Genomic DNA, 60,948 nt, shown 5'->3' with positions numbered 1-60,948 from the left:
CTAAGAAGCACTTTGCCTCCTGGTCTAACCCTTGTGGGCCCTGCCCGTCCACTGAGTAAGAACAATGCACCAGCTCCTTGTTATTCTACAGTATTTCAGCTCAGCCAGGGCTGGGCGGGATGGGTAGAGGTGTTGCATACATTTTTAGGTTTACATTAGATGACCCTGTGTTTAGACTTTAGTATGCAGTCCTCAGAAACAACATAGTTCACAGAGGCAAAGACTGACATAGGTCGCCTGTTTTTTCTTTTTTGTCTATCTTGCCAGCCTGTAGTCAGTATCAAACACAGTGGTGCTTTAAATGTATAGATCATGTGCTACCAAGTTATCAAGTGCCTTACAATATTGGTTGTGTTTGTGCATCACATTTGATCTACATCTTGACCGGTTGAAGACATTTCCTGACGTCACTTGCATGAGAAGTAACGGACATGTCACCACTCATCAATATTCTGCTGTGCAGTTACACTTATGTGGAAGAACATGCAGTATTACATATGCAGTATGTTGCTTCATTTTGATGAAATACAAAGCCACCTTCATGTGGAATACATTTATAGTTAATCAGTTTCCATATATTTCCGAGTTGCAGAAAGATCTCTAAATGTATAAAAGAGTGAGAATGTGATTAGTTCAGACACTGCAAAATTAAGACAACTACTTATGTGACAGATATTTCAAACTCACATAAATCCACATAGCAGCGGGGAGTCATGTTTATTAAGCAGGAAGTCAAACATCATTTATACAAGTGAAGATGAGCTTGAACAAGAAAAGCTTTGTTATGATCAAGTTATTGATGGTCATGGCTGAGACCAAAATCCTCAAAAATACAAGACTTACTGTCACACATTAGACTGAAGACATGCCCAGACATAATAAATTAGGCTGGTCTAGGTGGCACAAGCTCCTGCACCTTAATGTTCTAGCATGCACAGATGAGTCGGCTTGATGTCGAATGAAGTGACCGGACATTGGTCTCAGATTAACATTTTTGGATGGTGGTTGAACAGTAGAGCAGAGATACTTAGGCGTCCAAGGTTCTTCTCTGGATCTCAGCAATAAGATCGCCTCTGGAGATATCCATCTGGGAGAAGATAAAAAAAATCATTCACCCACGCCAACCCACAAAGAAAATCATCAAACTGAAGTCTGCACACCCGTTAAGTAGTAAATCTATATCTTACAGTATATCCCAACCACTGGCAACAAAAAAATGATACGGTTCAAATGTCCAAGTCAAACCCAGTTAGCCATTGAATCTAGGGATGTACCGATCCTGATCCTGGTATAGTGTATCGACCGACTCAGCCGCTTAAAGAGGGATCTGGCATCTGGGGAAAATTGTGATCTGGGAGCCAATAACTGGCTGTACATCCGACTCAATAAACACAAATATTAACATAAATATTAATTAATGACCAATTAATATCAACAAAATTATTAATTAATGACCAGTGTTATCCCACAATATGGAAAGATGTGCAATACTTAAACACTGGTATCGGATCGGTATCGGTCAATACTCAAAGCTTAGGAGTCGGTATCGGGACCATTAAAATTTGATGGATTGAATTTAAAAAAACTGAATTGAATCGCCAGCTCTCCATTCACACCTGAGAGATTGTAACACAAGTCACAGGCACTGGGGAGGGAAAATGGCTAATTGGGCAGAATTTGCACATTTTCACTTAGGTATATATATATATATATATACTCACTTGTGTTTCCAGCAGATATCAATGGCTCGGGGTTAGTACCGTTTTACCCATGTCAAATTCAAGAACTATTCCATCACTTCCAAGGTGTATTTTCATTATTTTTCTAGAATGCAAAATTATTTCTGGAAAAAAATCTTTTACACTAATGCTTATCTTGTTCTCACTTTCTCCACCAGACCAGTGGTCTCCACAGACACTCGCGGTGCAACGAGTGTCTGTTTCCTGTGCTCACCCAGGGTGCTGAGTGGACTTTGCTTTTACAAGTTAGAATTCTTATACAAACTGTTGGTGCTATTTTTAGTGTGGTGGAAAAATATTTTCACAATTCTCTCTCCTAAAAGGTCAGAAAACCTATTTTCTGATCTACTTGATCTAATAAAACAAACACTGATCCAGAAACTCAGAGTCGATCAGTGTCATTATCAAAAGTTTCCTGTATTAAAAATACGTTTGAACCAAAGACTACCAAACTCTCCGCAACTGTCACACACGCGTCAAGCGGCGTGCTGTGCTCTCCAGCACCATGCCGTCATGGTCTCGTCATATTTGAGGATGCAAGTCCAATGAAATCGGTGTGCCATGTGTTCATTGAATTCATCATGAGATGCAAAATTGTCATAGTGGGAATTGCCCATCCCAAGTTGTCAGTGCTGACTGTTCCATTGTGATGATCTGCAGATCATTGTTGCAAAGAATGTATTATTTTTGAGCAAAGATTCATTAACATGTTGACCAGTTTATTTCCAAGCAGGTTTTTGCAGGTTGTTCTACCTACCACAGCCAGCAGTTTGAACACAGGTTAGTCAGTGAATGTACACATATGTGCTATAATACAGTACCTCCTCTCTGGTGGCCACCACACGTAGTTTAACCACTCCGTCTCTCAGCTCCTGCTCTCCCAGTATGGCGACCAGGGGGATGCCAGCCTCCTCACAGTGCTGCAGCTGACTTAGTAGTTTAGGGTTCTTCTTATACATGACTTCAGCCTGGATACAGACAAATTTTAATCACAGTCTCATCCATCATGAAGGCTATGCAGATTAAGCAATTCACCATGGCAAGACGTGAAAGAGTAGTCTACCCTACTACTCCTCGCCAGCTCCTGGCAAGTTTGGTTTAATGTTTGTTGTTGGTCCAGTCACTGATGCAGAGGTTCGCTGATCGTCCTGCTTCGTCATACCCAAAAGTTTCTACTCACTCTTGGGAAAACCAACTCAGGCTTTTCACTAAACCATCATTTGTAAACAGGACCCTTCACCACAATTTAATCAAATTATAATGTCTTCATCAACAAGTTCAGAGTTTAACGGTCCTCACAAGGACCTGTTTTTCCAGGAATTGGTCCTCACAACAATCGATACACCAATCCCAAACACACACAAATGCGTTTGTGTCACTATTTGCCAGGACCACTCTTTAACATAAAGCCTACCCTAACCTCCCACCCTAATCCTAAGGATCTAAAACAGATGCCTGACCTTAACCTTGAGTCTTAACTTAAAAACAAATATAATAACAGTTATTTTTACATTTTAATCCTCACAGAGCAAAGATCTGAGGTTGGCCCGAAACTGCAACCTTCATGCTGTGAGGTTACCACTACCCCTGGCTCTGCTTTCTTTTCTAGATAAAAATGTCCAAAAGTAGTTTTGTTTCCATAGTTTTCCATTCCATTCCTTTAAGACGTTGGTTGGGAGAAAAACCCTGAAGTGAACAATTACTCTATTCACAAATTGTTGCCACCCGATTAAGAGATCCACTTATCTGTTGACGGAAAAATTAAAAGCGAATAGTATCAGAGTCACAGACCTTGATGCCAGCCTTCCAAAGCTCAGTGACGAGCTTGAGCCTCTCCTCCAGCAGGTTTTTCTGCGCAGATGCCACCATGACCTGCACCTCTGTGGTGCGAATCTTCTGGGCAGATGTCTGCACAAATCAGAAGAGTAACCATCATGTCACCGAAGAGTTATACAGAGGATGTTGCAAAAACACCATCACACGCACCTCAGCCTTCTGCTCCATGATAGAGAAAATCCTCTCGATGCCGATGCTGACACCCACACATGGTACTTTCCTGCCCTTGGGGTCAAACATACCCACTAAGCCATCATAACGCCCCCCACCAGCCACACTGCCAACGCTGACACACTCATCACCAGCGCCATTTTGAGCATCAGTGGTAACCACTGGCACACCTCCCTGACCTAGGACAGCCTCATAAATGATTCCTGTGTAGTAGTCCAGGCCTCGAGCCAGACTTAGGTCGAACACCACCTGGACAATGACAGCTTAATCAAACAATTGGAAAGGCAGACAGACAGATACAGATGATGTTATCCTAATTAGGAACTTGAATGAATACATAAATCAGCATCTCACCTTATCTGTCACCTGGAAGACTTGCAGGTAACTGAAGAGCAGCTTGATGTCGGACAGACCATCACAGGCCAGCTTACTCTTCAGCATTTTGGGGTCCTGTATTAGCCGTTCTGCTAGCTCCATTCCACCTATAAATGTTTAGCATTTACAGTGCATATAATATTAGATGATTTTGCACTGTAGGAACTGTGTTACATGTTGATATGGACAGAAGAGAGGAACTGCTGACATCCACACCACATTACAGTAACACTTAGACACACACGACAAAGCACTGAGCGAGGAGTGGGGATGGGTACCGAATTCAGTACCTTTATTGGTACCGACCGAATTCCGTTGAGTACAGATTCACATAAGTGGAAATGCTCTAGATTTTGGCGCATCAACTCATTTCTCTGACTACGAGGGAGCAGAGGAGTGCGTGATTTTCACAGTCGTAGTGACTTTGCAGCCGCAGCGCTTGTACATATCACAGTTTGCAGCCATTTAGCACGTTAGCATTTAGCAGCGTAACTTTTTACGAACTTTCTGATGCAAGGGAATCTTAGTTGTTGGTATGTGCAGTATACACTATATTACAGTATATTCTATATTATAACGTATTTGCTCACCCATCCAAATGATCACAATCAGGTGTCCAAATCACTTGGCCTGGCCACAGGTGTATAACATCAAGCACCTAGGCATGCAGACTGTTTTGACAAACATTTGTGAGAGAATGGGCTGCTCTCAGCTCAATGAATTCCAGCGAAGGATAGGATGCCACCTGTGCAACTAATTTAGTTGTGAAATTTCCTGTCGCCTAAATATTCCACAGTCAACTGTCAGCTTTATTATAGGACAATGGAAGAGTTTGGGAACAACAGCAACTCAGCCAAGAAGTGGTAGGCCATGTAAACTGATGGAGAGGGGTCAGCGGATGCTGAGGTGCATAGTAAAATTTGGTTCCTCATGTGTTCATACAAAAATCACAGCCACTTTATGAACAGCGCGTGCATGTGAAGATTCTCAGCAAATATTTGTATGACCTCACACACTTTACTCTCAACAGAAATCAAAAAAGTTTGAAATTTCAACACCAGAATCTCACCCTGCATACTGACATATTCTCCAATTTGGTCTGCCGCCTCCTGCGCCAAGCCTTTCTCGTTCACCATCTCCCTCTTTACTTCTTCCCAGGGCATCTGGTTACAGCAGGAAAGGCTCATTCAAAGTGTAACAAGAACTTCACAAAAACACAGGACTGGCTGGTCACACCTTATCCAGTTTGTCCACTGTTGAACAGATGGTGCGGAACTTGTCGTCTGGAACACCACACACTGCAAACATCCCATCTAGGATGCGTCTGTCATTCACCTGGAACAATCAGACAGATACAATATTATTACTCTCATCAACAGAACAACAATTCTGGCACCATGATATTACTGGCAGAAAGTATGAAACATGTAAATGAAGTGTTTAACTGGCATAGTTGTGTAGTGCAGGGGGTCATTGCATCAGGTATTTTAGACTTGGAGGTACGAAGTATCATAATCACCAACAAAAGGCAGTGATCGGCAGGTACCAATCATGTTCTTTTTCCACAGATATTGGCCAGTAAAGGTTGGTGCCCAATTGAACGGAGCACCAGTAGTTGTCATTCCTAGTAGCAACAACTGAAGCAGGAGCTGACGTGTGAGTCGAAGAAAAGGGGTATGCATAATGAAAGGACCTTCTGCACTGCACAACTTTTGAGATCATGACTGTCTGTGGTGCCTCGAAGCTTGCCGTACTCATGCGGCAAAGCATGATACATACCATCCATCACATTGAGTTATCGTCAGTGTCACCTGAGTTCATAAAAAAATATAAAGTGCTTGAAATCAGCACTTTAGAACCGACAAATTGCAATTCTTTTGTCAGTTGGTGGGAGCCATATTAAATAACCATTATGTATTGTCAGGGATTCATTTATGATCCATTTATATGATTTGTTTAAATAGGCAATGTGTTTACAACCCTTTCAAATACAAAGGTGATTATGCAGATATATTTCAGATTAGCTTAACTTGATTTCCTACCTTTGAATACCATTTACTTTACAAATGTTTATACATATATATTTGTGTGTTTGTCTTTATTCACAGATTGCTGAGAAATGGCTGCTCCAGTGATGCTTCAGTAGAAGACTACTTCAGGCTGGAAATTAGGGATGACCAGTTTGTTAAAAAAAAAAAAATTCTGAACAGATTTCAGTGTCAGAAATCCGGGACAGAAGTACCATCAGGGGCTTTTCACACTGCGGACTCGAGAAAAGGTGTGTTCGGCTCATAAGTCCAACGTGAATACAAGCGAACCAGGTTTTGGCCGCAGGTTCTAAAAATAATCAGTATTTCCTTCATCAAGTCGCCTGCCCCACTTTGCTAGCTTTCAAGTGAAAGAGCGGATCTTGTCTGTAACTTGAAGCTGTAGATTTTGTTCATTTAGCTTTCCAAATATGTCACTCAGCAAGAAGAAGTTCTCACCATGAATTTTTTCTGCAACTTGATGCTTGTGCTCCTGCTCCAAAAACATTCTTATCTGCCCTTTCTGGACAAGACATTTCCTCGTGACAGTCACTTTTATTCACTGTGAAACAGCACAGCTTGTTGTTCAGCCACCATCTCCTCACAGTAAGCAGAGAAGACACTTGCTTTTCGCCGTCTAGTCTTAATAACATTGACAACACCTACAACGTCACTCATGATTTCACTTAATCCAGAGGCAAGAATCAGAATCAGATTTATTGCCATGGTCAGTGGGGATCCCGCCATCTAGGAAAGTGCTTTGGATAATGTGCAGTCCAAAACATAGGACCTATAGGACATATAGGTCATGAAAAGGTGGTAGTCTGCAACCTCAGATCTCAGCAGAATGCACAAGACACCAGCCGGTCCACCTCCCTCCTGTAGGACGACTCATCTCGATCTGAGATGAACCAGATGATGGTGATGTCATCCGCAATCTTGATCAGCTTCACTGACTGGTGGCTGGAGGTGCAGCAATTGGTGCCTTGATGTCAGAGCTTCTCTGTGTATAACACAGTGTGTCCACTCAACTAAGGATGTCCCGATCCGATCATCAGTTTCGGCATCGGCTGCTGATTCTGCTATTTTTGGATGATCGTTGAGCATCGGATTTAGTAACATAATCCGACCAAAGCATTTTCACTGGCCATCCCTACACTCAACATGGTGATGAGTGCCTTCTTGATAAGTGCCCAAAGTCATTTTTTCATCCCTGCCATGATATGTGCACCATCAATGTAAGCACCAATGCAGTTCTCATACTTTAGTCCATTCTCAGTCAGAAAGCAGTCCAGCTATTTGAATAGTTTTTCAGCTGCGGTTCTGTCCCTGACATATTTACAAAAAGCACGCACAGGGAGTTTGTCATGTCAAAATGTACAAAAGCAATGAACAAACAGTCTTTGTTGCTGCCAGTTGCTTCATCAAACTGTAAGGTAATGTTGTTTTTGAGTCTCACTGCTAGTTGTTCTTTGAGATTGTTAGCAATGTAATTTATACATCTGGCGACAGCGTCATTGGACAGAGAGACAGTTATTTTTGCAGCGATTGTGTCGTCCAGCATGACAGAGACCATGTCTAATGCAACAAGCAGTATCAGCTCCTCTGCTATGGAGCGGGTTTTTTTTTGCACTGAGCAATTTGGTATGCCACCTTATATGATGCTAACAGTGCACGCTGGTTTACTGAAATAGCACTTACAATGCCGGATGATTGTTGGCAATATTCGGCACGTTTTCACTGAAAAACTCTAGCGGCTTATCAGTGTGATTGGGTGTCATGTCTTTAAGTGACGGCTTAACTTATTTGACTTCATGCTGTCTGCTGCCAGCATTTTAGACGCCTTTCTTTTCGTCCCTGTCAAAAAGATTTTGTCTTGATCTTGTCTTGTTTGGTGCAAAAATACCGTACGCCCAGTGCGCACTTTGAAAATGAGAGCGTCACTGCCACCCACTGAGTAGATGTGCAATTACACTTTATTCTAGGATGGCAAAAATGTATGTATGTAATGTATGTTCCCTGAAGTCACATGCACCCCCTCAGTCACATGCACCCCCTCCGCCCCCGGGCACTGCTCATTTGAGAGGGACTACCCTCGAAACACATTTTTCCTTCCATTCCTTTTTAACTCAATCTGGTGCTTATTTCACATCTCTGTACAAATGTGTTATTTAAAATGTCAATGTAATTATTGAATTTCTCACAAATTAAATTGATTATGGCTGGGCCACAGAAATTATATTTATGATAGGAATAGTATATTGATTTTATCTTCTTTCTGTCACAAATGTAGATGTTGACAGCACAGAAGTTGCAATGAGGAATAAAACATTTAGAATATTCATTCTCAAGGAAGGTGCGGTGCCAGATTGGAACAAGATGACATGTGAATTCTTCTGAAGCTTGTTCAAGTTCTTGATTGATCTGAAATGTTCCACTTGCTCCGGCAATTTTGTTCGCTCTTGTTTAGGCTCTTCACCTCAGCTACCCTACTGAGCTAAAATACAAATTTGAAGCACATAATGCATTTTAAAATGTGAGAAATATGAGTGAATGTGGGGAAGGCACAGTTTGCTTGTTTCCATACGTGGAAGCTTCTTTTGAATTTTCAGTAAGCCTTTGTTTATTTGTCTTTTCTGTGAAAAGGATTGTTCCAACAAATTCAGTTTGATTTATTATCTATGTAAGGTACATAAGCCCCACATTTCTAAATAAAATAAATAAATAAATATAAAAACTGTACATATGTTTTCTGAATAACTTAATCCAACTTGGTTCGGCGTAATTGGCAGAATCTATTCATGTAACATAATTTTAGAATTAGTTGTTAAAACCCAATTGAATAAAGTAGCTTGCTTCTATCATTCAAGTTAGAATTAGTAACAACACCGCTAATATATTATAATATTTTGGTCACTCAAAAAAAAAAAAAGTTTAGGTTCAAGTCAACAAATTTTACTTGGGTGGAAATACTTTCCATATTTTTATTATGTTCACTGATAGCATAACAGCATAATAAATAAAAAAGGTAATAAAAAAGTAATTCTTATTCGCATGGAAATACTACCATATTTTTATAGCATTCACGGAGCTAATTATTTTTTGAGTGTAACATCACAATGAATAATGCTATTCTTGTTCGCAAAAACAACCATATGACTCCTATGTAATTCAAGTCCAAATGCAGTTCTGTCACTGTCAGCCAGGGAGCTCGACCGTGTGTTCACAAGGCATTATTTCCGTTTTGTGGCCACGCAGCCGAAATTCTTAACGCGCGTATGTTTGATGTGCCTCATGCTTAAGGCCGCAAATCTATGGGTTTTCCATTTATGTTCAGTGGATATGTTCCTCAAAACAATCCATAAATGTGTGAATCCACCAATGATGAAGAGCAAAGAGCTGGAAGCTAACTGTAATTGGTTTTAAAAAGAAAAGTAAACTTGAGTTTTTGATCGGCTGCTCTGTTGATCAGCAGTGATGCGTCATTCAAAGACTGAGTCCTTCTTTTTTATGGATACACAAAAGGGGCAGAAATTATAAGAATTACCTCTCTGCTTCTATTTAATCCCAGAGCTCACGATGATGAAAACGTTGTTGAATGTATGTTTGATATGGAATTGAAATATATATTCAGTCATTCTTACACTGGGCAGCTAGACAGAGAGAGACAGACCCCCAACACTGGAAAAAGTAAACCTGAACATGGCTCAGTTTGCAGTTCATAATTGAAATGTGGATGGATGACAAGACTGGAAACATTAGAAACATAAGTCTTGTTAAAATGGCTGAGATCTAATTATTTACTCACTATGTTTACAAACATTTCTGTTTGATATTTTGTAAACTTGCCTCTTTTAGGCAAAATGCAGATACAAGCTGCAAACTCCTTTCAAAGTGAACCAAATAATCATCTTAATTCTCTTTACTTTTAGTTAGTTTAGGTAGCAGGGCAAACAATAGACCTGCATACACATGAACATGAATTGTGCAACAAAACCGCTCAGTCTCACCTTGATGCGAAAGTCGCCAAGGTCCAACTCGCTGAGGATTTCGTAGACAATTCTTAGACATTCGGCATCAGCAATCATAGCATCATACTGACCAGCAATATCAAAATCCTGAAACACACAAAACGAGCAATAAGTTTACATTCTTTTAGTAGCATTCTATGGCCAAAAACCATCCTGAAAGCAATGTGAAGTACACGCAAACAGATATACTGTATAACATCCCCGCCTTCAACCATGAATGAATACCTTTCCTGTCACTCACAATGACTGCCATTTTCAATTCCGTTATTCATTTGCAGACTTGCTGTAAACAATGGACTACTACAGGACAATGGACACTACTGTCCCTAATGAATTAGACGCAAAATTCTTATTGTGTTTTGCACTTTTCTAACATAAATGATAAATGAATATTTTCTGTCCTTGAGAGTGAAGCAATGCTTTCAGTATCATTTAGACATGTGTCTGATGCCAGAAGCGCACAAAAGAAAAAACACTACTCACACACTGATAAAACTCCCGGTAGCGTCCACGGGTCATGGCTGGGTTGTCACGTCGGTACACCTTAGCAATGTGGTAGCGCTTGATGTTGGTTATTTTGTTCATTGCTAGGTAGCGAGCAAATGGTACCTGAAATATTCAGGTTAAAGGAAAAGCACAACTCTGACATAGTTAAAAAGAAAATAATAAAAAAAGACTCAAGCAGCTAGATTCTTTTCCCAAGAATAAGTAGAAATTTATTTAAATTTGAATTTTAAAAATTTAACAAAATGATCATAAAGTGACATTCAAAAATTGCGCGATGCTGAAAAGTGGTATCTGTGTTGTGGTATTGGTGGGCATTTTATGAGTATGAACTTGAGTACTCAAACCTGGTATCAAACCGATAACCGGCTCACTGTGTATCTCTTTGGATTACTGGAATAAGGCAGAAGATACTGCTTGTTCCACCTCATTGTAACAGTCAACATTTACTGATAAACAGGTCAATCTAAGAACTGCACTGAAGAAAACGCATTTCACAGAAAAAACATGAGAAACTCATTCAACCACACTGTATAATAAGGAGGAAAACAGGCAGCACAAAGATGCCACTTACAAAACTGGCAGGAGCATCCGTGTGAAATACAGGTGTGAAAGGATACAGTCAGGTCATATCTGAGTGACAGCAACTCTCCCCCTTGATCTTTCAGGTCATAGATCAGCTTGGAGTCCTCACCATATTTTCCTGTTAAAGTTTCCTTCATATAAAAAAGAAGCCATCAAGGTCACTGAAGGTCACAGCTATCAGTCACTGTAAGTTAGCTTCTCTTACCTTCAGCTCAAAAACAGGTGTGTCGATTGTTTCAGCTCCATGGCGTTTAAAGCAACTAGTAATGGTGTTGAACACCTTCTCACGAATGGCCATCTGCTTCGGGTTGTAGTCTCTCGTTCCCTGCGCAATAACCACAAACTTGTTTAACCCTAACTGCCAGCTAGTTTGATTCATGTACAACATAACAATATCAGTTCCATATACAGTTGTGGTCAGTACTTTACATACACTTGTAAAGAACATAATGTCACGACTCTCTTGAGTTTCCAGTTATTTCTACAACCCCGCTTTTTATCTGATAGAGTGATTGAAACAGATACTTCTTAGTCACAAAAATATTCATGACGTTTGGTTCTTTTATTACTATTATGGCTTGACTGAAAATGTGACCAAATCTGCTGGGTCAAAAATATACATGCAGCAATGCAAATATTTTGTTCCATGTCCCTTTGCATCTCTCTCTGATTCAGCCATTCCATTACCACTTTTGATGTGTGTTTGGGGTCATTGTCCTCCAGATCGGCCGATCACGATTGGTGACCGATAGACTGGAGCATCACTGAATATGAGTCTTAGTTTTTATTAGACTGATAAACATCTTCTGAATGTACGACTATCATTATCCGTAGTGATCTTTCATGGAAGTGTTGTACATGTGTTTCCAATAGCATGGCCAAATAAACCTGATTCAGATAGAATTTAACAGACACATTTTTTTACTCCGATGTGAAACATTTTAGCATTAAGAAAATTTCTGAGAATAAGTGAACAGTTTACACATTTACATTAGTTTGATAAAAGATGATGTAACCCAGTGGTGAGTGGTCACTCACAGAGCTATGAGAAAATAAAAAAAAATGTTAACACCTTTCCCCCCCCCCTCACAGAATCAGCCTACTCCCTAATTGAAGTCACCACTGCTTTTTTTGAACATACCCCTTTCCGGTAATCATTCAGTTTCACAGAATCAGCAGCATGCACGGCAGGCTTGTTCGGTCTGTTGGTTTTCAATACCTTTACTATACCCTCCAGAAATATACTTGCGTGTAGAGGTCTACACTGCTCCAGCAGACCGTTTGATTTCTGCATCCGTAGAGTGGTTTGAGCACTTGAAGTTCTTACCATACACTGTCATTTTCATTTTTAAATTGTCATTTTTTTAACATTTCCATTAAGTAAATATTACAGAAGTTCAGACTCTGAACTCTGTTCCTGTGAACTTGTGATGCAGACCGCATGTATGGGGGAAATTAAGGTGCATACATTAAACAACCGCCGCTGTTTCTAGTCTTCATCAGGCTTTTTGCTAGGATTTTGAAACAACGCATCCAAAGCCATGCCCCCAGTCCATGATCCTGCCCACCGCCCATCTCCCACCAGACACATCATGTAACAACTGACTTAAAAACTTATGCACATCTATTTGTACCAAAATAGCTTTTTATAAAAAAAACAAACAAACAAACAAACATATACTTAAGTCAAACAAGAAACATTGACAGAGATCAGTAACTGTTGCCACAGTATTGAGTCGGGAGGAACAGATGCATTTCACAACCACCGGGACTTCATCAGAGCGGCAGATCTCACACATGATCAGTTGTTCAGTTGATCACGCTGAAATCGTCCGATCATGATCAGTGACCGCTGAATTGGAGCATCCCTAGCTATAATTATGGCTTTTTATATATATATTTTTGGCCCAATTCATCAAAAAATAATTGACCAATGAATCGATTTTTAAAATAACCATTAGTTGCAGTTATAGCACTTGGCAAATGCCCCACCTTGAGTGTGAGCATGAGTAATGGTTAAATTTGCGTGCTGCACACTGAATGCTAGAGACTTAACAGTCCTGTGTATCGCTTATGCGTGCACAGTGACAACGAAATCATCTCTGACAGCAAAAGAGATGAGGACAACTACATCGTACAAAGCTTTTTGAATTGATTTAATGAAAGTACAAATCAAACAGCTGTTCTATAGAGATGGCCACTTTGTGCCCAATATTGAGGGATGATAAGCAAAGAGAATTATGTAACACGTTACTTTCTGTGATGTTTCAATTGAGTTAGCAGTACCACGAACAAAACTATATTGTTCATCAGCAGTTGATGAACTAATATACAGTAGAGTAAGTAGTCATAGTAGTTGATGACCTAAAGGATAAACCAGTGAGATCTTACCTTGGCTGTTTTGAGAACAAAGTGATGCTTTCCATCTCCCAACTGAGCCTTCAGCTCGAGCAGTTTGGCCACTTCCTCATCTATCTGGAGGACACCAAGAAGGCGGTGAGAATCAAACACTAAAGTTAGGTTATTCTTCAAATAGAGGCCATACCTGATCAAATGTTCGGGCAGAAAAGGAACGCAGAGTTTTAACACAGGATACAGAACGGAGGCCCACCAGAGCAGAATAGGCACGAACACAAAACATGCCGTACATGTTCAGAGACATATGTACGACAGAGTCCCAAAAAATGTGTTCAGGAGGGCATGGTCCATTGAAAAATTGTAGAGCAAATTAAAATGTGGATGGAGGGGTCCCCGGATGATGACGGCAGTGAGGCGCAAACCAGTTTTCCACAGCCAGGCGGGAAGAATAGGAGAAAAGTGGTAAGCAACCCTAAAACTAGGCGAACAGCGGGGCATCATCATCATCACAGAGGCGGAGGACAAAAACATGAAATGGACCCAGTCAATCATGGAAGTCAGCTGATTGAAGTCCACACCTGTACATATTTACAACCAGGCAACTAATTTCAATCGAATCATTTTAATCTGACCAACTTGATGGGTTTACTTTACTGTAATTGTCCATAAACACAATTGATATACACTGACACAAACAACGATAATTTGTTAAATGCAAGTACGAAAAATAAATAATGAAAACAAAATTATTAAAAATAATAATAATAACAAAACAAGCACTTTCTACTACGTTCTGTTTTGACGACGCAGGTTCACCCAATGGCGTTATATTGCATCAGCCGTGCGTCCATGGTTAAGGGTGACGGCATGCGTTGAATTTTAGCGACATAGCTGATAATTTGTTGTAAATGCGATTTACGTCCTCAATATTTAGATTTCAGCTAAGCTAGCAAATGTACTTGTTTCAACCGCTGATTAGAGCAAGCTAACGTGCAAGCAACGTGACGGCATACGGTGTAGGTGGACAAGCGAAAGTAATACCGTATTACGTTTCTCTCTTAACCAACACCAAAACGAACGACTAACGGTGACTTTTACTGATCGCTACAATCCTTAAAGCACATTAAAATCGGTTCGAATGACATGCTAACATAAGTAAACACCACATACAATATAGATGACATAATAGCGGGCGTAAATGTCCACAATATTACCAGACAAGACATATGGATGACTGAGCAATCTTATGCTTTCATTTGAAGGTTCGCATAGGTTTCAGGTTTGTGTTAGCCGCCAGAAACACATGCATATTCCGCATGGTCTTCTGCGGATGGTACGTACCTTCTCTTTGCAGGCCTTCTCAGATTTCAACTTACGGACCACTTCGCCCTGCAGCTTAACAGCTTCCTGTATCCGAGATTCGTCTTCCATCGTGTAAGTAAGTAAGAAAACTAAGACTCCAAGTGTCAACAGTTCAATGCTATACAGGTCGAGCTTCGCCGGCGGTGTCTGATGGGGATGTGTCGTTCATGAGCGATTCAATAATGCCGTTCGTTTGAACGAGTGGCGGGGCCGACGAGTTGCATCATTTTTGAAAAGGCCACATCGGAATGGGAGCTGTGTGACTCTTAACTTTAATGAAATATTACCTGGTACTGGTCAATACGTGGGATCCCTCCGTTTCCTTGTTTAATTCGTAAAATATGGGTGCATGTATAACTCACTAACACACTTGGTGAGACTTGAGACTTGATGAGGTGGCTATATGGATAAGATATTAGACTATCAATCTAACAAAGGAGTAATTCACTGAACTAAACGAACGGTATGACTTGGAAAAGTATCCGTACCTTTTGGTGAGTGTGATTCAAGAAACTAAGTCATTATACAGATCTGATTCGCCCACCGCCTCTAAGAGCCAGGATCACTTCCGGACAGAAACTGGGTTGAGGGTGCGGGGAAACATGCTCAAGACACTCGTGTCACGGTGAACATGCGAACATGCATTGACTTATCCTCAGGTCCACAACAGGTTTGGTCAAAGTTGAGCAGCGCATGAGCTTACCAGTAAACCTCAGTTGGTAGAACTCGCGCATCCGTGTTCCTAACTTCCGGTTCCACCACCGGAATTTGCCGTGACGGACCAGATCGCGCAGTGACAGTTGTCCCGTTGTCACATTGAGTCCGTCGCTGCATAAATCTGAAGTGCTCACTCCTGCTCCCTTTAAATCTATGTGAAATAAATGTAAGGAGAAATGTTTCCCATACACTATGTAAGGTATCGGACGTAATACATTGAGCAGATCGAATGTATTGGAGGAGCTTGAAGTGATTATTGATTCAGTAATACCCTGGATAAAAAAATAAAAATAAAAATAAATCTAGAATATCAGATTAGAAACGTACAATTTGCAGATTAAAATGTTAATAATAGTTCAATAATAACAATGAAATAACAATAATAATAACAAAAAATAAAATAAAATAATTCAGACTTGCGTGATATAACCATGTGCACATGCGCTAACCAACTTCTAATCCCAGCACCGGAACTTCCGGATCACATCGAGCAGGCGGACCAGATCATGCAGTGACAGTACCTGCACATTCAATGGAGTTGTGGCTAATCACTTCCGGTGTTAACACACAGACTTTCTGCCTTCTCTGTCTTGAGTGACACGAATGGTAAATTTTGTAATTTTTACCAGGACTATGTATCGTGTCTATTTAGTTTACATATCAAATGAACAGCTGCGTCTGTGGAAATGCCGTATGCATGACAACGGGATAAATTAATATTGTTTCTGATTTTATTTAATTTAGATGAAAAAGTGGAAGTGTCTCTTTATATGAGGGAAGGAAGGTGACAGAGGACCGGTCCTCTCGCATCTGGAGTCATCTCCAAGAGAGATGGAGATTCAGCAACAGATGAATTGTGAGGCAGGTTTGTGCCTTTGGCTAAATATTAAAAAGTATATAATTTTCTGTATAGCTTAAAAGGAAGTGCAATGATGTAATCACACTATGTTGTATGTTGCATCACATGTACAGTGGTGGTCAAAAGTTTACATACACTTGTAAAGAACATAATGTCATGGCTGTCTTGAGTTTCCAGTTATTTCTACAAATCTGATTTTTCTCTGATAGAATGATTGGAACAGACTTTGTCACAAAAAACAATCATGAAGTTTGATTCTTTTATGGCTTTATTATGGGTAAACTGAAAGTGTGACCAAAATCAGCAGTGTCAAAAATGTACATACAGCAATGCTAATATTTGGTTACATGTCCCTTGGCCATTTTTACTTCAATTAGGCACTTTTGGTAGCCATCCACAAGCTTCTGGTTGAATCTTTGACCACTCCTCTTGACAGAATTGGTGCAGTTCAGTTAAATTTGTAGGCTTTCTGACATGGACTTGTTTCTTCAGCATTGTCCACGTTCTCAGTGGGGTTTAAGTCAGGACTTTGGGAAGGCCATTCTAAAACCTTAATTCTAGCCTGATTTAGCCATTCCATTACTACTTTAGATGTATGTTTGGGGTCATTGTCCTGTTGGAACACCCAACTGCGCCCAAGTCCCAACCTTCGGACTGATGACTTTAGGTTTTCTTGAAGAATTTGAAGGTAATACTCCTTCTTCATTGTCCCATTGACTGTCTGTAAAGCACCAGTTCCATTGGCAGCAATACAGGCCCACAGCATAATACTACCACCACCGTGCTTGATGGTAGGCATGGTGTTCTTGGGGTTAAAGGCCTCACCTTTTCTCCTCCAAACATATTGCTGGGCATTGTGGCCAAACAGCTCAATTTTTGTTTCATCTGACCACAGAACTTTCCTCCAGAAGGTCTCATCTTTGTCCATGTGATCAGCAGCAAACTTTAGTCGAGCCTTAAGGTGCCGCTTTTGGAGCAAGGGCTTCCTTCTTGCACGGCAGCCTCTCAGTCCATGGAGATGCAAAACACGCTTGACTGTGGACACTGACACCTGTGTTCCAGCAGCTTCTAATTCTTGGCAGATCTGCTTTTTGGTGCTCCTGGGTTGACTCTTCACCCTCCTGACAAGTTTTCTCTCAGCAGCAGGGGACAGCTTGCGTTTTCTTCCTGATCGTGGCAGTGACAAAACAGTGCCATGCACTTTATACTTACTTACTAATCTTTGCTACAATGGCCACTCTTTCTACTCTTCCTATACAGATTATTATTACTACTGCCAATCACGACAGGATGAAATTGAACTCAACTTTCATGATGGAATGTACACAGAAGGATGCTGATGCTGAGCTCAAGCATCTTCTGATGAACTCCCTCCACAAACCCATTAATCTGCGACAAAAACATATGTGGTCTGTCGCAGTGGTCCTCTGGTCAGCTCCTGGAACTGGATGGTCACACCAACATGGAACCAGTTCTTGATGAATGAGACCCTGTTACAGAATATCTGGATAATATAAAGGATACATGGATACGTAAACATATATATGTAGAAAAGTATATATCAACCATACAATAGTACATCTACCTCACAGGGAAAACAGATCACAATGCATTTAACTGTTTACATCAAAGTGGCGCTAACTGACAGGACTCAAAGAAAATATAAATACATGTAAAACTTTCCAAATGTATCTGGGAAAATTACATCACGCACACAGCAAATAAGGAGTTCAAGAATTGATGATGGTTCAGAAAGACTACTAAATAATTTGGACCAGGCCTCCCCCTTTTAGCTGGTACCCTGCATGTAAGCAAATAGTTCAACTATGACCTGACTGGGCTGCGTGACCTTCTGCTATGCAGCGGAAGTAAACAAACTCCTAGACTAATCACAGTCTAATGATGTCTAATAACCTTCTATACAATTGAGATGTCCTGAGTGTAACTTGATGTGGAGTATATGTCTTCCTCGGTCTTAGCTGATGTCTGCGGTGAATACATAACAAACCTGATCATCTGTGTTTTGTAACTCGCGATGACGGTGGTTTATAGATGTGTAGATTTGTCTTCCTTCATCCAGGTCCTTTTGATTGTGAGTTTCCTCATGTAGGTTGTTCCAGTGGCTGGAACTGAGAGGCTCCTTGCTGTAGACAGGTGAGCATTGTTAGAGCGTGTTCAAACTCGTGCCCTGGTCCAACCCCAGTGCCAGGTTCAAACTTTCCGCTGTAGTTTCAGTCCTAACCACCCAACACTGAGCAACCCTTAAGTTCAAGCTAAGATGGGTTTTTGTTTTTTTTCCATAAATAACCTGAGAGGAACATAAACTTCATTAATTGTTTCTTAGATATAACATTAATTCTATTTATCCATGAAGTTATTTTAAAAATGTTTATAGTGCATCATGTGCGGTCAATTGCACGATAACATACGGTAGCATAACATATGGTAGTTTCTTTCCCACTAAGTGCAATACTACTGGAACATTCTGTACTCATCCACTAGCATGCTTGAATAAAAGGCTGTTTCTTGTTGTAGGCGATGTAGGCAATGCCTAGGCCCCCGATGCCACCAGGGGGCCCCAAAGCTTCTTGTCAGTGCTCTGTCATTGATAAGTGGGAGTTGTCTGACATATTTGACACTTGATGAAAGAGGCGAGCGTTGTTATCAGCAGATGGATCATCAATCACTGCTATCATCACCGTCACTGCTCTGACATCTTCACCACATGACATCGTCTGTCACATCCTCTCAACTTGTTTTGAGTCGGCCATCTTGGATGTGGGCTGCTGGAGTGGCTGTGTTGGAGATGTCAAATGAGGTTTATTTTAGAATGTATGTGGATCTGTTTGAGTCTGCCTGCCTCACGCAGAAGAACACTCCCCGAGCCTGCACCCACCTCATTAATCCATTAACCCAACAGCTGCTTATTTGGTTTCTTGAACTCCAAATGTCTTTTTTTCATTTCGTAGTTTTCCTTCTTACTCAGCTAATGTCTGTGTACAACTTAACTTACTCACAGGTCCTAATTGTACTGGTGTGTTTAATTCTAACCTTCTTTTTCACACGCATTTTTCCTTTTTTGTGCTTTTGTTTTTTAATCTAGTCTCTTCTGATCATTCATCTGGATCACTGGTGTCAAACACAATCACGCCTGGGACCAAAAGTTTCAATGTAAAGTGGCAAAAAAAACCTTATTTATCAGAGTGTCTCTACATTTCAATTCTGCTCACTCTATCTTCCTTGTGTGTGTTTACAAAAGGCAATCAGACATGGGAAGTATCTCTTTTGTAATCGTCTAAAAGAGCCTGTTAAAATTCTAATTTACAATGAATTTGATTATTATTAGACTATTATTGACAATTCACCATTCATTCATCTATCTATCTATCTATCTATCTATGATGCCGCAAGAGATGTTTTTATTAACATCACATCCTGGAAATTCTGCCATGGCATATGACCAAAATCAGTCTGGTGATAGGTACTGCTCTCTACTGTGAGGATGTGATACTGTTATTCACAGACCTTTTGCACCTTTGTTCTGAAAATGAGAGTCGAAAGTAATAGAATGCTATTCTCAATTCACTTGAATTACAGAATGAACCTTAATTATTCCTAAATGCTGCCATGATATGCAACCAAAATCAGTCTAGTGATAGCTACTAGTCTACTATGAGGATGTGATGTTGTTATTCACAGACCTTTGCACATTTCTGGGTAGTATTTGGTCAAAGTACATAACACTGTAATATAAATGCATATTTAATCACAGGCCTTTGCATAAGTTATAAGTGAAAGTAAAAATGATCCAATGTAATGAAATGTATTGTTACATAATGTTATCAGGACTGCATTGATCAAATTAATGATGTCATTGTGGATGTTTCATACGTAAAATAAAAACACCAATCATATTTGGCCAAAATGATATAGATTTTCCGTCACAGGAACAGCTTCTTTCCCTCGGCCGTCAGACTGTTAAATTCATGAACAGCCTTGTTGTAATGTTATTCTATTTATTTTATTTTATTTGTTTTATTTGTTGCACTTTATTGCAAGGCACTTTCCTAGTCAGTGGGCTCCCCACTGACCATGGCAATAAATTTGATTCTGATTCTGATTCTGATTCTGATTCTGATTCTTAATTTGGCTCAAAATAACAACTAATGTGGAAAAGTTTCTGTGGCAAGAATCATTTGCTTTGTTTGTTTCAACTAGCAGTCTTCAGCTCTGTTTCATTGCTACCGTAATGTAATGTGTCTCTGCGCGCACTCGAAATCTGACTGTGTATAGCTTGACTGCGACCGCGGAAGAGTCGTATAGCTTTACTCCAATCGTGTCTATAGAGACTCTATAGCGACGTTGAGCGAGCAACAAGATGGCTGTGAGCGCAGAAAACATGTCTTGTGTGTACAACAACCAAAACAAGCTCGCTCAAATCGGTGGCAGGGATCTAGCTCCATACTCCAGTGAAGCAGACAACGAGCGTCGTTCAAGATGAAAAACGCCAAGTGTCATCTGCACCCCAAACTAACTGGCAGGACGGAGGATCGAGGGCGGACACCAGGGCAGTGTTTCGCTGCTTCAGGTCTGGGATTGAGCATCAGTTGTACTCCTCTTCTAGTGGAATGTTTGATATCGCTGCTCCCTCTACAGGTGGGGGCAGTAACTGCTTGGTGACGTTCGTCAATCTCAAGTGCGACTCCTCCAGGAAAGGACAGACAAGCAGATCTTGCAACCCCTCAAACAAGGAGATCACGTGCATCACCCTGGAGCTGGAGGCCGAGGTGAAAACCGGAGGCATGACAGGTCAGCTCCATCTTCCAATATTCGTCTCAGTTGGAATGAAGTCCGCGTAACAGGGAAATGCAATCTCAGCTGTATGAGACGGCACACGGAGAAGCAGGTGAAGACCTACATCAAAGCGCTGAACAAGTCTATCAACCAGGAGCGCTGAAAGTCAAAGTTAAATGTATATGGGTTAATAGGTGGGTATTTATGAGACCTACGAAGAATAACTTATCAAACACAGTCCATGTGTGGTTTCAATTAAACACAAATGGTAAAATAATGGTATGATGCACTAAAAACCTAAAGGAATTTGATTTTTTCAAGGTTTAGTCCTTAGTGAAGGTTAAAAAAAACATTTAGAAGGAAAAATGTGATTTTCTTTTTACTTTTTTCCAAGTCCGTAATGATCAACGCAACACACAATTGTTTGTTTGCGATTGGAATGCATATTTAGTGATGAGCAATGTCTGAAAGTGAACTTTATGTGAGACTCTTAAGGAGTGACACCACCATGGTAAGGAAACCAGATCTGACGTCCAAGGGCGGTAGGTCTGCTCGGAAGGAAGACACAAGTGGCGGAGTAACGATGGATTTTTTTTGCAGCCGACTTTAGGGCGGCACTCGCTGTCCTTGAAACAAAGTTCGACCAAGTCCAGACGACAGTAGAAGACCACAGTCAGTGGCTCTCGTCATTGGAACCCGCCACGGATGATCTGAGTCAACGTGTCAGCGACATAGAAAGCACTTGCTCTGCTTTTAAAGAGGTCAACGCGAAGCTACAAGCTAAAGTCGTGGACTTGGAAGGCTGGAGTCGGCGTCAGAACGTACGCATCCTGGGTCTGGCAGAGTCCACCGAAAGTGGACAGCCTACAGAGTTTTTTTTCAGAAACTGCTTGTTGAAGTTTTTGGACAAGAGAGTCTCACACCAGCCCCGGAGGTGGACCGTGCACATCGCCTCGGGCCACCCGAGCCGTGCCGGAGCGGCGACCACGACCTGTCATTCTCCGTCATCTCTACCAGGTGAAGGACCTCCTGATCCGGGAAGCTCGACGTAGAGGGAACCTTGAATTCCGAGGACAGTAGATTTGTGTGGTGGATGACTACGCTCCCGAGGTTCTGGCTCAGAGGGCAGAATATCGAGAAGTCAACTTTACAATCGCGGACTGAAACCCTCGCTGTGGTTCCCTGCTCGGTTTCACATCACACTCCCCAACGGCGAAAAGAAGCGGCTGAAGTCAGCTGAAGAAGTTTGGAGATATATTGAATCTCTCCCGCAATAGCCAAGGAAAGGACAACTAACACCATGTTACCTTTTTACTGGTTGGTCAGTGAGTACGGAGTTTCTCGTTCAGATTCGTGTTTGAACAAGCGTTGTTTTTGTTTAAGTTCTGATGGTTCTGCTTTCCCTAAGGATCCATCTTTGGATATATCGCTATTATTATTACAGTGTGTCTACAATTTCAATGTTCAATTGTTTTTGGGTGTGTTAAATACTTTTATGTGTGGTATTGGAGTGTTTATTATTTTGGTTATAATGGAGCTGGAAATGGAAGGTCTGTAAGAGTGTGTTGAGTGTAGGATGTTGTTTTGGAAGAGCTGCTGATTTTTTTAGCAGCTGTCTTTTGCTGGGGATTGAGGCTGAGGGGAGTGAGGGAGAGGGGTGGAGCGTCAGATGGGACTGAGGCAAACCATATTTTATATTTGGACACCAATACCCGTCAATACATGCATCAAGTAAAGGGAGATGGATAGTCCACTAACTTTTTTAAGCTGGAATGTCAAAGGGTTAAATCATCCTGTAAAGAGGAGGAGAGTGTTCTCACACATCAAACATTTGAAGTCCTCACTAGTTTTTCTACAGGAAACACACATACAAGGTTCTGATAATAGTCGTCTTATGTCCAAATGGGCGGATCAGCATTATCACTCAACCTTCCAGGCCAGAGGAGTTTCCATCTTGATAAGTCAGAGGACTACATTTGAGCAGCATAATATAATTGCAGATAAAAATGGCCGCTATATTATAGTTACAGGCAGACTGTTTAACTCACTGGTTATACTTGTCAATGTGTATGCACCTTATGTAGACGATGTAGGTTTTTTTGAGCGTCTCTTTTCTTCTCTGCCAGATCTTACTGTTTATTCGCTGATACTAGGTGCCGACATAAACTGTTGACTTGACCCTCACTTAGATAGATCTTCTCATAACCTTGCCACCGTGGGCAAATGTGTCTTATTCATCAAGACCTTTCTGTCCGAGTTTCTGATGTATGGGGTTCTCTCTATCCAACTAAAAAGGAATACTCTTTCTTCTCACGTTCACCAGACTTATTCTCGAATTGACTATTTTCTTGTTGACAATCGGCTCATTAATTCTGTGACGTCTTGTAACTACCATCGTATAGTGATATCAGACCACGGTCCTGTCACAATGTCAGTTCACCTCCCTGGTTGTCCACAAATTAGAAAACATTGGCGATTTAATCCAACATTACTGTCTGACAAACATTTTAACGAGTTCCTGGAGACTCATATCAACATATTCTTTGAAACAAATGTCACACCTGAAATATGCAGCGGTACAATTTGGGACACTCTTAAAGCTTATCTTCGCGGGCAAATCATTTCTTATTCGGCGCGCATGAAAAATAAGACGCAAAAAACACGTTCAGAAATAGAAAAACAAATAAAAGTGACTGACCAGCGATATGCCCAAGACAAAAGAATTATATAAATCTCGTATCGAACTTCAAACAAAGTATGATCTTCTCACAACACACCCCATCGAAACAACTACTGAAACTAAAGAGTCCGTTCTCCACACATGGGGAAAAGTCTGGGAAACTCTTGGCGAGACGTACAAATGTAAAACAGCTGATCTCAAAAATAAAAAAGGAGGATGGAACTATCACTTTAGATTACATGGAAATCAATGATACATTCAGACATTTTTATAGTCAACTCTACTCCTCAAATCTACCAAATAATGATACTTCTTTGCATAGTTTTCTGCATAACCTAAACATTCCTACTCTTTCAGCTGAAAACAAGAGCAGACTAGAGAAGAATATAACTCAGGAGGAAATCTGCAGTCAGGAAAATCTCCTGGTCCTGTCGGCTTTCCAGCAGAATTCTTTAAGAAGTTCTCCACACTAATCGTTCCACAACTACATTTGGTACTGTCTGAGTCCTTTGATAATGGCAAATTACCAGCATCGTTGTATGAGGCATTTATCACCCTCATTGCCAAAAAGGGCAAAGATCCAATTGAGTGCACCGCTTACAGGCCAATATCCTTGTTGAATGTTGATGTCAAGATACTAGCTAAGGTTCTGGTCCGTAGGTTGGAAAAAGTCCTACCCACAATTGTTTGTGCGGATCAAACAGGCTTCATTAAAAACCGCTATTCCCATTTTAATACCAGACGTCTTTTTAACAACCTGTATTCTCCTGCTACATGCGTACATGTGTCAGAGTGCGTGCTCTCCTTAGATGCAGAGAAAGCATTCTATCGTGTTGAATGGAAATACCTTTTAGTAATATTAGAGAAATTTGGTTTTGGAGGAAACTTTATTTCTTGGATTAAGATATTTTACTTGTGCCCAACTGCATCTATCTTAACTAATGGCCAACACTCTGAGGTCGATTCTCGTGATAGATGTAAGGGAGAGGAGGCCAATCTTGTCCACATGTTTTTGATGTGCCCCAGTTTAGAGTCTTTTTGGAAATCCATCTTTCATACACTGTCCACAATTATCAAAGTAAACATTGACCCTGATCCTTTGCTGGCTCTGTTTGGCACCTCAGATGAAGATGCAAGATTTACTACCAACAAAAGAAGAATGTTTTCATTTTCTTTGCTTCTGGCCAGGCATGCTATATTACTGAGGTGGAGAGATGCTGCCCCGCCCACACATGCGTCCTTAAACTATTTGTGCTGTGTATGACAGTACATATCAAACATTAAAAAACATTCAAGCATTTAGTTACATTTTAATGAGGACAGTGTTGTTGATCACCCATTTTAGTCAGCGCATCAAAGTCTGGTGGTAATTCTGTTGTGGCTATTCTCAGAACAGATCTGAAGTGTTCATTACTCATCTGGGATTGTGGGGTGCTTTGTTGGTGTTCATCACACTAAAAGTCTGTTCACACACATATGTAGAGCCAAACAGCACCAGTATCCTCTGTTCCATCTTCTGGATGTTTGGAAATTTGGCTGCACTAAATGAAGCATAAAACTGATCCAGTTTCATGGACTTGAACACGTCCTTTCACACCATGTCACATTGGAGATCAATCAGATCCAACTGCAACTCCTTTGGCACCAATTCTGGTCGTGTGAGAAGGGACATGTCAATTTTTCCAAAATCACAAAACTGACGGCAAAATTCTTCATGCAGTTAATGTTAACGTAGCCAGTGTGGGGAAATAACCAAATGACTGATGTCTGACATTTGCTTCGAAAATAAAACCAGCTTGGTTTTAAGGGCTCTGACATTTGCTTGCATTTCATGAACAAACGTTTTTTTTTCCCCTTGTAGCTTCACATTCAGCTCGTTTATGTGTGTCGCAATGTCCACAGTAATAAAGGCTAAATCACAAAGCCAATCATTTGTCACTCAGGAAATTTGTCAATATTCTCAAGCAGTGACGTGCAGTCAGGGGAGGCAGGTAAGGCAGGGCCTCACCTGTCAAAGAAAAAAAAGTAAAATGAAAAAATATATGAAATGGTTATATTTATCCACTGGTTTACACTATGAATGAATGAAATTCCTGAATTTTCACATTAACTGTTCAAATACTGAGAATAGAAGTGTGGTGAGGCAGCCACCTGCTGAGCCTCACCGGAGATGGTGCAATGACTCGACTAACCATGCTGGCATGCAGTGACAACGTATTGCTCTCTCTCTGTATGTCGCTATTAAAATGTTCAAACACTTTTGCTATACAAACTAAATTTCTATTGTATAGCTGATGGACATAATGAATGGCCTCAAAAAGCCACTAAGTGAGGCACGCAGTTCTCCTGCCTCATGGTAGGGGGCACTTGTGATCCCAGGGATTCTTCTTGTGACAACAGAACAACAGAATAATTGACAGCAAACGACAGTCTACAGTTGTAAGTCAAATGCAGCTATCCGTTTATTTTTATTTTTTATTCTAATTTGGCCTTACTTTCAAAATGGAGGATTACATATCTAAACTCAAACAATTTTCTAAACTGGACTCGAAGCAGGAAGTAAGGTAAGACCATAATAAATGAAGGCTACACACATATTCATAGAACCTGGGTTACGTGAGTAACCATCATTTCTATTTCATATGTGCTCTGCCCTCTAACGGCCTTCGCTATAGGTTAAAAACCACAGTGAAGGCCGTAGGGATTAGCTTCCTCCCAGCATGGCCTTACAGAAGACCAGACAAGGAAAAACCAACTCAAAGACCAGAGGGTCCAGCCATGGTCGAAGATCCCCATACAGACAAAACAGTGTGAGCCACTGAAGCGTCCGTCATGTCTCTCAGATAATTCTGAGCAAAGGTCGAAGCAGATGACCAAGAAGCAGCTTGACAGATGTCTTCCATGGAAGCACCTCAGAAAAGCACAGCAGATGAGGAAATGGCCCTAGTTGAATGAGCTCTGAGGCCCTCCGGAGCCACAGAGCCTTCAGCCTTGTATGTGGCAGAAATGGCCATACAAACCCAGTGAGCAAGACGCTGTGAAGTGACAGCTTTGCCCTTCTGGTTTCCTCCATAGCAGACAAAAATCAGTCAGACGAAAGTCTTTTGTCCTGTCAACATAGCAAGCTAGGGCCCGCACCGGACATAACCGGTGCATCCCAGCCTCCTGATCAGTCTGATGAGGTGGGGAATAAAAAGCCCTCAACATCAGGACTTGAGACCGATAAGAAGTTGTAATGGCCTTCGGTCTGAAAGCCGGATTTGGATGAAGAGTCACAGAGGTCTGACCTTCGCCAAACGACATACAAGGCTGTCAGATCGCTCACTCTCTTAGCCGAAGCTAAGGCCAGAAGAAGAGCCGTCTTCAAGGACAGTATTTCCAACAAAGCGGCCGCCAGCGGTTTGAACGGAGCCTTACAGAGCCCTTCGAGAACCACCTGCAAACTCCAGGGCTCCTAATGTACCGAGCACCAAGAAGAAACCTCTTAATGATCGGGGGACTCCTCACAGAGACCTGATCAAAGCCTTGGTGCCCTGCCAAGATGGCGGCCGCGAACACAGTGTGTTCACAGAGTGTGGACGCCGCCCGGCCTTCGTCCAACAGCTCCTGCAGGAAGGACATGACCTCAGCCAAAGAGCAGTTAGATGGCGAAAGCTGTTTCAGTGTACACCAGTTAGCAAATACATGCCACTTGGAAGTGCAAAGCTTATTAGTAGCTGGTGCACGGGTGCTTTGCACCGTATGGTTGACTGCGTCCGACAGCCCCATGTCCAGCAGTTTCACCGTTTCAGCAACCAGACCTTGAGGGGTCGACCTAGAACAGGACGGGACCAAACCTGGCCCTGATACTGCACCAGAGCCCCGTGAAAGTCTGGAATCATCCAGGGTGGACCCGTCGCCATGCTGACCAGGTCTGGAAACCATCTGGTCCCGGGACTGTCGGGGGCCACCATGATCACCGTCATCTTCTGTGTCCTTACGCGTAGAAAGAACGGCATCAACAGTCTCAGTGGAGGTAACGCATACAGACGCCCCAGCGGCCATGTTGCGTGAGCCAGAGCATCCACCCCGAGGGTGGGGTTGTCCGACACCCTCAAGGAGAACCACAGAGGGGCTTTGTAGTTCTCCTTTGATGGGAACAAGTCCGCGACCGGACCCCTGAAGCGAGTCCAGACTGCCTCTACCACGTGTGGCGCGAGACCCCATTCTTCCGCCAACAGGCCTCCTCTGGACATTCTAGCCGCATCCACGTTCAGCACACCTGGAACGTGACACGCTCTCAGAGACAGAAGATGAGAGGACGCCCACAGTAGAATGCGAGCCACTCTGTGCAAAGAGGGAGCTCTCACTCCCCCCTGGCGGTTGATGTAGGCAACCGTTGTGGAGTTGTCTGACCTGACCATCACGTGATGGCCTTCCAGCCGTGGTGCAAAGTGCTCCAGCACTCTCTAAACCGCCAGCAACACCAACTGGTTTATGTGCGGCATGGGATCCGACCAGAGTCCTCCGATGCACTCCTCTCCTATCGCGCCTCCCCATCCCGACAGGGATGCATCCGTGAATACGTGCCCAGAAGATCAGAACCAGTCGTACCTCGGCCGGAAGGGCCACCCACTTCGACTGGGTTGAGCCTGAGACGAGCAAACCAACGTTGAAGGCGTCTCATGTGCAACAGACCCAGCTTGACCACCGAGTGAGCAGCCGACATGAGACCTAACAAGGTCATCACCTCGCTCACTCTCAATCTCTGGGCACTTCTCGCCGCCGTCACCGCGATGAGAAGTTTCGACAACCTCTCGTCTCTACTCACTGGCTGAATGACAGTGTTCAATTCCTGATGTTGAATGATAGATATTTCTAGAGTTCCCTTTGCAAGTATAAGCTCGACAGTGCTGTGTTTATTGCCATCTGTGGTTACATTTTCGCCATGGTCTTTCCTCATAAACAAATAAATGTTGGATTACATTCATTTATGAGAATGAAAAACGCCCAAAACTACCCACTGCTGCTTTAAGGAACTTGCTATACTTGCATGACATCAGGTAACGCAGAAGGCTGCGGTGTCTGCATAGGGCAGGCATAGGGTGTCTGACAGACGCGCTATCATGATCTGAGAGTCGAGGAGAATCCCCAGATATTGAGTGCAAGTGCTGGGTTGCAGCGCGCTCTTCTGGAGGTTGACCGCAAAGCCCAGACGTCTGATGTGCTGCAGCACAATCTCCGTGTGATGATGCGCTTCGCTCTCCGAAGCCGCCAGAATGAGCCAGTCGTCCAGATATGTCAGGATTCTCATGCCTGCAGATCTGAGCGGCTCCAACGCAGCATCCACCAACTTCGAGAAGGTCTGTGGAGCCAGAGAGTACCCGTAGGGCAGCGGTCGAACTGGTAGCAATTGCCTCCCACTGCAAACCTCAGGTAGCGCCTGTAGCGCTGCAAAATGGGGACGTGGAAATGCGCGTCCGTCAGATCCACAGAGGTCATCCAGTCCCCTGGCCTGATGCACTCGAGCAGTTGCTTTATTGTCAGCATCCTGAATGAGCGGGAAGAGATGAAGACATTCTGCCGTCGAAGATCCAGGATGGGTCTGAGACCTCCTGACCTCTTGGGGACCAGAAAGTACACAGAATAAAGCTCCTTACCGCGGTCCTCCTGAGGAACCAGGGAGATCGCTCGTTTTTGGAGGAGCGACGCCACTTCCTGCTCCAGACACAGACGTTCTGCTGGGGAGCGAGAAAATGTGAGACGAAATGCGAACTCGGGGAGCCGCCGACAGAACTGAAGTGCGTAGCCCCTGCTCAATGTTCTGTTTAACCAAGGGGCGAGAGGGCCGCACAAATCCACCCATGCTGAGTGGAAGTCTGTGAGGGATTGGGCCAGAGACAGAGGATGCCTAGCTTTTTTTGCTAGCGACCAAGAAGTATGAACACGAGTGAGGCCTACGGAACCAGGCTCAGTCCGGCTCGTAAAAGCAGCACCTGTCTTAGGCGTCATGCCTGTCCAACTCACAATCAGAGAATCTGCACAAGACGAACAGGAACGCTCCATGTTAACCCGATGGTTGTAGTCGCAGGCTGAGTGGAAAAAGGAGCAGAGGAGAGTTATACGTGGTGGGTGGTGCCTTCCTGGGTGGAGAGCCAATCAACCGAAGTCTCAGGCCGAGGCCAGTGCCTTGATGTGGATTAACCAATAGCAAAGGCCACTAGAGGGCAGAGCACATATGATATAGAACGTTTTTTGTTGTTGCTGTCGTTTTAATTAAATGTGCTTTTTGTATGCTACAGTTTGTATGTCAAAAAGCTGATATGGGATTTTAAACAACCTGATAGCTGCTGCCAATCAAATGGTAAATAGGCTACTCTGTAGGGTTCATGTGTTTGTCAATCTGATTGTTATGAAGTCAGTGCCTCACCAGCCATAAATCTCACCGCACATCACGGTTCTCAAGAAGCTCCAAAAATGAAACGATCTCCTGTTTGAGCTCCCATACACGTTGACATACTTTTCCCAAACTTAACCAGTGAACATATTAGAATGGTAAAGTAAGTGTGGGTGATCAGCATCGGTTTCTTCAAGAAAATGAATAAGGCAATGGTGAACTCCCCTTGCTCGAATGAAGTTAGAGTTTCACAAATGGCTTCACTACGTGGTCAAGCTGCAACACGGATTTACACATTGCTTCTTGGTGAATTATGCAGTGCAAGAAAATTACCTCCTGCTCAGGGTTGTCCTGTCATCCTATCCTGAATTCTCTTGAGCATCCCGACGTTTTTTTCCTGTCAGACTTGGTGACCCATCTGTGGTAACGTTGGTGAGCATACTCCAAGGTAACTTGTGTTTCTGTATGATCGCTGACACGCTCATAAATAAATCCTCACCTCGTGTCTTTCCTTTCAGGGATGCCATATCCAAAAACTTATCTCGAAATTCTCATTAATCCCACTGATAAAAATTAAAAGCTGAGCGGTGTCCCTTATGTCATGGCTTTCGTCCAGTGCCAAAAGAATATAATGTCAATGACTCTGCTTTTTTGTTTAGCTTGCTAGTTAAGTGTTCGTCAATGACTTCAATACGTCACTGACCTGCGTGATAAGCTTATTTTTTCAAATTTGTTCTTGCTCTCAGGACATAAAATACTTGCCATCTCCACCATGCACTATTAAAGAAACTCCCCTTCGGAGAAAGGCTTGCTGGCTTTTGCTATTTATCAAAAATATTGCAGCATTCTAAATATATTCAGGGTGTTCAGCTGTACCCAATCTCTTGATTTCGGCGGCGCCGCTGGTAAATGAGTGTAATTGCAAGCATAAAACTGGCTCTCCCGTCTTATCAGGTGATCAGACATATTTAAACGAAGTGGAAACATCTAAACAAACAGATGAACATGATGGTTTTCAGCATGTTTTTCACGGAAAAATCCCAAAGGAAACATCACAATCACTGATGTCAATTGCTCATGGAACTCAAGTAGTGCATTCCAGTCGGACATGAAGAGACGGACCTGTGATGATGGCTGCATCTTACCGATTTATTTCTCATAACTAAAAGACAGCTGGATCCTGGCTCTACTCACTGGCTGAATGACAGTGTTCAATTCCTGATGTTGAATGATAGATATTTCTAGAGTTCCCTTTGCAAGTATAAGCTCGACAGTGTTGTGTTTATTGCCATCTGTGGTTACATTTTCGCCATGGTCTTTCCTCATAAACAAATAAATGTGGGATTACATTCATTTATGAGAATGAAAAACGCCAAAAACTACCCACTGCTGCTTTAAGGAACTTGCTATACTTGCATGACATCAGGTAACGCAGAAGGCTGCGGTGTCTGCATAGGGCGCCAAATTCCACCTTCCCACTGTCAATATATTACGCCATAGGACTGAGGATGTGTTGGTCCCCATCCCTTTGTGAACTTTGCATGGGTTGAACCACTCAGCAATCACTTGCTCTCCATTAGACTAGGTTTACTTTATACTACGATTTGTTTCCTGGTAGCATTTTATTTGTAAGCTGGTGTTGACTGCCACACCATTTTCGTTTCTCTGTCGTACATTTCTCCTTCCTTGTTCAAGTGTGTTCACTCATTTTTATTCTCTGTAGTATACAAGCATGCAGTGGTTTGTGTAACTGATTGTGACTTTGTGTTTATCTTTTGTTTTTTCTGTCTCAGATCCACTTGTGTCCCGTTTCAATGACGTCCTTGGCTCTCCTTTCTGTCATTGAGAAGGAAATGACTGCCTCCCATTCACCACAAGAGGTTGGGTTCCACTGTCAATGGATCCAGACAACAAGCTTCAATGTGAATCTCACTTTTATATAAATTGGTCATATAAACAATAAGTTTTAACAATAATTACTAGAAATCAGGGACAACTGAAACTACTTCACACCAGCAAACAACAATCAAGATTCAGGAAAGGAAGGACAAATGATTATTTGTGTAAAAACATGCAAAAACAGCAACAATATTTGAACATTTCAAGAGCAATATGGAATTAGAACAGCTGTAATCATTCAGCCTAACCTATCAACCAGGTCACACTGTCTGGCCTAAAGCCTGCAGGACTTGCTGGGCTGCAGCCTGCTGGGCTGCCGCCTCAGTGTCAGAAGCTTTAGGGCCGGGATACAACGCGATTATCCCTGTGAAAGCAGCATTGAATCCACGCACAAACACCTTATAGTGGAAGGCGAGAAATCCATTGGCCTCCTGGTGACTGTAGCATAGTTCATACTTAGGCTGACATAACCAGGTAGCTTCACACATCTCTTTAAGTCGCATTACAGGAGTTGAGGATGAAAACACAGATGACTCCTTGAGTGTGAGGGAGCATGGGGAGATCATGGGACCGCCAACCACTGACTCACGGAAAACTGGGTTAGTGAACTGATTGGGATGCAGATGTCGAAACTGCTCAGAAGTGGACGGACATGGTGAAGGGTTAATGGACGGGAACAAATGATTGGCGGAGTTCTGCATCACTGAGGATGAGTACCACTGGACCTCAACTGTTAACTGGAAGTGTTTCCTGAAGGCTGGAGAGAGAAAAAAAAGGGAAAGGAAGAACAGTTATTGTTTCCATAAATGACCTGCCATCATTGAAGTAAACAGGAGTAACTTATACACTATGGTAGTTTCACATGCATTAAGAACATGGTTGAAGTCCACTTTCCCTACATCAACATACAGTATATCTTTCTATCTATATATCCATATACATATAAAGTTTTGGGGTAAAATTGTGCAAATGAATGACGGCACTCTGCAGTGTCAGTGAGTAACCTCGCTCCACTGCGGACCCCAATGAGCTGTTGCAGAAATGAATGTGCACTGTACAAATAATTTCACAGTGGGGGCTTGTGGAACGCAGCTCGACCATGGGCTGTATCGGTGACATCACGCTAGTGTCAGTGTCCCACAAGAGCTCCATGGTTTTTAACAGCTCCTTTTACTTAGCAGCTGGTATTGCGAGGCTCCAGCGCTGCACGTTTTTGGTATACACTTGAATTCAAGTTTAATATTTGATTGTAGTTGGGAAATAAAACTCAACAACAAAAGGTTTTGAGTGGCCTCTCTGTTGAGTGTGTTCCTCAACTTCTCCATGAATCTTACAGTAAGACGGGACCTATCAAAACAGCCACCCTAATATTAAAACACTCTGGTAAATCCCAAACCGGAAACACGGTACATGGATGACGTTTAGCTGGCCGACTTTGGATAGAATGATAGTTTTCACCACACCATCTGGCTGTTGTTCACGAGCTACAGCATAAAGGAGCGTTGGAATCTGTTTCAAATTGTTGTTGTGCATGGTGGACGTGGTGCCATTGTAGGAAAGGTATGTTTCCAAATTGTGCATCTACCTATAGCGTTTGATGTGCACATACTTCCATACTTTGGAAGTCTTTGGATCACAATGGTCCCGGACCATCAGTTATTTCTGTCAATGTGCTTGCTCATGCATGTACGCAAAAGAAAGCGATGACGTCATGACATATGACATATTTTACCATTCGTGGCTAATTTAATAGACTGCAGCCGTAGTTATTCAATCTAGTGGAGAGAGTATTCTGTTGATGTGCTGGGTTGTTCAAATGTTAATCAATAAAGGCAAGATTTCTGTTCAACATCATATATGTGGCTGATTTTTTGATGACAATGCAACCTCCACTCTGAACCTCACCTCCATCAGCCTCATTTGCCCCTCTCTTTCAACTTGTGCGCACACATGTTGAGTGCATGGTTCCTATGGGAACTACAGCAAAAAGACCCTGGAATTGTGACTAAAAAAGTTCCATATGAAGAAGAAAAAAAAGAACCATTTGATTTAGTCTACACTGTGTGCATACGCATACTTTTAAAGTGGATGTTTGCAAGACTGCAAGTCTCATCGCTTACCTAGTACCAAGTCTTTCTTCGCCATGGAAGCATTGTGGTGAGAATTAAATTTCACATCAGCAAATGTTTTCATGGTGACGCCTTCCGTCTTCAGAGAAACGTCTTGCAAGCCATCAAACCACGCACGCAGCACCTGAAAGCAAAGTAAACAAAAATGCACGATTCAAGCATTTGGAGTAAAATCTGCAAAAGGAGAAAAACATAACGACAAATTGTGTGTCACAGCAGTGCGCTGTGACTGTCAGGTGTGCTATGGGGAATGATACACAGATTTCACCTAAGTTGTCAAGTGATAAGAGGTGATATGAGGACATTAAATTATAAAACAACAAATTATAAACAATTAGAACGTGTCGATCAACCAATGTGAGGAGATTACATATATTCCCTCCCAATCTTTCAATGCACTATTGAGCGATGCTGATGCGTTGCCTCATCCATCAGCTGCAGCTGAGCTGCGCATGGTACTCCTCTTCACACAAGAAGTTGGTGAAATGTGCATCTTCCAGCTATTTTAAACCTCATGTGCCTCTAACTACGTATTCCAGGACGGTCCTGTGACGCCAAAGACTGACTGCCCCGCAGAGCAAACTGAGCTAATGACTACCATGTTTCACCTTAAAACTGACTCTTGAAGTTTGCTTTGTGCTTTAAAAGTCGATTAAAAACGAAATGTAGAACCAAATAAATGAGCCCCAAAATGTAAATAGACACTGGCTCGAAACAGTTGGTCGTGAGAAAAGTCCCAAAGTGCGTTCGGCTCAAAAGTCCTGTGTCAACATAAGTCATCGTCCCAGGAAGCTCTCTGCGGGGGTGAGCTTCCCGCCTCAGGTAACTCGGCACTAGATGTCGGAAACTGTGTTTGTCAGAAACTCACCTTGATTAGGCTGATAAAAATCTGATTTTACTGAGAGATATTCTTAAATGAATAATGTTGGGCTCTAACTGTTTTCAATATAAGCCTGCAGCGACGTAGCAGTCTTCGGACCTACTCAACAAGGAAGAAAGACTTTGATGAACTATTCATTGATCATTATTGACATCTGGATCTGTACTCCACTGATGAAGATCTTCTTGTTCATCAGTAACCTCTTACACTTTGTCCAACGTGCTGTGACAGTAGAGTGGACAAATGAAGACTGTCTGCATTACCCAGCTTGTTTCCGCTCTTTTCTTGCAAAATAAACATAACACTCTTTCGTGCTCACTTTTGACTGAGAAATATTCTGTAAGAGCCGCGGCAGATGTCCGTCATCACGTCATCAGTTAATATCCGAGTTGACGATGACTCGTAATGTTAAGTGACAAAGGTGGTCTAACTGATGTTCGTAAATAGGTTCGGATACAAGACCCTTGTGTCACCCGGCTGATGGGCGGCTTCCTTGAGACGTTCTTTATGGGTCACAAATCAGCTATTTTGTGCATCGCGCACCCAGCTCAGGAGAATAAAAAAAAAAAATAGGACACAGCATGAGGCACAGAGGTGTGAGGCTGCACAGCAGGGGTGAATCAGACTTGGGCCAGCTGGGACAAAATCAGCAGTGTGAAAATCATTGTTAGGAAGCTGAGGCGAAGAATGTTAGAATGTTAGTTTTGCCTGAAAATTGCCCAAACTATAATAAAATCATGCAAAAGTAATTAAAAAAACGGACATATTTTGCCATGTTGCCCACCCCTTTCCTGTGACAGTTATAAATGCATACATTTTCTGCGTGACACATGTAGGCAGTGGAGATGAGCGTGCACAGGACAGAGAGAAGCAGACCTTGGCAGTACTGGTATCAGAGGCTACATGCTGGCAAGTGAAGAACCTGAGTTATAATTATGTGTGCTCTGTGAAAGAAACATATTGGCCATTCATTTTTAGCCTCAACAACACAGGGAGGTATCGCTATGGTGGTCTGAAGTGGACAAAATGTAAGTCTCACAATAGACTGATTCGCCAAGTTTGAGAAAGAATAAAAAGGATAAAACTTGCTTGAAGTTCCTGCATTGTACTTCATTATCAAGCTGGAACATTGTCTGTTTACTGGTATGTGAAGATTCTAGACGGATATTTTGAATAGAGTACATTATTTGGGTTAACATATTTAAGAAATCCATGCAGTTCTTGTTTTGGCTGCTCTGGTACATTTTTTCTTTAGTTGCACGAACACAAAATTTAGGTGCACCCAAATTTTCATTGTAGTCAGCTCTAAAGCAATTATGTCAATGTTACCACTCTCAAATGACTTCATACACAGTGTAAAGAAAAGTTTCTATTCATGGCAAGCTTTCTGGATTAGTTGTTCTTCTTCAATGTCCAGTGCTTTTGGCAGCCACTTCAGTTTTAGCCATGACTACAAGTGTAACATGCTATATCTCACGTTCTATCTGTTGATGCTGCTACTGAGTCCTCAGATCTGCAGACCTGCTTGGAGCTGGTGAGAGACGTGACCAGTGCCACATTTCAACATTCCTGAAATGAACAACAATAGTTTCTAACTCTGACGCCTCTGTTCACAGTCAACTCGAACAGACGGTGAACGGACGTTTTGATACTCACACTCTGATCGCACATCCACGGCTTAAATGAGAGCCGATGAGATGAACATGACGGTTTTGGCACGTTTTTCACGGAAGTATTCTGTAAGAAACATCACAATGACTGATGTCCGTTCCCCGTGTAACTGAAGTTGCGCATTCCAGCCCGACATGTGAAGGAGACGGACCCGTGATGACGGCTGCATCTTACACATTAATTTCTCATAACTAAAAGATAGAAGTTTGTTGTCACCAATTCAGTCAAAGTCAAAACTTTGCCCTATTCTTCATTCATTCTTCATCTGGGTCCGTCGGTCGTGCAGCTGCTTCAGGGGCTTTTCACACTGCTCGTTCTGTCTTAGGTGGCCTGAGTCCGATTTGCCTCCTGCTGCTCAGGCGACGTCCCCTTTTTCCCACTCAGTTGGTAGCGGCCCTAAAGTCTCAAGGAAGCCACGCGACAACCTATTCACCACCATCGGCTTAACCTCCTTATTTCTCAGTCACTTCTTAGTACTACAAGTCGTCGTCACCTCAGATATAAACTGATGACGGAGCTCCGCTACGGCTGTAACAGAATGTGGCGTTTCACAGCCAAAACTAAACATGAAAGAGTCTTGTATGTTTATTTTTCAATGAAATAGCGGAAACAAGCTGCGTATTACGGAGCGTCTTGACTGATCCAAGCTGCTCTCACAACACGTTGAACAAAGTTTCTTTTAAATCACATTTTACATTACATTTTTCGCTGTTTCGCCAAGGTCCTTCCTCATAAACAAATAAACAAGGGACGGGGGGCGAGACAGGAGACACAGCTTTACGACAGCTTGCAATTTCACTCATTCACTAGTGGTGAGGAGAGAGCAGACAGTGTTGTGGCAGTTTTGGGAAACATAAAAAATGTTGGAAGTCAAAAACCTAACATCACTGCTTTTGATTATTGATGCCATCAGGACATGCCGACTAATCTTGGCAGCCCCATTTGGCATTGCCCATGTAATGGGCAATGCCAAATGAGTACTGGCGGGGTGAAATAGAGGAGTGATCAGTAACACTAGTAGCAGTACCAGGCTTGCATTGAATGGGTTTAAGACCTCTTTGACTCTGACCAAATGACAGAATGCAGAATTTGAGATGACAGGAACAAAGTTACTGAGGAATGATCCACTGGAGATAAATGACACAAAACAGTTCATTACATTGAAGTAAAGTGAGACAGTTTGAGTACCTGGTGCAGCCATTGTTGCTCAATATTAGAAGGCAGCTGTGTGATGTGAAGCCGTCGTTTCTCTGTACTGCGGCGGACAATCAGATGGTGACCAGGTTCAATCATAAAACCATCCAGCAGACGAATGGCTTCAAAAGCGATGGCGGGTGACCCATATTTGGCATAGGCAAACCCACGGTTCTGCCCACTGAAGTTCATCATGAGCCGAAACTCCCACAGAGGACCAATGCGACTAAAGAGGGGAATCAGCACGTCTTCATAGACATCACGTGGGACTTGACTGATGTAAACCTCACAACGGGCTCCAGGAGCCTGGCCGTCCCACTCTACAGCAAAAGAGAGGAAAAAAAGACATGTTGCTAGCACGATTTTGAGGAAAGTGGCACGTAGAACTACATTAAATATACATTAAATTCAGGGGATATCAATTTCTACAACTAAGACATCAAAGGAAACTATTTTTCCCCTACCACCAGATACAGATGTGCAACTGTAATATTATATTCACATTTCCTGAGATCACAGGTTTCAGTATGAACAGTCAAAAATCTCAGAGTCAGGCTCTCCAGCTTTCTGTTAAACGCTCGTTGGACTGTGTAAGATTCTCTGGGCGCGAAGGCCTGTTCTGAGAGTGGCGTCACAGCACCGACTCCACCCCCACAATTACACAGGAGAACAGCAGAGCGACCTCGGCAGCGAGTTCCTTAAAATCATAGCAGAAGCAAGAGTTTGTAGTGAGGACTCCAAGAAGAGATCAATATAGTACTGTCAATATAGTACAGCTACAAAAGGCTTTTCTTCTAATTGTGAAGCGGCAATGTTTCCACTCGACTTGAAAGTCATTTTCTGAGTTTACCGCTGGTCTTGGGCGTGTTATCAAATGTGGGGAACCTATTTTTTAGATGCAGACAAACGTATAAGTGTCCATTACTCATTTCATTGCGTTTATCACAGTGTAGTGTAGATACGGCCAGCAAAAAGGATTAGCTGCGACATTAGCCGCTATCCGCTCGAGGCTGACGTCTGCCAGCATTTATCAGACAGAAAAAATTGTCGATTCACTGTCATTACCAGTGTTCATGGTCCATCTGTTGTGTCACATGTGCTCATGGTCTACCTGTAGATGCTGCTACTGAGTCCTCTGATCTGCAGACCTGCTCGGAGCTGGTGAGAAACGCAACCAGCACCAGATTTCATTCCTGGGCATTGTTCAGGAACTTATTGAAGAGGAATAGTTTCTAACTGTTTCTACGGTCAACTCGAAATAAAAATGTGAACTGACGTTTTGATGCTCATACTCTGATCACTGTATGCTCCTCACTGAAACGATCTGAGTCACGATGTAATAAGGCTATGCAGTGCCTTTGTCTTTATTATTCTACAGTGTTGTATATGTTGGCGCACCGCCACGGCTTAAATAGGAGCTGCCAGGCATGTTTTTGACAGAAAAATCCCTTAAGAAACATCACAATGACTGATGTCCGTCGGTCCGCGAAACTCAAATAGTGCATTCCAGCCGGACATGTGAAAATGACCGCTGCACCTTACAGATTTCTCATCACTAAAAGAAAAGAGTTTGTTGTCCCCAGTTCAGTAAATGTCAAAACTTTTCCCTTTTCTTCATTCTGAAACATGCAGTCCAAAACAAGTTTTGTTATCTGGGTCCGTTGGACTTGCAGCTGCTTCATTCTCTCGTTGGATCCTGGCTCTCCTGACTGGCCGAATCACGAAGTTCGATTCCTGATGTTGAATGATGGATGTTTCCAGAGTTCCTTTTGCAAGTATAAGCTTGACAGTGATGTGTATATTGCCATCTGTGATTGCACATTTTGCTGTTTCGTTTCTTTACTAATAAACAAACATGGGAAGGGGACGGGACTGGAGACCAAGATTTACGACAGCTTGCAATTACTCTGATTTACTTGCGGCGCTGCCAAAAGCAAATGATGGCAAAACTACCTAATGCTGCTTGCAGTAAAAACATTAGCCAATTGTTGTTGTTACCTCAGTTAAGACAGCGCCGTGCAGTTCTGCAGCAATATTCAGATGAATTTATTTTTTTGTGGCTGTGATACGGTTAGCAATCTGGTACTTCTGACATAATGTGCACTTGTTCAAAATCGCTTTTATTGTCCACCAAAAAAAACCTCAAATTAATCGAGAAAATAGATTTATCGTCCAGGATGAATATAAACTACATATCGATGCTGACTCTCTCGTCACTAGCGCACATAAGCCTACTAGTGAACAAGCCGGACAAGAACACATCATTGAGTTTTTTTTTTTTTTTTTTTACCTGATGCGCCTCTAACTCGACGACACGCGGCCACGGCACAATGACGGAGTTTGCTTTTCTGACCATCGTCGCAAAGTCTGTTGACACACTCAAGAATTTTTTAATGCTATGAAGCAATCTGAGCAAATAAATGTTATCACTGCAAACCATCCCAAAGCTATATGAAAACTATGCAAAAAAAGAGAAAATACAGACAGTATGCAAACCTCAACTGAGGCAAGCCAGTTAAAGAAGACAAAATGTTTTTATTTGACCCTTTAAAAATAAATAACAAATCATGTTAAAATGACAGTGGTGATGGAAGCAAAAAGTCCCATCGTCACTGATATTGTAGCAAATTCAAATTTATTGAGCGCCATCTTTTATGTTGGAAGAGTTCTCTTAATCATAATGTTGTTGTTGGCCATGTTTGTTTTTGCATATGTTGGCAAAAATCTGTTCATTAGCCAACATTCTTTTTTTTATTTTTTCATTTTAGGGCTGCTTTACATAGAGAGGTGGTTTGACTGCAGAAACGTACTAACCAGTATTAAAAATAAAATTGTGCAAAAATCTAAATCATGATTTTATAATAAAAAAAAAAGTGATCAGATAGTAAGCCATGGAGGGAAACATTTCCCATACCACTATGTTGCCCTGAGCAGCAACAGAGCAAATAAATGGTTATAATATCCTAATAGTGTTGCAAAATAAAACTACTAAAAATAAGAAACTGGGACATCCAGTATGGCGGCTGGGTGATAGGACACGTTGAACAGGAGATCTGAGACTGGTCAGCTATTTCTACCCCTAGTTTACTTGAATATTAACTTTAGAAATTGCAGACATGGAGGGGGAACTACAAGCAAGAGCCGGAGAAAAGAAAAAAAAGCCCTTAGAAACTGAAAAAGATGACGAATCCAAGGGTGAACATGAGGTGATGGTTGGCCTGCAATTTAGCATTGGAGGTCAGACATGAAGAAGGCGCTAGACAGCTTTTGTACTAAATTCAAAGACATGAAAAGGGAACTCATCGACGGGGCTGAGCAATGGATATCAGATATGGAGGACGGGACTGTCTGTGCTAAGGAGGCGATAGCACTTGCTCTTCTCAACCAAGAACAAATCCAGGAGAAAATGTTGTCCATAGAATCACGGACACGGAGAAAAAACCTAAGCATATTTGCAATACAAGGAACCGAGGAAGGTGACATCCAGAACTTCATTGAAAACATTCTCAAAACTGAGCTGCCACTCCCAGATGACATTGAACTGGAATACAGCGCCGTCACAGTGCTGTATTCCACACCCAGAGTGAATCCACTTCTATCAGTGATGATAAATTTCCAGGAGTGCACAGTTAAGGAGATAGTTCCTTCCGTTTCCACACCATCCAAAGGCCTAAGTTGAATGACAAGACATTGTTTTTTGATAGTGACTATCCAGCAAAAAAAAAAGACGCGCACATGCAGCAATAGGAAAGCTGCTTAAAGAAAAACATTAGCCACTTCCAAACCCCTCCGCCAGAGAAACTGTCGGTCGTGCGACTTACAGCACTGAAGCAGCACTGAAGCCACAGCAGACTTGAAAAAGAGGGGGCTTATTATGGAGAGTTGTGGAAGTGAAGACCTCACCTCACCCAAAAGACGTCTGGACACAAACTCCTCGACGAAGGTGCAGCAAACGCAGGACAAACAGCAAGACGAGACATGCTGCGCAGATATCATTGTGCCACAGAATCACAATAAGCAAAGTGATCAAAACTATTTGCAAGACTGTCGCCTGAAGTGTAATTGGTTCATCAGCAAAAATTCATTGTAATTTATAGTTTATTCTAGTCTTTAGTCTTTAATTTAGTTCAAGTAGTCCTTGTAAGATGTTCAACTCGTTTCAGGACATTGACTTGATTTATATTTTGAAAGTCTGTCTGAAATTTTACTGTATTAATTTAGATTCGGGCTCAATAACTGTGGGGAAAAAAAGGACCCTAAATCTTACAGACTTGATGAATGCCCATACTGGATATTGGTGAGGCCCTTTGAAAAGCAAAGGATTTTCCTTTAAGAAACTTATTTAAGAAACTATTGCTTTCTTTTTGGAGTCTTGTGTTTTTACTGTGACATACTAGAAATAATATGGCACATCAGGTTTGTAATACAGTAACACTCAATGTGAATGCAAGACAAAAAGCAATTATGAGATGTAAGCTAATAAAAATGAGAATCAGCATATATTTTGAACATGAATAGCTAAAAAGATGTGGTTTAGAAATACCTTAAATACCTAAATTTGGAGCAAAATGTGAAAAGAGATATAATTGTTGTGAAGAAAGCAGAGGCAAAGCATGTAAGAAAAAAAATATGTGGAAATTACCCAAAGTAGAATAAAGTTCTTTGGCCTAAACTGTCAGATTTTTCTTTTCCCTTCAAGACTAACACACAAGACATTTTTAAACAGATACATTATCTGCACTTTGTTTCTGGAACTAACATGCTGAAATAAATGAAAATGTCCACGAACAAAGTGTGCTGCAGTTTAAAACGGGTTCAAAAACAGATAAACAGAAATGCTTTAAAACAATGTATTTTATTTGTTTGTTTTTTCTCTCCTTTCACCTGTCTGAATATTGTTCCTCTTGTGGCCCTATTGTGTGTTTAGTGCAATTTGAAAAAAAAAAAAATCAAATTCAATAAAAATTTAGTTAAAAAAAGGAAACCATAATTTCCAGGGATGTTGAAATTTGGCATTGGACGTGTCTCTCACCTGCTCCGGGCAGGTCCGCAGAACAGGGGACTCAGCTGCAGCAGTTACACTTGCCCAAAACAGATGGACCGTAAACACTGCTAATGACAGTGAATTGGCTAAGTAGGAAGTAGCGCCTATGCCGAGCTACCTCAAGAGCGATCATTCATTGTCTTTGCGATGCTGACAAACAAGTGTCCGCTACTCATTTTGGCTATCGCAACTATCCATCAACTATACGTGTCCGTTCACTCTGAGGGCAGTGACAGGCGCCTGCAGTCTTGCCGGTGAAGGCCCTCGATATGACAAGACAAGCTAGCTGTATACTGATTGGATGAAAACTCTAACCTGGAAAAACAACACTGGGATATACTATGACACGAGTATGATTATTATATATTACTATATATATTTTGTGAAAATACTAGGGCTGTCGACGTTAACGCGTTACTCTACGAGATTAATGTGACTGTGATTAACTAATTAAAATAATTTAACAGCGTTAACATAATTTATGTCACTGCGCATGTGCGACACCTGACACCGAAGCTGGAAAGTTTTGGACATCCGGGTCTTGGTTTTGCGTGTAATCGACTGGCGCTAACGCCAGATTGGATGCGATGGAGAACGTTGGAAGAGGATTGTTGGATGGAAAGTTTTTTTCAAAACGCTGAGTGACGGAACAACAGACCGCTCTAAAGTTGTGTGCTCAATTTGCAAGTCTGAATTCCGCTGCCATCGTAGTACGTCCACGTTAAGATATCATTTGAAAGCGAAACACCCAACGGAAAGCACCGCATCTACTGCCAGCCGCCAGACAACGCTTCCCGAGTACAGTCAGTCAATCTCCAAAGCTGTGAAAGAAAAAAAAAATCACGAATGCTTTTGCGTTTTGGGTTGCCGGCGATTGTCATTGTGGAGGATGCTGGACTTAAGCGTGTCTTACGATTGGCATCGGGGGGACAGTTCATTTGAACTACCGTCAAGGAGCACAGTTATGACTCACATTCATAAACTCTGACACCGAAAGAGCACCCGTAATGAGCACGCTTGACAAAGCTGCTTACGTCGCCCTCACCGGTGACTACTGGACATCGTTCATCAATGACAACTACCTCGGTGTCACGGCACATTTTATTGACGAAGACTGGAAAATGCGATCGCCTGCTTTGACTTTACAGTCAGAAAACAGAGTCACGACTTATAGCGGAGACATGTGCAGAGGAATTCTTCGATGTCACCAATGAGTGGAAAGTAAGTGATAAACTAACCACACTGGGAACCCACAACGCTACTACTATGGTTTCTCCTGCCAGGCTACTGCCGTTTGAACATCTGCGGACAGTCACCGTCGCCCTAAAAGACAGCGGTTTTGAAAACGTCCTCGCTAAAAGCCGGAAAATAGTTGGACATTTCAAACACAGCCCATCAAATGCTCGTGATTTAAGAGCACAACAGACTGCACACGGACAGCAGGAAGAATCACTGGTTCAGGATGTCTCCACCCGGTGGAATTCTGCTCTGGAGATGATCAAACGAATCCAACGAAACAAGGATCCACTGGCTGCAGCCCGGGTTCAGCACAAGACCAACATTGTGATGTTGACAGCACAAGAGTTTTCTAAACTGGAGACGCTGGAGCACTTACTTGAGCCATGCAGGCAAGTACATCTTTTGTCCTCTCTCTTATGTGGTTCAGTGTGTACAGTGTGTGTTTGTGTCTGCGTGTGTGTGTGTCTGGGCATGTTTTACAGTACTTGTGAGTACCAACTCTTGACAGGCCACCTTCTTGTGAGGACATTTGGTCTGTCCTCACAAGGTTTAGAGGGTTAAACATCAGTAAAAGTAGTTTATTATAATTAGGTGCAAGTTTGGTTCAGAATCCGGGTTAAGGTTAGCCATATGTTTTGGATGGTGGAGTTTTAGAGGCTGGGGATTATGTCAATGAGAGGTTCTCACAGAAATAATGAAATACAAAAAAAAAAAAAACTACTTGGAGGAGAGCAGTATGTTTCATGTTCAGTGGTCTTGCCAGCCTTGTGCCACTTGTCCAGAGTGATGGCGGTGACTGACGATGACTCTGCCTATGTTTTAAAATTTAAAGAAACCTTCAGAGCAGACCTTGTCAGCCATAAAGAAGAACCAATCTACCTTGGTTGAAGATTGCAACTGTGTGTGACCCAAAGTTCAAGGACTTGAAGTGCCTTCCCAAAGAGGAACGAGGTGAGGTATGGGAGTTACTTCACAAGCTGATGCTAGAGAACGAAAGTGGGAAGTGTTCTTCATCTGAGAGAAGAGGTAAAGGAGCCGAAGAAGAAGCAGAAGACATTCCCCTTTCTTGATGGCCTTCTCTGATACAGAATCAGATGAGGAGTCGGAGGAGTCTGAAAACGAAGCTTTGGCTCGCTACAGGGCAGAGCCAAAAATACAGTTTGGGGACTGTCCATTGAAGTGGTGGTCAGAAAGGCAACACACACACAACAGGCTTGCAGGTATAGCTCAGTAATACCTGTCAACCCCTGCTACCACAGTGCCCTGTGAACGTCTGTATTCACTCTCAGGCCACACTGTCCAAAAGAAAAGAGCAGCATTGACTCCAGAAAATGTTAATAAGCTTGTGTGTCTCGGTAACTGGCTGCAAGAAAAAGCAAAGTTAAGCCTAATTCAGTGAAGAAAGCCAAAGAGCTTTTCCTAGTTTAAAGTGTTAAAGTTAAAGTGTTTTTGCACTATACCAATAACAATGTGAATGTTTAAGTTCATTTTGAGCACTTGATATACTGTTAGGTCACTTTATGATGGCAATATAGTTGTTCATTGTTTGAGATACCAGTGGCTGTGTTGTGATGGGTAAGCTGCATCATTTCATAGAAGAAGCAGATTTGTCTGCTCTTGGTTTTCTTTAGTTTAATTTTTTTAATACAATTTTATTTTGATCTTGTTTTGGCCACGGCACTGGTTTGTAAGCAAACAGCGCTTGTGATTTGTATTTGCCCTAATAAAATAAATAAATAAATCAATAAAATTACAAATTACTTGACTGGTTTACTAATCTCTTTCAAGCTACATATCTTAATAGTTTTGCGTTTACCTGAAATACAGACTTTCAACCTTTAATCGTGATTAATCGCGATTAATTAAAGAAAATGAGCTTAATTAGTTAATTTTTAATCTATTGACAGCCCTACAAAATACATTAAAAATGAAATTCACTTTTGTCATAAATATGCTCATGATTTCTGGTTATGTCAGGCCTGCACAGAAGGCTTTGCAAGCCCTGACAGCCCACCACTGCGAGTGAAACAGACCCAGGAGAAGCACCATGAAGAGATTCAGAAGGATTACGTTTCAGAAGGCAGTTTAAAGCACACTTGACTCAAGATAACGGATCTGAGTTGGATAGCGCGGTGACACGTGATCTAAGCTCATTAGTTCAGCATTTCATATGATCATATTCCCAACTAAACATGAGTGGTGCATTTATTTTTATTATTCATAACTGAATTTAGTACTTCCCTTAACACACGCACGCAGCTGCGGACATCCATTTAAGTCCGTAACGAATAGTGAACCACGATTGTATGATGAGCCCAAATATACACTGCTCAAAAGATGAAAGTGAACACTTAAACAACACAATGTAACTCCAAGTCAACCACACTTCTGTGAAATTGAACTGTCCACTTAAGAAACAACACTATCAATTTCACATGCTGTTGTACAAATGGAATAGACAACAGGTGGAAATTATAGGCAAGACAGACCCCGTAAAGGAGTGGTTCTGCGGGGGGTCACCACAGACCACTTCTCAGTTTCATGCTCTCTGGCTGATGTTTTGGTCACTTTTGAATGCTGGCGGTTCTTTCACTCTAGTGGTAGCATGAGACGGAGTCTACAACCCACACAAGTGGCTCAGGTAGTGCAGCTGATCCAGGACGGCACATCAATGCAAGTTGTGGCAAGAAGGTTTGCTGTGTCTGTCAGCATAGTGTCCAGAGCATGGAGGCGCTACCAGGAGGCAGGCCAGTACATTCGGGAGACGTGGAAGGGCAACAACGCAGCAGCAATACCGCTACCTCCTTTGTGCAAGGAGGAACAGGTGGAGCACTGCCAGAGCCCTGCAAAATAAGCTCCAGCAGACCACAAATGTGCATGTGTCAGCTCAGACAGTCAGAAACAGACACCATAAGGGTGGTACGAGAGCCTGATGTCCACAGGTGGGGGTTGTGCTTACAGCCCTACACCGTGCAGGACGTTTGGCATTTGCCAGAGAACAACAAGATTGGCAAATTCGCCATTGGCGCTCTTTGCTCATAACAGATAAAAGCAGGAGTCTGGAGACGGTGTGGAGAACGTTCCACGGCCTGCAACATCCTCCAGCGGTTTGCCAGTGGGTCAGTAATGGTGTGCCATTTCTTTGGAACAGCCCTCCATGTGCTCGCCAGAGGTAGCTTGACTGCCATTAGGTACCCAGATGAGATGTTCAGACCCCTTGTAAGACCACTGAATGCAAGACAATATGCCTCGAGTGTGTCAGCAGTTTATTGACTGGCCCGTCCGTTCCCCAGACCTGAATCCACTTTCGCACATCTGGGACATCATGTCTCGCTCCATCCACCAACGCCAAGTTGTCCAGGAGTTGGCAGATGCTTTAATCCAGGTCTGGGAGGAGATCCCTTAGGAGAACATCCACTGTCTCATCAGGAGCATGCCCAGTAGGCCACACACACTACTGAGCCTCATTTTGACTGGTTTAAAAGACATTACATCACAGTTGGATCAGGCTGCATCTTGTTTTTCCACTTTAATTTGGAGTACAACTCCAAATCGAGACCTTCATGGGTTGATCCATTTGATTTTCATTGATAATTTTTGTGTGACTTTGTTGTCAGCACATTCAACTATGGAAAGAACAAAGCATATAATAATAATTAAAAAAAAAACCCATTCATTCAACTTTGGTCAAACCATGTTGAAGTCTTGATAAACTGTTGTCTTGGCATCACTAAAGCGCTATTGCTTTTGCTAAAAACTTCAACATTGAAAAAAGCATTATGTAAAGAAACATCTGGACTTCATTTTTACAAACTCTCACCTGGCGGTGGTCCCCCATATTTCCTTTGGCCGTTTGTTTGTGTGACTTGAATATTTGTCATCTCCAGCCAGAGGTTCAGTGCCTGTACCCGTTCAGGGTTCACAACCTACAAAGAGAACAGCTCATCAGTTCTAAGCAGGTTTATGCAATTTTATTTAAACTTTCACACCTTTAAACAGTCGAACAATATATACAGCTATTTTGCTTGCATGCGGCGGGCGGTGTGTGTGTGCGCGAGAGAGACCCCCCTCTTCCCATGTGCAGTTCACTTCACTGGGGAGCGGTCTTAATTGTTTGAATTTATTTAATAAACAGTTTGTTATCAAGACAACACGAAACAATTGTAACAGCGCTTTCACACTGTGGGTTCTCTCTCTTGACAAAGCTCTTTCGGCTCAGAATCCGAGATGTGAACACAAGCGGTCTTGATCCCGGCTGAGATCTGCACTTTGTCTATCAGCGGGTGGTAAGCAAAGCAATCCGTTTGTTTTTGTCAAGGAATGTTTTTCACTACAAAATGGTCAGGGTTGCCACTACTCTGAATGAACTTGAAATTCTTATAAAATTGAAATTCTTATACAATTATTTAATACAATTAAAGAGCTTTGGTTTAAATAAGGTGATATAAAAACTTGAATATAGCCACCATTGTGATTTATTGTGCCATTGTCAAACTGATGGAAAATAAACAATATTTTATTCTTTAGATGTATGTATGGGTCCATCATTTGCTTCAGTAATATACCAAATTCAAATTGAAAAATGTTGCTTCTTGTTACAGCTTTGTTTTTTTTACAAAGCAAGTGGTTAGCAGTCAGTCGTTGACATGGAGTGTCGGGAGGCTGTGGGGTTTAGGGCAGGGTTTTGGACACCATGTTTCAAAATCCTGGCTAAAAGCTTGCTCAGATGAGTTCAGATATTAAACAGTGCAGCCAATTTAAAGCACGTTTAACAGTCCCTTTTATTGGCGAACAAACTTTTCATTGTTGGAGAATAATTTGATTTGTATGGTGCTTAACGTGGGTCCAATGTGAGCGTGGAAAATTCGAGACTCCTCCAGAGTAAGGCTGGGGAGATAAGAATTAACCTACGTCAGTGAGATTATTACTGTCTGAATCAGAAAAATTAGAAAATGAAACATGTTTGGTTAGACAACTGTTTTACAGAATAGACAACCGCAACTTAACACATTCCCCCCATATTGAGAGGGACTATGCGCGCAGGTCCAACTGAGGATGCCAGTTACTGTTGTGCATGGAGTAGGGATGCTCCGATCAGGATTTTTGGTTCCAATCTCCGATACCGATCAGCCAGAGTGCTGATCACATGGATTGACAATGAATTTGTAATCAATATGATGAGACCTTCTGTGTACATGAGGTGAAAAAATGAACCATTAAATCATTTTAATTCAGACACGTTTTATATACCTCTTCAAGGAGGCAAACAATAGAAAAATCTTGCAGAATGCAGCAAATATTCTGTCAAAAGGACAACTGAAAAACATTTAACTGGATGTGAGACGTCGCAGTTTGGTGAATCTCAAGACTCTGCTATGTCCATGAAATATGTACATACTGGCCCCTTGTAGCAGGACTCAGACAAAGAGCACTGCATTTATGAAAGTTTCCACTCCAGACTTTTTTCAACAGATTCCAATTCAGACTGACGAACACTGCACCGGACTCCAAACTCCAACGAATCCAGCTGTATCTGTCACTGCGTAAACGGCACCTGAGAAAGGCTGGTCATATAGCTCAGTGAAATGAATCATTATTTCTTGCGCTTAGCGTTCTGAATGTCGTGCTCGGACCGGCGGGTGTTGCTAAGTGCTAGCTGCACTAACAGCCTGCTGCTGAGAAACCAGCAGTCTCACTTTCAAGAGTCCGGAAAACTCAACGTACTCCGTCAAGTGCTGACGCTTTAAATGGCGTATATAATTTGAAAGCGCTTCATGCACAGCATTTTCCTGTGCATGAGCTGCAGAATACAAACTTCAGATGACAGATCGAAAGAACCTCCACAGAAGTTTTGCTGCTTCCAAGTGAGCAGCCAGTAGGGAGGACCGGACACATCACAATATAGCGGGGCGTCAAAGTCGGCTGTCACGTGACCCGTTGTTGTGATCGGAAATTACGGCATTCACTGATCACAGTGAGATCGGCCGATCAAGCGGAGCATCCCTAGTATAGCGTAATAAAATAAAAAGCACTCAAACTTGACAGTGATTTGAAAATGACTACTGACCAAAAGCTCAAATGGCAAAAGAGCAACTACATCTCAACCCTGCTCCAGACCTTTGTACGATTATCTGGAGGACTCTGACGGTGATGACAAAAAGTTTCAAGATGATCTGCATATTAATGTTTTGTGTGGAGCAACAAAACTTATACATTTATCTATACTTGCATTACTTTCACCTGACATGAAATTAAATGTGTTTCACAGTATTGTATTTCACTCTGCTTTCACCAGCCATTATAAGGAATTTGTATTTGTTTTACGTTTGATTATTGTGTTAAATGTTTGGAGGGCGAAGTCTTCACTGTGAAAAAAAGAAGTGAAAGAAAAAACCCAGACATCATTGAAACCTCATTGAAAATTGTTTTGGATTGCTGAAGTTCATTATTTTCCACTAGTTCAAGGGCTTGAGGCTGGTGCTATTTACGTTCAGGTTTTGCATTCGGTTGACATTTTTCAAGCTAAGCTACTAAGTTACTCAAGTGTCATCTTGGGAAAATCTTGCAGAAGTGAACTGACTCACATTTTCCTGCGACGGGTACCAACAATGTGCGAGAGATTTTTTATTAATCAGACAACATTAAACATATTGAGCATTTTTATTGATCACTCAACATGAAAAACCCAAGTGATATAATTACTCAGTTAAGAGTTCCCTATATACTGATACTCAGCATTTTCTCACTGCTCTGCTACATTACTATCATTTACAATAAAATAAAATGGGATCGCTTGCCAAGTATTGGTTGTGTGGGCCCAAGACTTTATGGGGGGGGGACTATGTACGACACGTGAAATGGTTAGTTAAATGACAACTTTCCCAGCCTGACGAAATGTTGGACAGATATCCACTGATGCTGGATTTGGTCAGTTTAAAGATAACATTCACTTTTGTGCAACCAGAATGTTCAGTCAAGTTTCCAAATGTGCAAGAGATGGCTCCCTGTTTTGTCCCGAGTTTCCCGAAGTTCATGTCATGGTGACCCAGCCAAGTGTGTTGTCTGGGGAAAAAGTAGACATAACACTTGAACAGCCTACAATACTAAATACGGACATGTATGTGTGTGACACCTGTGCATCTGGTACGAGGAACGCCCTAAATCCAGTCCCCATCTAATGTGTCTGTACTTTGAATAATTTGATGCAAGGCAATGCTACAATGCTGACTTGGGATATACCAAAGCTTGCATCCCACTACTTCTGTGGTTCTTTCTGCACCTGACTCTACGCTCTGAGAAGTGTAGTGTAACCCGCCGGCCGGGCAACATCCTAAGGATTGGTATGTTATGTTGGCTTGTTGGTACCTCAATATGCACATGAAATATGAGCTGAAATCTTTCATGTGTTAGAGTTATGTTTTCTGCAGAGAGCCCTGAAATAAGGTAATTTCAGACTTTGCAACATATTCACATCACAATGCTGTCCATTTTCAGAATCCTGCCCAGCGCTCGGCACCTAACCAATCACAGGGCTTCATCTATTGCCATATGTGTGAGCCATTGTTTTCGCCCTTGATACAGCCACAAGTTCCTTTGTTGGCGGTAGAAATGAGCTTAAATCACGCTGTCTCTTCACAGCAGAATAGGACACAGGAGCCGAGGCTGGAAGTCATTTTTGATAGCGAGAACTCTGATAAAGTTCCAACATGTTTGCAATCTTGTTTCACTAAGAAGGAGCGAGTGACAGAAGGGAGTTGGCTGGGAGGCTTCACCTGAAAAGGACAGCACCAGTTTGAACTAAAAAGCATGAGACAAAAGGCATGTAAGCAGACAAGATGTTTATTTTGTAAATTTTCAAAGGATTCGTCCTCCATGCTGTCACATAATAAGACCAGCAAGCCATCCAAAGGTAGAAGCAAGTGTTTCTTAGGCGCCCCAAACTAGTGTACTATTTGGTCAGTGTTTGCCAACTAGTAACGTGTCATTGCTAAACCAGGCTTTTAGCAGGGATTTTGAAACCGGGCCACAGGGTCGCCTCCGCTTTTGAGGATAAGTTCATCCGAGTCACCAGCCTCAGAAATGGCAATTTATCAGCAGCTCAGATCAGTGACCAGGTGAATGCCACACAGTTCCAGCAGCATATCCATCTCTAGCACTGTTCAGAGGAGACGGCGTGAATTAGGCCTTCATGGTCAATTAGCAGCTAGGAAACCACTGGTAAGTAGAGGCAACAAGCAGTAGAGATTTGCTTGGGCCAAGAAACATGCGGTATGGTGTTTGGTCTAATGAGTCTAAATTTGAGAAGAAAAGATGAACGGATGAATTCCACATGCCTGGTTCCCACTGTGAAGCGTGGAGGAGGAGGTATGATGGTGTTTCGCTGGTGAGACTGCTGTGGATTTATTCAAAACTGAAGGCCCACTGAATCAGCATGGCTACCACAGCATGTTGCAACGACATGCCATGCCATCTGATTCGTTGGACGATCATTTATTTTCAATATGACTATGAAAGATAGTGCTGGGCAGATGACGTGGCCTCCACAGTCACCAGACCTGAACCCAAATTGAGATGGTTTGGGGTGAGCTGGACCACAGAGCGGAAGCAAAGGTGCTGAACACCTCTGGGAAGTCCTTTAGGACTGTTGGAAAACCATTTCAGGTGACTACCTCTCGAAGCCCATGGAGACAATGGCAAGAGTGTGCAGAGCAGTAATCAGAGCAAACGGTGGCTATTTTGAAGAACATGGCACTTTCTGAGAGTTGTACTGTGAATAAATCACAGGTTTCCCATTTCAACAGAGCATGGCTTTAGACTCGCTCCTCTTGATACACTCTGTAGACTTGGCTGACGATCACCTCCTCTCTGTCTGGTCAGATTCGGAGAACAGGTCTTGTTGGATGTTCATCCTCAGGAGCTCTGTTGTGTATGGTGATAGGTCAGCAAAGACCATCCACATTATGTCCCCATTATTACGGTAAGAGTTTAAAAGAAAAAAAAAAAGCACGTTTTGTAATATTTTTACTACATGGTTTCAATTACACAAAAAATATCATTAAGGTTTTGGTTTCCTTTGTTTCTTGTGACTGATTACCAAACAATGCATCTGAACTTGTAGTCGGGACACCACATCCGAGTGTCAACTTGGAAAATATTCACACACTGCGTTGATGCTAATGCTAAACACAGAAAACAATGCTATATTTTTGAAAATAAACTTCTGGTACTTACTGCGCCCTGTTATTCTGGACAGGTCCATCAGCGAAGCAGCAAAATCAATGAAACGTCCAGGCTCGAAGTGGTTCGCACACACATATACGGATTCTGGGAGTTTGTCAGTGCAGTCTCTGCCAGAGAAATGGCACACAAGGATCGTGACCCACTGATGGCGGTGCTCTTTAATTCGGTAGAGTTCAGGTAATATGCGGGGCAATGGAAATTTTACCCCCTCGTGACATCGCAATTTACCCGGCCTCTGAATAACCTAATTTCAGGGTTCTATGCAGTAAAGCATCTGTAGCTCATTTACTCATGGACAGTTTTTATTCATATTTCATGTCCATATTGAGGCACCAGCAAGCCAACATCACAATCATAATGTCACCTTTAACGATGATATTACACCTAGACAGGATGTGCGTCATCTTTAGGTAGAAGGAACACAGCACACTAGACCTGAAAGATTATTTCGATTCAAATGAACTTTGTTTCATATATCAACATAGATCATGTCCTTAATTGTGGCGACACTACTGTGATGACTAATTGAGATTCACAGTCCGTCTGCAGTGTTGAATTTATTAATTCATATCAATGTATGCATCATCATCATCTACTGGGAAGAAGTGGTGGGTCGAACTCACTCGAGTGAGTTTGATCCAATGGACATGGACTGGGCGACTGTCTGCAACACTGGTTGAATACTCTCTGTACAGCATGTTCTGACATCATTTTCAGCAATGCTTGGCTGAATGCCAAACAATACAGAATATCCAATTTGTTTTTTTTTCAAGAAAACATTTACACACATTTTAACAAAGTTTAGATGTTTAGATGATTAAATATACTTGAATCTTTTTCAAGTTTGAGACTTAGCATTTCGGATGATTAAAAAAAGAAACTGACACCATTTTTCATAAAATAGGCTACTAATGGAAACCGAAGGTTCCAGAACGTTTGGTTGATTACTCATAAACTGTAATTCTAATCAGTGTTGACACTGTATGCAAGTTCAGTTACACTGAAGCGTCGCCCTTGATGGGCGACCAAGGGCAACACCAAGAAATGATCGAAAAGAAGAAACGTGTGACACATGAGTCGGAAAGTCGAAATCATTTTTACTTGAACCACTCCTGTTCGGTCACCAGCCAACCAGTCAGCAAGCCAGGGAGTTGGTGAGGGACTGTGTTGCCAGACTTTCATGGCGGTTCAGCGAAAGGAGTGGGTTGCCAGAATTCCATCAGTGGTCTAACAGAGCCCTTTTCACCTCATTTTTGTGCTTCAAAATCCTCTTATGTTGTGTTGTCTATTTGAAGTGAAAATCATTGTTCATCATCATCAATGTCCATTGGCTGCTCTGCACAGTGTTTGATCTAGTGCCACTAGCCTTTACTTTTATGTTGCTACTACAACTAAGTCACTTTTTCTGCTCTATTCAGCCAAATATATCCAGCCACCCAATGTTTGGTGCTCATGCACAAGTTTAAATGTGGTGAATAAACTAAATGCCCCATGTGTCACTGAACACTGGACTGCTGTAAGAGCACTGGAGTAGAGAAATGTAATTTGATTTAAAAAAAAAAAAAAAAACAATGATCACATTCTCATCTCAATACATTCAAGTTTATTTCTGTTTATTGCGCAAGTTTGTGTTTTTATTATAATAAAAAAAAAAAGATTTGGTCCTGATATAAGTGGCTGGAGTATGTAAAAAAATATCAGCCAAAACATCGATGGATCATTAAGTAACGCGCTATTTGAACAAATCAATACTTTTACACCCCAACACAACCAATATTTACTTACTTGATAAAAATGCAGCTATATAATTTTTCTGTCTGTGGAGGCAGATTTGATGCAAGTAAAAGGGGATCAAACTACAATATAACAGTTTGGGTGAGCAACAGCCAAAATCTCCCTTTAACAAGGGAAAGGCAACCAAGTACCGTTCCATGAATTTCAAATTATACTTTCTAACGAGTAATTATTTTTAATAACAGCAGAACTGTTATTTATTCTCCCGGAATGTAAGTGCAGACTATTTGAAATCGTACATCTATTCTAGCTGTCGAACAATTTCATTGGCACGTGCTTGTGACAATGCTCCCAGCAAAGGCCAAAACAGGTCAAAACGCCAAAGCGCATTCTGAACAGTAATGTCACTCATCCAACACGATTTTCTCTCTGGCCCGTTTTCATCATATAGTCAACTGAAAGCAAAAACACGTTTCAAAGTATTGTTTTGATAAGCAGAAAACGTACTTTGAAATGTTCGGTTCATTCCACAGAAATCCATGCAAAAACTTGAGAGAAAAAAAATAAAGAAAAACCGAAGACAGTGTGGTCCGGACTAACCATTGGATCATGATCAAGTGGGCGCTTGCGACGCGATATCAACTCACCAACAACTTCGTCGCTTACCGAAGCTCGTTTTTTCAGTGTCGCACATAAGGAGAAAAGTCGTCAGACTCTGTAAGTAAAAAAAAAAAGTCACGATACCTCTTCCTCGACGCACTCCATTCTCTCCAGCGCCCCGGTAAAATGGCACTGGCGCAGCACGCAGCATTGTCATCACGTCTCGCGATATTAATAATCACTTGTTCAGCGCAACATACACACCACCTGCGGCCTTCGAGCGAAATTCACCTGAAATCCCTGCAGCTCCCTTTCATGAAATAAAATATGACAAGTTTAGTAAGAGAATGCGAGCTGTGGTACAAAGAGAGGTTCGGACAAGATTGTTGTGAGTCAAATATTTATGAGAAATAGAAAAGTCCATGACTCTAAGCAACAAAAAATAAAAAAAGAAAAAGAAACTTGAACTGAATACAAATCATCTGATGCTTACATCTGCATTTCTGAATGAGTATGAGTAAACAACAGTGAGCCACGTCTATAAAGAGCGTGACAAACAGCTGTCAACTGAAACTATCCGCAGCTGACTGACAATCACTGATTGCAGATTACCTGGTTGGTGAAGCTGTGTGTGCTCCATTGGTGACAACCCCAGGAGCCCTTTCTGGAACACTTTGGTGAATCCTGCTGTAGCGTTTCTTTTATACAAACACAATCCTGGGCTGCCACCTTCTGATGATGCATTAAACAACTGGGATTTTTCACATTTTTATTATTAACTTTAACATGTTAATAGCGGTTCCTCACTCCACACTCCACTGAATACTCACACCTATCCTTCTCACATGTTTTTATCACGACCATGAACCTCAATAGTTGTCTTACTCTTCTTCTTTTGCTTCTATTGAACTTCCGTTTCTAACATTCTTCCTTGATCATGTTCCCTGTTTCTCAACCAAAGACTGCCGTCCCTAACTTTGCTACCAAAGTTTTCTACATGAGCCAACCCTCTTATCTTGCCCATCCTAGTTGCCAATTAAAACATGATCATCTTCATCTCTGACGTACCATGTAGCGTGTTGTCTCTCCATCCACCTCTCCTGCTTCTCCTCCAACTCATCTTCACTGTCCTCAACTCAGCGTCATCTAAGAGATTGAAAAAGAGCAGAGAGAAGAACAGTTCATATAATTTTGTACCAGTTTTGCATTTTCTTTTCCTGAGTCCAATTTTCGTCTCAGAGTCCTGTAAGCATACTTGTGTCTAGATTGTCTGACTACAACAGCTTTGTTCTTTGGGTTACTTTAGTGCATCTTCCGGGTCCCTTTTTATTCCGCAGTGCTTGAGCTGTTTTGCTACTGTTTATTCTCCTTTGTATTCTTATTCTCCCATTCTGTTTTCTTGTTTTAGGTTCGTGCGCTGTGTTGTTTCCCCTATTCTGCAGCACATCCCCATTGAGGCACATCCCATTTGTGTTCTTTACTATTTTTGTTATTAAATCCTTTTTTTCTTAGTTCTTGTGTGTCTGTTTCTGCCTCTTAAGTGATGATTTGGCACTGTTGTCTGCAAATGTTTATCATGCCTTGTAGCGCAAAGAAGGTCCACTTGGTGTCAGTGTTGGATCATGTTAGAACAACTGTGCAATGACATCACGATAACCACAGCACAGTGAAATAAAATAGTGGCTGATGGATTTTAACATTTTTATTGAACAGCAAACATCACAACACTCTGAACCAAAACATGAAGAAAATTACAGATGCACGGGAAAAATATGATTCAAGTAAGGAGTGAGGCATAGATAGATATGACATTTTTCAAAATCTGCTGAAGATTAGATGGAATACTGAGCTATTGTGCGGGTGCTTCCCAACATGCACATGCAACATGCACCCGGCTAATGCGCTTTCTGTGTTTTAGAATTGTATAATTTCAGGCTGTTCAAAAAAAAATAAAATAAATAAAAAATCTAGATTAAAAGAATGTTTATATTCTAATAACTCCTGACAATTTGCTGAGTAATTGCACTGTGTATTTGAGGCAAACAAAAAAACAAGATCACAGTATGGTGTCATGGCTAACATTAACAAGGACTTGTCTTCATCTTCACCAGTGTTTCCTCCTGCTGTCCTTGTGCCATTTGTAGTACTCTTAAATCACAAGCATTGATGGGCTGTGTTTGCTTGCAACGTAACCATGATTTTTACAGCTGAATTTCTATAACTGTTAATACTTGTAGCAAAACCACTCACTGCGTTTGCGAATGAACACACACGTTGCACAAACTGTTGGTGTAAGCCATTGCACAGCACCATTGCACAGCACTTTTTGCCAAACTATAGACCCAACTCACTGCTTTACATTCTATTTCCAAATGATGGACACACTCCTAGAATAACTTTCCACAAGTATGGCTATTATTTACACTGTTTTACCAACTGTCTGGCACATTTTGACATATAAAAACCATTTTAGATAATTAGTTATCTTTGTAATCGGCCTGATCATGATAAATAAGCAACAGGTAAACTGTGTGCATAGAGTATAATGGAGGAAGCTGAAACAGTCAAAAGAGGATGTGGAAGTGAATATTTATTTCAATTCCACATTAAACATACAAACAATAACAGTTTTTCATCTCATCTTGATCTGAGGGATCACAAGGAGCTGAGTGAAAAACCCATTCTCATTGTATCTGCCCCTTTTTCGTATTTTGTTTCCCCAGACAGGTTGAGTTGTGTCTTACTGAAGTCCATTTTGATTTCCAGAAGAAGTGAAATGGCAAGGATAAGGATGTTGACAATCTAAAAAATCCAGAAATCAAAGTGTATGATTTTTTAACAATGTATTTGTATTATACTGCGGCAAATTAGTATTTGAACACCTAAGAAAATCAATGATACGGTAGCCTTTGTTTGCAACTACAGAGATCATATGCTTCCTGAGCTGTTTCACCAGGGTTGCGCACACTGCCGCAGAGATTTTGGCCCGCTGCTTCACTCAGATCTTCTCTAGATCAGTTTACAAAAGTGTATGGTTCCAAAAATATTTATAAATTTCCACTCAATTTCATCAAAGTCCTCTCATATCTCACAATATATTGTAACAGCAGTGTGCAAGTTTTTGTTGAGCACTTAATACTTAGCCCCTCAAATGGTTTCTGTCACAGTGACCCCTTCTGGCTGTGGATGGGTTTTGTGGGGACAAAGCCGACCCCACAAATGACACCCGAATGCCCAAAATAAACTTTGTTGTTGGACATGCGAAAAAACAAGAAGTGCTCGACCTTTCGTCTTGCTCTGAGAAGTAGAACCTGCGACTGCATTCATGGGCAGTGAGGCGATAAAGGTCGTTTAGAGGCAGAGCACGCATAAAGTTGAGGCACACTTTAGTTGTAATTCATGATAAATCCAGATAACGGACCCAGGTGTTGAATGAGATTCAGATCATAACTAGCTATAATACAATAGTGAGGTTCTGTGTACAGACGTAAAAATTTCCCATCAAAGCCATACTTTTGTGAGGGCGTAAATGTCCACCCAATTTGATCGAAGGCCTGCTGCGCATCTAACAATATATTGTTACAGCAGAGTGTCAACTTTTTGCACTGAAACCAGTACTTCAACACATTTCCACATTCATAAAATGTGTTCAGAGTTTTTGTGATGATATATCAACTTACAGCTAGTTGAATGACAGCTCTGTCATGGCTCGAGGTAGTGTCCCGACAGTAAGGGCGGTTTCACACTGTGGGTTCTGTCTTGGGAGGCCTAAGTCCGATTTGCCCCCTGTTGTGCAGCCTCGCATCTCTGTGCATCAGGCCATGTCCCTTTTGGGAGTCCCCAAATCTGGTCTGCTTACTCAAATAAAAGGCCCCAGTTTTTTCCAGCAATCACTCCGTTAATGCCAGTTGATCGATTAGCCACATTTAGGGACACTGCCAACCATATTGTTGTGATACAACAACACTTATAGATCAAGTGAGATCGGAACGATATGAACGGTTAACAAATAGACACATATGACTCTTTGTTGATAATCCTCAAGACAGGTTTCAAGGTTTAAATGACATGGAATCACAGTTTGGCCAGGATTAGATCCCAATAGGATTTTGATTTCAACAATGCAATTTTTGATCTGCAGATGTACCTACGCAGAACGCTACATCGACACAAGGAGGCTCTTGTTGATCCCCCCTACATTAAATTGTGTAAGTGTTGGACTGCAGACATCGGGAAAAGGTCTCAAAGTTTGTGATTGACCTTTTTGTCATGCACACATTTCTGATTCACGTTTTATTTGGGTTGGCACCAGTTTTTCTTTTGTCAAACATCATGCACACTATGCAGCCTGTGCATTTGTTCCATTAATGTTTGAACTTTTTTGCATCGTACAACATTAACTATTTTGCATTGTACAACTAGTGTAGTGTGAGAGAAGTTTCAACAAGTGGTAAAGCTTGTGCACATTCATTACAGCACATATTATTGACATGCAAATCCCTGAGTAAATAAATATTACTCACCCATGTAGAAAGGAGATTATTGTGCTGCCGCCATAGTTATTAGGAAAAAAAGAATGTAACTTTGCCTTCTCAATACACAACAGGATTCATTTTTGTCATGTCTTCCTCATCAGATATAAAGCTACATCTGCTGAAGCTCAATATATTTGTGTTTACCTGTGACCTACTGCGCTGATTGATGGCCTAAAAAAAAAACCAAAAAACAACCGTATCTTTGACTCCTACTGATAAAGAAATGCCTAGTTGGGTCTGTGACTGTGTCCGTGTTGTGTGAGCATGTACTTACATGTGTCAAGAGTGAAGTAAATGGAGAAAAGTGTGGGAACTTCTTAGTCCTTGGTTTCTATAACCCTTGGCCTGCAGGTGACACCAAAGGGGCTT

At 41.9% G+C, this 60,948-nt stretch overlaps 3 protein-coding genes and 1 pseudogene across 7 annotated transcripts; 1 reads left to right on the top strand and 3 right to left on the bottom strand.

Annotated features, from left to right (window-relative positions):
• Window positions 1–701: 701 nt before the first annotated feature.
• hars (histidyl-tRNA synthetase) lies at window positions 702–15,631 on the bottom strand. Of its 4 annotated transcripts, XM_053879551.1 has the most exons (14): window positions 14,968–15,630; window positions 13,814–14,104; window positions 13,660–13,743; window positions 11,474–11,593; window positions 11,304–11,399; window positions 10,663–10,788; window positions 10,159–10,266; window positions 5,358–5,456; window positions 5,191–5,284; window positions 4,101–4,228; window positions 3,726–3,995; window positions 3,531–3,647; window positions 2,561–2,707; window positions 702–1,087 (listed from the first exon to the last, which is right to left on the bottom strand). In XM_053879551.1, exons 2-14 carry the CDS (start codon window positions 13,928–13,930, stop codon window positions 1,028–1,030), a joined length of 1,566 nt encoding a protein of 521 aa, XP_053735526.1. In that variant the 5' UTR covers window positions 13,931–14,104; window positions 14,968–15,630; the 3' UTR covers window positions 702–1,027. The 4 variants fall into 4 exon arrangements, with proteins under 4 accessions (XP_053735526.1, XP_053735528.1, XP_053735529.1 ...); XM_053879553.1 differs by lacking the exon at window positions 13,814–14,104 and having other exon boundaries at window positions 14,968–15,631; XM_053879554.1 differs by lacking the exon at window positions 13,814–14,104 and having other exon boundaries at window positions 13,660–13,739.
• A 5,430-nt stretch (window positions 15,632–21,061) lies between these two features.
• On the top strand, window positions 21,062–22,410 carry LOC128767065 (uncharacterized). Its single transcript, XM_053878763.1, has 3 exons — window positions 21,062–21,152; window positions 21,221–21,373; window positions 21,959–22,410. The coding sequence occupies exons 1-3, from the start codon at window positions 21,062–21,064 to the stop codon at window positions 22,408–22,410; spliced, it is 696 nt and encodes a 231-aa protein (XP_053734738.1).
• Window positions 22,411–27,817: 5,407 nt separating this feature from the next.
• Window positions 27,818–30,029, bottom strand: LOC128767064 (uncharacterized; annotated as a pseudogene).
• Window positions 30,030–32,371: 2,342 nt separating this feature from the next.
• dnd1 (DND microRNA-mediated repression inhibitor 1) lies at window positions 32,372–56,213 on the bottom strand. 2 transcript variants are annotated; one of them, XM_053879528.1, is made up of 5 exons: window positions 56,189–56,213; window positions 48,291–48,396; window positions 38,182–38,507; window positions 34,434–34,566; window positions 32,372–33,070 (listed from the first exon to the last, which is right to left on the bottom strand). In XM_053879528.1, exons 1-5 carry the CDS (start codon window positions 56,207–56,209, stop codon window positions 32,574–32,576), a joined length of 1,083 nt encoding a protein of 360 aa, XP_053735503.1. In that variant the 5' UTR covers window positions 56,210–56,213; the 3' UTR covers window positions 32,372–32,573. The 2 variants fall into 2 exon arrangements, with proteins under 2 accessions (XP_053735503.1, XP_053735504.1); XM_053879529.1 differs by having other exon boundaries at window positions 56,092–56,195.
• Between the last annotated feature and the right edge of the window lie 4,735 nt (window positions 56,214–60,948).

This window comes from Synchiropus splendidus, chromosome 11 (genome assembly GCF_027744825.2).
Source record: "Synchiropus splendidus isolate RoL2022-P1 chromosome 11, RoL_Sspl_1.0, whole genome shotgun sequence".
In the NCBI taxonomy this organism is placed as follows: Eukaryota; Metazoa; Chordata; class Actinopteri; order Syngnathiformes; family Callionymidae; genus Synchiropus; species Synchiropus splendidus.
Note: the sequence above shows the minus strand (reverse complement) of the source record. Positions and strands in the feature narration are given on the sequence as shown.

What these genes read in the sequence shown, in the direction of transcription:
- dnd1 (XM_053879528.1), bottom strand. Translation starts at nt 56,209, where the DNA reads ATGGAGTGCGTCGAGGAAGAG. An exon ending in ATATGGGGGACCACCGCCAG is followed by an intron (nt 38,508 to 48,290) that starts GTGAGAGTTTGT and finishes CTTTTGCTGTAG; the next exon opens with AGTGGGACGGCCAGGCTCCT. An exon ending in GAAGAAAGACTTGGTACTAG is followed by an intron (nt 33,071 to 34,433) that starts GTAAGCGATGAG and finishes TTCTCTCTCCAG; the next exon opens with CCTTCAGGAAACACTTCCAG.
- hars (XM_053879551.1), bottom strand. Translation starts at nt 13,930, where the DNA reads ATGTCTCTGAACATGTACGGCATGTTTTGTGTTCGTGCCTATTCTGCT. An exon ending in CTGCCCGAACATTTGATCAG is followed by an intron (nt 13,744 to 13,813) that starts GTATGGCCTCTA and finishes GGTGTCCTCCAG; the next exon opens with ATAGATGAGGAAGTGGCCAA. An exon ending in TCTTCCAGGTGACAGATAAG is followed by an intron (nt 3,996 to 4,100) that starts GTGAGATGCTGA and finishes GTCATTGTCCAG; the next exon opens with GTGGTGTTCGACCTAAGTCT.
- LOC128767065 (XM_053878763.1), top strand. Translation starts at nt 21,062, where the DNA reads ATGAAAAACGCCAAGTGTCATCTGCACCCCAAACTAACTGGCAGGACG. An exon ending in GCAGTGTTTCGCTGCTTCAG is followed by an intron (nt 21,153 to 21,220) that starts GTCTGGGATTGA and finishes CTCCCTCTACAG; the next exon opens with GTGGGGGCAGTAACTGCTTG. An exon ending in GAAAACCGGAGGCATGACAG is followed by an intron (nt 21,374 to 21,958) that starts GTCAGCTCCATC and finishes TTTTTTTTGCAG; the next exon opens with CCGACTTTAGGGCGGCACTC.